Raw genomic sequence first — 72,089 nt, forward strand, 5'->3', positions numbered from 1 at the left:
TATAATAGCTGAGCCTGATCTATTATAAACAGATATGCCATTCAGGAGCATGGAAAAGCTAAGTGAGAAATATTCACCTAGCTCTTCAATGCTCCTGAGTGGTATATCTGCTTATAATAGATCAGGTATTATAAGCAGATATGCCTATAGGCAGATTTGCCACTCAGGAGCATGGAAAAGCTAGGTGACTGTTTCTCACCTAGGTTTTCCATGCTCCTGAATGGCATATCTGCTTATAATAGTTCAGCTATTACAAACAGATATGCCTAAAGGCAGATCTGCCATTCAGGAGCATGGAAAAGCTAGGTGACTGTTTCTCACCTAGCTTTTCCATGCTCCTGAATGGCAGATCTGCATATAATGGCTATTATAAACATGTATGCATATAAGCAGATATGCCATTCAGGAGCATGGAAAAGCTAGGTGACTATTTCTTGCCTACCTATCTTTTCCAAGCTCCTCAATGGCATATCTGCTTATAATAGATTAGCTTTTATAAACACATATGCCATTCAGTAGCATGGAAAAGCTAGACGTGAACAGCTTTTTCATGCTCCTGAATGACATATCCAGCAGCACTAGTTAACTCCTTGGGGGGTGGCTATACATAATACAGCCATCTATATAGATGGCTGTATATTTAAACTGTGGCCAGAGATGTACACTTAGGCTAAGTTCACACAGCAGATTTTTCACACGCAAACCCGTGCGTAAATCTGCTTCAAAATTACGCATGAACTTTAGTCCAATAGACTTGAATGGGATTACGCAGACCCGTTCACACTTTATGCATGCGTATTTTCACATGTGTAATTTTGCGTAAATTCACACTTTATTTGTGCTATAAAAAGTTGCTCTGCGTTGCGTTTTCATTTTCTATAAAAAGGCCCATTAAAATCTTCTGCACCAGGCCCATGATGCTCTTAATCCGGCCCTGCATGTTGACTATGACTATGAGCCTTAGCAAAAATTGTCTGCCAAGGAGGAAGGCAGTTACCAGTGTGGAATATTTTATGTATGGAGGAGACCTACCCATAGATGTTATTGATGATATTATTACATATATGATTATGTAATGAGCCACTAATGGCAGTTCAGGTAAAATAAGAGGTCAAATCAGCCAACAAGGCCTAGCTCCAATATGAACTTCCTAGCAGACATAGTAAACCCTATAAATTACAGTTCAGGATTTGGGTGTTACCAATTTGAGTTTCTTATCTGAGGGACATAACTGCAAATATGATTATGATGAAAGGCATGAACTGGAATAAGAGGTGCTTGGGCACACAAAGAGGGCGGAATATATAGCACTGATGGTGTACTAGTTACTCATGCCATCTTCAGAAGGTCCACTGAGAAACCTGGGGTCAATGGAGGACCAGCCTATGATTTGAACTTGCTGGTGAGAGCAGAACGATCAGCTGCAAGCCAGTTGAACATTGCAATTCATGGTATCTCGAGAAAAGACGTCATCAAGGTCACCAGGTTTTGTTAAGGAGAAATTAGCTCTGTTCTTCTTTGCAATCATGTTAAAAAGGTGTCCCCATTTGCAAGTGGCTTCTGTTGCCTTTATGTGCCTCCACAAAGTATGATGCCCTATTAAAGGGAACCTATCATCAACTTTGTGCTGACCATACTGAGGGCAGTATAAAGTACTGACAGAAATGCTGATGTCAGCGGTGTGTCACACATCAGCTAAAAGTAAGTGGTTGCCGAGAACCAGCATCATCATCATTGCAGCCCAGGCCTGGAAAAGAGTAAAATCTACCTGAGAAGAGTCCTGGTTATTCATGAATTCCTGCTCTCCTGCTGATGACTGACAGTCTTCTACCTAGTTTTCTCCCTTTCTCTCTAGGAGAGAACTGCCAATCATCAGCAAATGGGGGAGAGCAGGAGATAAGGAATAATCATGACTCTTCTAAGGTAGATCTGACTCTTTTCAAGGCCTGGGCTGCAATCATGATGATGATGCTGGTTCTCGGCAACCACTTACTTTTAGCTGATGTGTGGCACACCGCTGACATCAGCATTTATGTCACTACTTTATACTGTCCTCAGTACGGTCAGCATAAAGTTGATGACAGGTTCCCTTTAAGTGCTACCACATGTAGTGTACTGCCTCCTTATAAACTGTACAATTCTGTAACTTTTTGCATAACTTTTCATCAAACTGATTATTTTATTCTTATTTAAATAAAACTTAGCAGCCTTTTGATGATTACCGTATGTTTTCACAGTGGCCATTCAGGGGACTCCTTCTCATTCACCGCTTTTTTTTATAGCAGCACTTTCTGAAATCAATTGCAGTGTTATGTGCTGTCCAATCACAATGTTGCTAATAGCCTTGGACTGATCAGGGACCATTAACCCATTATATAATACAGTCAATAGGGACTGCAGCTTATAAGGGGTTTAACAAAGTGATGGGTCTACCTCTGTCATCAAAATGTTAGCAGGGTGCAGATGGGTTACGATGGGAGCTAGAGGCCTAACATAGCTCCCCAGTGTTGCCTACATATTTCTTACACATTTTCTTGTCTGCAGTTGGACTGTCTCTTCAGTTGTCCAAGTACAGCAAGATTCTAGATGCAGATTGGTGAGCTGCTCCACCATTCATGCTGTGTTTACTAAGTTGAACAAATTTGTATTTGGATTGTATTCAACGTTATGGGAATATGGGCTAGGTGAATATTCCCTTTGGGGGCACATAAAGGGACATATATTAGGACATCATAATTTGTGGGGGCACATGAGGCATTACACTGCATGTGGTGGCAAATCCAAACTGGTTTACAGAATAGCTTCCCTTCCTCGCCTTCCCTTCCATTTTGAAGATGTCTTTTTGCTGCCATTTACAGTCAGGCGTCCTGATCTAGTCCTCTTAGCTGATGGGTTTAATATAATGTATCACTGTAAGCAATCCTTATTGAACCAAACACAACATAAGCAGCATTCACTATTCTTGCCTGAACTCCAAAAATAGGGAATTCTATGTACTGTATTAATGGTGTGTCTGATTAATAGATGAACAATAAAACTGAAAACAACAAGGACATTTTACATGAAGGCTGCGTACAAATATATACAGTGCCTTGCAAAAGTATTCATCCCCCCCTTGACTTTTTTCGCATTTTGTTACATTACAGCATTAATTTCAATGTTTTGTTAATCTGAATTTTATGTGATGGATCAGAACACAATAATCTAATTTGGTGAAGTGAAATGAGAAAAATATTTACATAAAACTATTGTTTAGAAATAGAAAACAGAAAATTGGCCTGTGCGTATGTATTCACCCCCTTTGTTAGGAAGCCCATAAAAAGCTCTGGTGCAACCAAATACATCCAGAAGTCACATGATTAGTGAAATGATGTCCACCTGTGTGCAATGTAAGTGTCACATGATCTGTCATTACATATGCACACCTTTTGAAAGGCCCCAAAGGCTGCAACATCTAAGCAAAAGGCACCACTAATCAAACACTACCATGAAGACCAAGGAACTCTCCAAACAAGTAAGGGACAATGTTGGTGAGAAGTACAAGTCAGGGTTAGGTTATAAAAAAATATCCAAATCTTTGATGATCCATCATCAAATCTATCATAACCAAATGGAAAGAACATGGCACAACAGCAAACCTGCCAAGAGACGGCCACCCACCAAAACTCACGGACCAGGCAAGGAGGGCATTACTCCAAGAGGCAGCACAGAGACCTAAGGTAACCCTGGAGGAGCTGCAGCGTTCCACAGCAGAGACTGGAGTATCTGTACATAGGACGACAATAAGCCGTACGCTCCATAGAGTTGGGCTTTAGAAGAAAGCCATTACTTTCAGCTAAAAACAAAAAGGTACTTTTTGAGTTTGTGAAAAGGCACGTGGGAGACTCCCAAAATGTATGGAGGAAGGTGCTCTGGTCTGATGAGACTAAAATTGAACTTTTCGGCCATCAAAGAAAACGCTATGTCTGACGCAAACCCATCACATCACATCCCCCAAAGAACACCATCCCCACAGTGAAACATGGTGGTGGCAGCATCATGCTGTGGGAATGTTTTTCAGCAGCTGGGACTGGGAAACTGGTCAGAGTTGAGGGAAAGATGGATGGTGCTAAATACAAGGATATTCTTGAGCAAAACCTGCACCAATCTGTGCGTGATTTGAGGCTAGGACAGAGGGTTCACCTTCCAGGAGGACAATGACCCCAAACACACTGCTAAAGCAATACTTGGGTGGTTTAAGGGGAAACATGTCAATGTGTTGGAATGGCCTAGCCAAAGCCCAGATCTCAATCCAATAGAAAATCTGTGGTCAGACTTAAAGATTGCTGATCACAAGCGCAAACCATCCAACTTGAAGGAGCTGGAGCAGTTTCGCAAGGAGGAATGGGCAAAAATCCCAGTGGTGAGATGTGGCATCCTCATAGAGACTTATCCAAAACGAACTGGAACTGTGATTGCCGCAAAAGGTGGCTCTACAAAGTATTGACTTTAGGGGGGTGAATAGTTATGCACATGGACTTTTTCTGGTATTTTCTCCTATTTGTTGCTTGCTTCACAATAATAAAAAAAAAGCATCTTCAAAGTTGTGGGCATGTTCTGTAAATTAAATTATGCAAATCCTCAAACAATCCATGTTAATTCCAGGTTGTGAGGCACCAAAATACGAAAAAAGTCAAGGCACTGTATGTGTATAGACATAAATGGTATTTCTAATTGCTTACCTGAGCATAATAACACTGCAAAAACAGGTAATTTTACATGTGCAGACTATCTGCCAATAAACAAGCACCGACTGACAATACAGCACGTAGATCTGTGCCTGTTTAGTCTTTCATCCTCATTCAGTTTGGATTTGTCAGCAGCACACACCCGGTTTTCACAGGATGATATGCTGCTGACAAATTAGCATTTTTATTCTAGCATAAAAGCTGCAAACAGCAGTACATCAGAATGTTAACACAGGGCAATAATCAGGAATGAACAGTCAGTCATTATTGGGCTGTGTAAAAGAGCCTTAAAGGGGTACTGCAGGATTTTACTATTGATTGCCTATTGGTTGGGGTCTGACACCCATCTGTTCCAGAGTAGATCCTGCAACAGAAGTCAGTGCCAGAACTACAAGCCGTCCATTGTGTAAATGACAAAGTTGGTTGCTGCAGCACTGTTCCTATTCACTTTAATGTGGAAGTAATGCTACAATAACCAGCTCCATCCACTACACCAGACTGAGCTGTGTAGTTCTGTTGCCCAGGGGCGTATCTATAGGGGGTGCAGAGGTAGCAGTTGCTACCGGGCCCAGGAGCCTGAGGGGCCCAAAGACCCTTGTGCCACATAAGAAGACACTGGTATTATGGAAAGTGTATACAAGTTACACCTCTGGCTGGACAGAAGGGGTTAGGTTAAGAATGTGGTATGGAAGGGGGGGTGCAGTTTCAATTTTTGCCTCATGCAGCACAAAGGTTTGAGGGAAGGGGGACCCAAGCTGAACTCTTGCACCAGGGCCCATGAGCCTTTAGCTACGCCCTATTTTGCCTATTTATGGTGCCGGAGATACTCCTGAAAAGCTGATCAGCAGAGGTGCAGGGTATCAGACCCCATCGATTTGATATTGATGGCCTACCCTGAGTATAGTCTATGAATAGTAAAGTCCTGGACAAACCCTTTAAAACAAAATTCATTCTGAGTAGTGCTCAGTTGGTAATTATTAAACTACAGTCACTGTAGTGATGTGTAAAATTCATATTTGTCTGTACAGAGCAATATTATATGAAATAGTATACAGATATTTATACGCAAATAGATAAATGGGCACTAGTTATCTTGGACACCCCACCCCACCCTTTTTTGGCTGAGCAGTTTCTACTCCATCCTGTGGCATGGTGGGAGTGAAATAAAGATTTCTGTAGTTTTACATGGAGTTTCAGGGCCCAGTTTGTGGCCTAACATTTCATTGTTGAAGATGAGTTTTAAACATCTGTAGTCCTTGGTTTAGAGCTAGATAGATGTGACAAAAAAGGGGAGATTCATCTTCCCCATAAGCCAGAAAACTGGGGTTAAAAGTTGCACACCCCCGGGTTTGCGACTCTTTAGATGACAATTCTACAAAAAATGTTGTGGAAGTGCCATTTCTACACCACCATCACCACTTCTGTTTACAGGAGAGAGGCATGGGCAGAGAGTGGGTGACGCATAGCACAATGGCAGATCCATTATAATTTATGCCAATTTTCAACAAGCTGGCGTAAATTTCATTTTAGGCTGGATGCCCTTAATTTTTGATATGGCTCCTGCAGCACTAGTTTTGATAAATTTCTCCCTAGGCCTAATTGACGAGTCACAGTTTGGTCAGTGATTTCCATCAGGTACTGTTAGTGGAGTGGAGCCCGCTCTGTATTTTTCACCCACGCCCTGGTTTTGGCTTACATTCAATCACTGACCAAACACTGACTGTGTAAAAGTGGCCTATGAGTTTCCTGAAAATGTCATTTAAAAAAACAAAAAAACTACAAATATGCCGCATTTGCATCTGCATACTGGCAAATCCAGGTGCATCAGATTTATTTTTTTAATGGGGTCCATCACGTTTCCATTGTAATTCCATTATTTTTGATTGCTGGAGACCAAGTTATTCTTGTTATCAAAGCTAAGAAAAGCCCTGACTGACATAAACCCAAATGTGGACAGAGCCTAAAAATACAACATTGAACTCTGTGTTTAATACAATTTGGTTTATACAAGTATATCTTTATGAAAACTGACTTTTTACTTCTGAATAACTCATATAATATATATAACACTTTGATTGGTTAGATGTACGAAGCAGCTTTACACACAATCCGGAAAATTTTTTTGATTACTAGGATCTCTCAGAAAGTACAAAAACCTGTTCCTCTCTCAGCCACTGGACCACATTACAATAGAACATTTAACCCTGATAAGCAATTTGAGCCTCACATTAACATCTCTACAGCTCAGAACGGCAAGATTCTTTCCCTGAACCTGTACATTTCCATAAGAGAGATGACAGCTACCAGACGCAACACCACATCAAATATTTATAGTCCTGATAGGAATAGCATACAAGCCGCCACTGCATTTTCTTCCTGAACACATGTGACAGATATATAGACTTCTGTGAGATGACACAAGTGCAATGCAGAATTATTTAATGGTGGAAAAGTCATTATATAAATATGAATGTGTCAATAAATACGATTCTCGGAAGAGAACTGCGTTTGTAGGAAATAGACGCAATTTTTTTTCTTGTCATTTTGGCAGTAACTAAAGACCGAACCAATTAGGAGCCTTAAGATAAGACATGTCTGTCATTATTAGTCCCTAATGAGACATGTAAAATGCCTGCTGAATTTCCAAGGAGATTTCACTGTAGAAGGAGCTTCACGTTCCACACTGTTCTGCCGGAGTTCATGTAATTTTCATAGGTGACTTCTTGTGAGCGCAGAGTAAGCTGACATATGGCACTCCAATGAAAGCCCACTTTTCACTTGGCCAGAATTTAATGACAGGTCCTTGTTCTGGAATTTCAGATGCAGCATCAAAGTAAGCAAAGCAGACACAGCCAAGATAAGCAGCCAGACAGATGAGAATGTGCCTGCAAGACATAAGAAAGACAATAAAACTCCCACTCCAATGCAGCTCAAGATTTATATCTTATACCTATCTAAGCTAGGCCCAGTCTGGAGTTTATCACACAGTCACTTACATGCAAGATTTCTTGAGTTCATTTTAAAGGGAATCTGTCACCAATTTTTTGGTGTCCTAACTAAGGGCAGCATAAACTAGTGACCGATATGCTTACCAAAATGTTGGGTCACTTTCTTTAATATCCCCACCTGTTTTGCTAAAATCTTGTATTGAGTCCTCATATTGCTAAACTCACGGCTCTCCCCACACATCTGCTGCTGACTGCAGTAGGAAAAGAAACGCTCTATCAGCTGAAGGGGCGCGTAGAGCCAGGAGATCATGAATATCAGGACTCATCGGCATGCACTAGAGCTGCTAGGATTAAAAAATTAGGACAGCACACAAGTGGTGATTCCCTTTAGGGTCTATTCACACGTCCGTGGTGTATTGTGAATCCGCAATACACCCGGCCGGCACCCCCACAGAACTGCCTATCCTTGTACGCAATTGCGGAAGATCGGGGCCACGCTCCGGAAATGCGGATGCGGACAGCACACTGTGTGCTGTCCACATCCCTTCCGGCCCCATAGATAATGAATGGGTCCGGATTCGTTCCACAACATTGCGGAACGTATCCGCCCCATTCTACGGACGTGTGAATGGACCCATAAACTGGAAAATATACACTCTTTTGATAAGCTTTGAAGAATCAATTCTCAATCTATCACAATACGATCCTGAGAAAAGAAAATGTCATAGGGTCTATTCTATTATTTCTATTATTCCACGTCTGTTTTCATGGGATACTGACACATACTAGTAAAATGAGTAGGGAGTGAAATACTAATATATTTATTGAAAAAAAATTGTTAGAGACACAAAAGTCCTTTTAAGGACTATTGTATCTGGCAGCAAAATAATTATTAGCGCAACCTGCGCTAAATTGTGTGAAATTGTTAGAGAGACCCAAAAGTCCTTTTAGGGCTGTTTCACACGAGCGAGTCCATTGCGGGAATCACGCTCCATGTGTGTGTGATCCTTTGCTCTGGACTTGCAGGAGCGCACGGCATTATCATGATTTATAATGCTATGTGCCTCTGCTTGACCTTCTACAGCTTTATGTCACTATGATTCTGTGGAAAAAAGGCCATGCAGAGACACATAGCATTAAAAATCATGATAATGTCGTGCGCTCCTGCAAGTCCAGAGCGGAGGATCACTCACACACGGAGCGTGATTCCCGCAATGGACTCGCTCGTGTGAAACAGCCCTTAAGGTCGATTGTTGTATCTGGCAGCAATATAATTATTAGCGCAACCTGCGCTAAATTGCATTGAATTGTTAGAGACCCAAAAGTCCTTTTAAGGACTATAGTTGTATCTGGCAGCAATATATATTTTTAGCGCAACCTGCTACATCTCCTGTCTAAGGCTACTTTCACACCTGCGTTAGGTGCGGATACGTCTGGTATCTGCACATACAGATCCGCACCTATAATGCAAACGCTTGTATCCGTTCAGAACGGATCCGTTTGCATTACCATGAACAGAAAATAAATAAAATAAATAAAAATAAAAATTTATTGTTTTTTTTTGTTTATGAAAATGCAAACGGATCCGTTTTGACTTACACTGAAAGTCAATGGGAGGCGGATCCGTTTTCAATCCGTTTTCAATTGCACCATATTGTGTCAGTGAAAATGGATCCGTCCCCATTGACTTACATTGTAAGTCAGGATGGATCAGTTTGGCTCCGCATCGTCAAGCGGACATCAAAACGCTGCAAGCAGCGTTTTGGTGTCAGCCTCCAGAGCGGAATGGAGACTGATCGGAGGCAAACTGATGCATTCTGAACGGATCCTTATCTATTCAGAATGCATTGGGGCTAAACTGATCCATTTTGGGCCGCTTTGAGAGCCCGGAAACGGATCTCAGAAGCGGACCCAGAAACGCCAGTGTGAAATAAGTCTAACGTGTGCAGAGTCTAAAATTGTCTGTGACATCCAGTGTACTTTTTCCGTAGACGGCGTCCGCTGCAGACAGTTACATTACCTGCGCTACATCTATTGTATAACATTTGCATATCCGAAATATCAGTCACATTCAGTGTAAAAAATTTTCGCCGCTGGTGACAGCGACATTATGTGCACTACATCTCCTGTGTAACATATGCGCAGCCTAAAAATATCTGTGACATCCAATGTACTTTTTCTGTAGACGGTGTCCGCTGCGGACAGTTACATTACCTGCGCTACATCTCCTGTATAACGTTTGCCCATCCTATATATCAGTGACATTAATTCTGTGTAATTTTTTATTAGCCGGTGGTGACAGTGACATTACTTGTGCTATACCTCCTGTATAACGTTTGCACATCCTAAAATTATCTGTGACATTCAGTGTACTTTTTTCATAGACGCTGCAGACAGCGACATTATCTGTGCTACATATCCTGTTTAACGTGTGCGCATCCTAAAAATATCTGACATTCTGTGTACTTTATTTGCGCATATACTTACAAAACCTGCGCTAATGTACGTGTGACATACTCGCAAGCATATATACCATTTAATATGCGCAAGCCGAGCAATAAGGGACAGGGAAGTGGCCGTGCTGCTGATGGTGCACGCAGAGGCCGTGGCCCTGGGCGCGGTGAAACTGTGCCTGCTGCCAGAGCACAAGAAACACACTCATTCACGATACCTAGCTTCATGTCCCAGTTTGTAGGGCGGCTCAGGACACCACTCTCAAAGTCACACCAGTGCGACCAAGTGGTCGGTTGGATTGCAGCAGATAATGCTTCCAGTCGGTTAAGCACCACCCTGTCTTCCACAAAGTCCAGTCTCGATAGCCAAGAGTCTGGTCAACAGAATTCTCACCCTGATCCTCCTTCCTCCCACCATGTCTTGGCAAACAAGCGATACCACACTCTGATATTCCGAGGAGCTCTTGTTCAGCGCCATTCCTTTATTTGGCCCTCTCGCCTAGGCCGCTTGAAGAGGTACATGAGGAGATCTTGTGCCCTGATTCCCAAACTCTTGAGCATCCACAGACACAAGAAGATGACGGTGGGGAATGGCAATTATTGTTTCACGAGATGGATGATGATGATGATACACATTTGCCAATAAGTCAACCGCAATTAGTGTCTCAATAGGTTGATGATGAGCATGAGACACAGTTGTCAATAACTGAGGTTGTTAGGTCAACAAGTCAGGAGGATAACCTGAGTGAGAAAGTGGAAGAGGAGGAGGTGGACGATGAAGTCACTGACCCAACCTGGGAAGGTGGCAAGCCGAGCGAGGACAGCAGTACAGAGGGGGAGGGATCCACAGCACTGCAACAGGCTGGAAGAGGCAGTGGGGTGGCTAAAGGGAGAAGGCGGGCCACACCAAACAGGCCCGCAACTGTTCCCCGGAGCACCCCCTTGCGGCAATCTCCCTTACCAATGGGTAGGTGTTCTGCAGTCTGGCGCTTTTTTTGAGGAAAGTGCTGACAATAAAAGAATTGTCATTTGCAACCTGTGCTGTACCAAAATGAGCAGAGCCGTGAACACTAGCAACCTCACCACCACCAGCATGATCTGCCAAATGGCATCAAAGCACCCTAATAGGTGGGCCGAACGCCTGGGTCCACAATCAGTGTCTGCAGTGTCACACCACTGCCTCCTCTTCCCCTGTGTTACGTGCTGGCAAATCCCCTGTGCAAGGCACAGGCCCGGATACCTCCTGCCATGCACCTGGACCTTTGCAAGCACCATCAGCTAGCACATCCAATTCTGTGTCCCAGGGCAGCGTACAGATGTCTATACCCCAGGCCTTTGAACGAAAGCGCAAATACCTAGCCACCCACCCACAGGCCATAGCACTAAATGCGCACCTTTCCAAATTTATGGCCCTGGAAATGTTGCCATTTAGGCTTGTGGACCCTGAGGCTTTCCGCAGACTGATGGCGGTGGCAGTCCTGCATTACTCTGTCCCCAGCCGGCCAATATTTTTCACGGTGTGCAGTCCCAGCCTTACACCAGCATGTGTCCCGTAACATCACCCGTACCCTGACCAATGCAGTTATTGGGAAGGTCCACTTAACGACTGACACATGGACAAGTGCTTTTGGCCGGGGACACTACATTTCCCTGACGGCACAGTGGGTGAACGTTGTGGAGGCCGGGAGCGAGTCGTACCCTGGGATGGCATAGCTGCTACCGACGCCAAGGATTGCGGACCCTGCTTCCATCAGGGTTTCCGCCACCACCTATGTAAGTGGCTGCAACACCCCCCCCCCTTTTCCTACGCCTTCTCCTCCACTTTCACCTCAGAATTATCAACTTGCAGCACCAGTCAGATTCTCAGCTGTTCCATGGCCAGGTGTGTGTTAGTCCCTCATTATCCCAATTACAATGAGCAGATAAAAGGTCCAGAGTTCATTTCAAGTGTGCTATTTGCATTTGGAATCTGTTGCTGTCAACTCTCAAGATTAGATCCAAAGAACTGTCACTATCAGTGAAGCAAGCCATCATTAGGCTGAAAAAAAACAAAACAAACCTATCAGAGAGATAGCAAAAACATTAGGCGTGGCCAAAACAACTGTTTGGAACATTCTTATAAAGAATGAACGCGCCGGTGAGCTCAACAACACCAAAAGACCCAGAAGACCACGGAAAACAACTGTGGTGGATCACCGAAGAATTCTTTCCCTGGTGAAGAAAACACCCTTCACAACAGTTGGCCAGATCAAGAACACTCTCCAGGAGGTAGGTGTATGTGTGTCAAAGTCAACAATCAAGAGAAGACTTCACCAGAGTAAATACAGAGGGTTCACCACAAGATGTAAACCATTGGTGAGCCTCAAAAACAGGAAGGCCAGATTAGAGTTTGCCAAACGACATATAAAAAAGCCTTCACAGTTCTGGAACAACATCCTATGGACAGATGAGACCAAGATCAACTTGTACCAGAGTAATGGGAAGAGAAGAGTATGGAGAAGGAAAGGAACTGCTTATGATCCTAAGCATACCTCCTCATCAGTGAAGCATGGTGGTGGTAGTGTCATGGCGTGGGCATGTATGGCTGCCAATAGAACTGGTTCTCTTGTATTTATTGATGATGTGACTGCTGACAAAAGCAGCAGGATGAATTCTGAAGTATTTCGGGCAATATTATCAGCTCATATTCAGCCAAATGCTTCAGAACTCATTGGACGGCGCTTCACAGTGCAGATGGACAATGACCCAAAGCATACTGCAAAAGCAACCAAAGAGTTTAAGGGAAAGAAGTGGAATGTTATGCAATGGCCAAGTCAATCACCTGACCTGAATCTGATTGAGCATGCATTTCACTTGCTGAAGAGAAAATGCCCGAAGAACAAGCAGGAACTGAAGAAAGTTGCAGTAGAGGCCTGGCAGAGCATCACCAGGGATGAAACCCAGTGTCTGGTGAGGTCTATGCGTTCCAGACTTCAGGCTGTAATTGACTGCAAAGGATTTGCAACCAAGTATTACAAAGTAGAAGTTTGATTTATGATTATTATTCGGTCCCATTACTTTTTGTCCCCTAAGAAGTGGGAGGCACATATGCAAACTGTTGTAATTCCTACACCATTCACCTGATTTGGATGTAAATACCCTCAAATTAAAGCTGACAGTCTGCAGTTAAAGCACGTCTTGTTTGTTTCATTTCAAATCCATTGTGGTGGTGTATAGAGCCAAAAATGTTAGAATTGTGTCGCTGTCCCAATATTTATGGACCTGACTGTACCCCAATTTGCCTGAGCTACTGGTGAAGGTGCGCCGCGTGTGTGCCCATTTCCGCAAGTCATCTACAGCTTCCGAGTGTCTGGCAACGCTGCAGCAGCGCTTGCAATTGCAAGCTCACCGACTGTTGTGCAACGTAAGCACGTGCTGCAACTCCACATTCCACATATTGGCCAGGCTTTGTGAGCAGCAGAGGGCAGTAGTGGAATACCAGCTGCAACATGGTCGTCACCTTTCCAGTCAGCTTCCGCTCTTCACAAGCGACGAGTGGGCATTGATGTCTGACCTCTGTGAGGTTTTATGCAACTTTAAGGAATCAACACAGATGGTAAGCGGCGATAATGCTATCATCAGCGTAACCATCCCACTTCTGTCTCTACTCAAACGCTCGCTGCTCACAATTAAGGCAGGTGCTTTGCATGTGGAAGAGGTGGAAATGGGGGAAGACAGTACACAGGGTGATAGCCAGACTACCCTCAGTTCGTCTTCTCAGCGCGATTTGGATGATGATGAGGAGAATGAGGAGACAGTTTCCTCCACTACAGAGGGTAGTACCCATGGAAGTTTTATTCCATCTGTTTAGCGTGGATAGGTAGAAGATGAGGAAGAGGATGAGGAGATTGAGAGTCATCCTCCTGATGAGGACAGCGAAGTCTTGTCTGTTGGGACTCTGGCACACATGACTGACTTTATGTTAGGCTGCCTTTACAGTGACCCTCACGTTTTACGCATTTTGGCCAGCCAACACCGATTCACCCTTCTCGACCCCCGGTACAAAGAGAACTTCTCATCTCTCATTCCTGTGGTGGAGAGGACGAGCAAAATGGTGCAATACCAGAAGGTCCATGTGGAAAAATTGCTCCAAACATTTCCAGCTGAGTACGTAGTTCCTTGGCCAACAGAGGAGTGGAGACGAGGGGAACACACAGCAGTTCCAACAGAGGCAGGGCAACACTCTCCAAGGCCTGGGACAGTTTTATGACACCCGCTAGCACCCTCAACCTGATGCACGGCCTAGTGTCACAAGGAGGGAAAAATTTTGGAAGATGGTGAAGGAGTACGTAGCAGACCGTGTCAGCATCCTCAATGATCCCTCTGTGCCTTAAAACTATTGGGTATCCAAGCTGGACACGTGGCACAAACTGGTGCTCTACGCCTTGAAGGTGCTGGCCTGCCCCGCCACCAGCATTTTGTCAGAGTGTGTATTTAGTGCTGCCGGGGGCATAATAACTAATAAGCACATCCGCCTGTCAACTGAAAATGCTGACCGGTTGACTCTTATAAAAATTAACAAGGCCTGGATTGCCCCTGATTTCTCTACTTCACCAGAGGAAAGCGGCTGAACATAAAGGCACTCTAAATGTGGCCTTTATGGTGTATTGAATACACTGTATGCCCATGCACCCCTTCCACCACTAAAAAGGGTATATGGTTCAATCTCCCTTTTCTCGTCCTCCTCCTCCTCCATCATATCAACATGCTTATTAGGCTGCCCTCGCTTCTAATGTTTCAGAGGGTTAGCTCAGAAGCAGGCCCTCACCCATAATGTTTTTGAGGTTCACCAGCAGGCCCTCGCCCCTAATGTTTTAGATGGTCAGATCAGCAGCAGGCACTCGCCCCTAATGTTTTAGAGGGTCAGCTCAGCAGCAGGCCCTTGCCCATAATGTTTTAGATGGTCAGATCAGCAGGCCCTTGCTCCAATAGTTTGAGTGTCACCAGCAGTCCATCAATCATAATTTTTCAAGGCTGTGTATGATGCCCTCCTTTATGTGTAATAAAGGGTGCATTGTAGTGCCGGTTCCTTGTAATTTTTGGCAGCACTTGCACTTTATGTACAAGTAAATATACAGGAACAAATGTTTCCTAACAATTTTTTTTCTCTCTAAAATCAATTTTATCTTTGGTTTTGTGTGTATTATTGTCTGTAAAAGTGGCGTACTACTCGGGCAACATCGTTCCCAGCAGCGACCTGGGAGTCCAAGATGCATCCAGACATCCTCCCCATGTTGTTCCTGAACCATTTCAGTGGTGTTTCCATCAATTTCTGACCTTTTCTGACCTTCAGAGCAGGGGGTGCCTGGTTTAATGCTTGGGTTCCCCAATTGACTTCCATTGTGCTCGGTAGAGCACCCGAGCATCCCGAGGTGTTCTACTCGAGCACCCAAGCACTTTGGTGCTTGACTAACACTAGTGAACAGACCTATAATTGTTAATACACCATTGATAGCTTAATCCGTCCAGATTCAGCTATACATGCTCAGCTCAGTCAAGTGTATATGTGATTTCAATGGGGAGAAAGCCGCTGCCAGACACCTCTTCTTGGGAGACCAAAAAGATTGGGAGCTAAAATTCAGTCCAATCAATCTTTCTCTCCTACAAAATCATCTATCGGGAGAGTCAGAAGATCCCCACCTCTGGGACCCCCACCTACACTGAGAACGGAGCGGGAAAGGTGGTGGCCGGAGGACCCTGGGTTTTCCAGGGTCCAGCTACTGCCAAGATCTCTCCCCATAGGTGAAAGGGAACGCACTGCGCCCATTCATTATTATGGAGCCGACGGAAATAGCCGAGCCGGTTCTCGGCTATTTTCAGCGGCCCCATAGAAATTAATGGAGGGTGGCTGCGCATGCGCAGTGCGCCCTCCACAGTCTTTAGGGGTCCGTTCTCGATGTAGGTGTGGGTCCGAGGGGTGGGACCTGCACCTATCAGACAATGGGGGCATATCCTAGAGGAATGCCCCTATTGTCTGAGATGGGAATACCCATTTAAGTTGTAAGCCTATTAACTGTGCATGTTACTATTAGGCCATGTAGGTCTTCCATATAAAAAATGGATTATAGATATAATACTGTATCATATAGGTATAATAGTAACTGAAGCAATATAGTCTGTATAGCTAAACTACTTACCATACACAGTGAAGGTAGGGGAAGTTGAAATGTGCCCACATTTCACAAAAAGCTTTATCACTGATCCAGCAGACTAATGCTAATGTCCACCAAAAGCCAGACATAAGGCCCAACTTGTAAACTCTCATGTTGTCACATCTAAAAGATAAAAAAATAAATGGGTTAATAAGGCACCTACTGTACTACAGTGGTTAATTGAAAGGAGGATCTATCTTCAGGATAGGTCTTCAATATCAGATTTGTGAGGGTCCAACTCCCTGGATCCCAGAGTTGAGCTGTTTTGGGCAGCCACCTGCACTGGAAACTATACAGTTTAAAAATATTTAAAACACTTTAGGCCCTGAGAGGTTATTATAATCTGATCATATATAAAAAAAATTCTAGCTCTCTGAGCACTGAGAGCATATTCTCACTTAGGCTATTTTCACACTAGCGGCACGGACCTCCGGCAGGCTGTTCCGTCGGGTGAACAGACTGTCGGATCCGTCCTGCCGCTAGTGACCGTGTGCCTCTGGACTGCCGCTCCTTCCCATTGACTATAATGGGGGCAGGGGCAGAATTCCGGCGGAGGCATGGCAGCGCACGGCGAGAGGCTGCCGGAATAAAACTACGACATGTCCGACATTTATTCCGGCAGCCTCTCGCCGTGCCTCCGCCGGAACTCCACCCGGCCCCCATTATAGTCAATGGGGATGGAGCGGCAGTCCAGAGGCACACGTTCACTAGCGGCAGGACGGATCCAACAGGCTGTTCACCCGACGGAACAGCCTGCCGGAGGGCCGTGCCGCTAGTGTGAAAGTAGCCTTATTTACTCGGCCTAAATTGGGTACCTATTGGTCAAAGAGTGAGTCCTTATGCACATTTCTGTTTCAATATCACAGTATTAGCTTGTCTCCAAAATGGATTAGAGGGAAAGGGAAAAAGAAATGCTGGACCTTTGTATCCCAGGTGGGAAATAGAACGCCTGAGAGATTTGTCCTATTCCAATCCCCCCCACCATCCTAGTCCAGCACCTTGTAGCGGCAGGCATCACAACAGCTCCTTCATATCTCCTCAAACCGCATGCCACAGGCAGGTTACAAAATACTGATTACTCAACAAAAAAAGTGCATGACGCGTGTGAAGAATTCTGAGAAGAGTGTATATCTAGTGAAAGCAAAGTCTTAAATTCTACACAAGATGAACAGCATGAAGGATCAGATGTCACTTTTCCAGGAAATGTGAGGCCACATGTTTGTTTTTTTATCAGCATCCACAGGAAGACCGCAGCTTAGAGTATCATTAGGAGGGCTCCTTTGCCATGACTTGCATGTTCGTTATTGATTTTTTTACTCTATAACCTGTTTTATCAGGACAGGCAATGCATAAAGGGGACATTTATTGGAGAATATATTCAATAATCATTTGCTTGTTTTGTCATTTCCATAGATGTGATTGATAAGGAACATAGAACAGAAAGGATCAATCAGTATTTCCACACGCAACCTTTAGCATTTTCTAGTCTTCTCTGCCTCTATGGACGTGCATAATACCATTACTACATGTCATAACCACAGATCTCATTTACATTTATGTATCATCAATAGAATATGTACAAGGGGGCGCTTATAAGTGAAATCAAAACAGGGCCCCAATTATAGTTCTAGGATTTCTATTGATTCTCCCATTTACCTCACACTTTTCTATGTCCCTTTGGTCAACCACTTTGCTCAGATCAGTTTTGCATTGTAACCCATGTCCTCTTTTGTGTCATACTATCTGTTGTATTTTTATTGCAGTTTGTCCAAAGTCTTTTCACATATGGCACTTTGAAACTTCTAGAACACATAGCCACCAACCACAGCAAAATCCCATTGAATAGCAGCAGTTTTGCAGCACTTTTGTGGTTGAGTTTTGGGCCTCACTCCCAATGTTATGTCCAATGCCAGATTATGGAATGAAGGATGATGCAGCTCTACACTACGTGCAGAATTATTAGGCAAATGAGTATTTTGACCACATCATCCTCTTTATGCATGTTGTCTTACTCCAAGCTGTATAGGCTCGAAAGCCTACTACCAATTAAGCATATTAGGTGATGTGCATCTCTGTAATGAGAAGGGGTGTGGTCTAATGACATCAACACCCTATATCAGGTGTGCATAATTATTAGGCAACTTCCTTTCCTTTGGCAAAATGGGTCAAAAGAAGGACTTGACAGGCTCAGAAAAGTCAAAAATAGTGAGATATCTTGCAGAGGGATGCAGCACTCTTAAAATTGCAAAGCTTCTGAAGCGTGATCATCGAACAATCAAGCGTTTCTTTCAAAATAGTCAACAGGGTCGCAAGAAGCGTGTGGAAAAACCAAGGCGCAAAATAACTGCCCATGAACTGAGAAAAGTCAAGCGTGCAGCTGCCAAGATGCCACTTGCCACCAGTTTGGCCATATTTCAGAGCTGCAACATCACTGGAGTGCCCAAAAGCACAAGGTGTGCAATACTCAGAGACATGGCCAAGGTAAGAAAGGCTGAAAAACGACCACCACTGAACAAGACACACAAGCTGAAACGTCAAGACTGGGCCAAGAAATATCTCAAGACTGATTTTTCTAAGGTTTTATGGACTGATGAAATGAGAGTGAGTCTTGATGGGCCAGATGGATGGGCCCGTGGCTGGATTGGTAAAGGGCAGAGAGCTCCAGTCCGACTCAGACGCCAGCAAGGTGGAGGTGGAGTACTGGTTTGGGCTGGTATCATCAAAGATGAGCTTGTGGGGCCTTTTCGGGTTGAGGATGGAGTCAAGCTCAACTCCCAGTCCTACTGCCAGTTTCTGGAAGACACCTTCTTCAAGCAGTGGTACAGGAAGAAGTCTGCATCCTTCAAGAAAAACATGATTTTCATGCAGGACAATGCTCCATCACACGCGTCCAAGTACTCCACAGCGTGGCTGGCAAGAAAGGGTATAAAAGAAGAAAATCTAATGACATGGCCTCCTTGTTCACCTGATCTGAACCCCATTGAGAACCTGTGGTCCATCATCAAATGTGATATTTACAAGGAGGGAAAACAGTACACCTCTCTGAACAGTGTCTGGGAGGCTGTGGTTGCTGCTGCACGCAATGTTGATGGTGAACAGATCAAAACACTGACAGAATCCATGGATGGCAGGCTTTTGAGTGTCCTTGCAAAGAAAGGTGGCTATATTGGTCACCGATTTGTTTTTGTTTTGTTTTTGAATGTCAGAAATGTATATTTGTGAATGTTGAGATGTTATATTGGTTTCACTGGTAAAAAGAAATAATTGAAATGGGTATATATTTATTTGTTTTTTGTTAAGTTGCCTAATAATTATGCACAGTAATAGTCACCTGCACACACAGATATCCCCCTAAAATAGCTAAAACAAAAAACAAACTAAAAACTACTTCCAAAAATATTCAGCTTTTGATATTAATGAGTTTTTTGGGTTCATTGAGAACATGGTTGTTGTTCAATAATAAAATTAATCCTCAAAAATACAACTTGCCTAATAATTCTGCACTCCCTGTATTTGAGGCAAGTACACATATCCATAAGACATATCCTAGGGAAACATTCACGCACATGTTCAGAACCTGCAATAGTGAGGAACCCCATTTAACTCAATTTAGGTAATACCGTCCAGCATCATTGCCAATACCACCATGTTGCCCTAGTTCTTAAAAATTCACAATGTGCAGATTATAGGAGCTGAATCTGGATTGACATGAGTATCCTCACCTCTTGAGCTCAGTAATAAGCAGAATCGTACAAGGTATTCCCAGTGTCATCAGTGATATACTATTGATTACAGGTTTCACGAACGCCAAAACTGTGGTGATTCCAGATAGTACTCCAACAACTGCTTTAAATCTCCATCTATGACAAAAGAGATGCAACGTTAAAATCATCATTTAGAAAATGTTGTTACTATTAGTTCTTTATAAAGAATCTCATAGCCAAACGAAGTGCAGTAGCACATGAAACAGACGTTGCCTTAGCTGTCCACCCTTGATGTACCTGCCTATGGAATAAAGAAACATTTTTATCGTATGGTGAGTGCCATGCATTCTATTCTCTTGTAGTGAATGTTCATTTGTACTTCGCATTGAGCACCAGTGAAGATCAGTATAGCAGCAGAATCCCAGTACCACAGTTGTTTATGGACAATACTTTGTAATACAAAGCCACAGTAGTGACAGCCTCTACCTCTACCTTTACTGCTGTACTTGCCTAACTCAGTGGATATTTAAAGGGGTTTTCCATACTTTTATATTGATGGGCCATCCTCGAGATAGACCATCAATATCAGATCAGCGAGTTTGCTCCGACACCCTGCAAAACCCTGCCAATCAGCTTTTCTCCAGTAGGTCCAGCATCAGAAGCTCCATCTAATACTGCAGAACAGCCGATCTGCAGGTGGTAGGGTTTCAGACTACTGCCGATCAAATATTGAGGATAGGTCAAGTACCAGAAAATCCCTTTAAATTTACAAAGATGATTGGCTAATCTAAATACATTTTGCAGTATTGGGCATATGATGCCCAGTGTCTGGTTTCCTCCAGGCATAATGCTTAGAATTGAGGCCAAAAAGTTTGAAATTGGTTTCATCAGATCAGAGAGTGTTGCCACAGTCTGAGAGACCTTTAGGTGTTTTTTTGCAAACTCCAGGCGGGCTTTCATGTGTCTTTTACTGAGTACAGGCCTCTTTCTGGCCACTGTGCCATAAAGCTCAGATTGGTGGAGTAAAGCAACCTTCTGGAAGTTTCTCCCATCTGCACACAGTATCTTTGAAGCTCAGCCAAAATGACCATTGGGTTCTTGTATTATTTACAGTTGGTCACTAGGACCATAAATGTCCCTGATTTACACGTGTTATTAATTCTAAAATTTAGCATTTATTTCTTGTCCTTAAAATGTTACGAACACTTCTATTAAAATAATCAGCAATGCATGCTATATACATATGTGATTGGTGCCAGTGATACTGTTTGCTGAGTGATACCACTAGAGGGCGCTTATAACTAATAGCTGTTTGAGGCTCTCCTGCCTGTTAGAATAATGCTCCGGTACTGAGTAATTGCGCTCTGTTATTAGCACAGTGCGCTACTTTCAACAGCATAAGTCCTCATGCGGTACACTCTCTCATACTCTGTCCTCTACAGATCACTACATAGACATGCATAAACTGGCTAAAAGACACACTATCTGCCCCCCGACATGTTTCGCCAAAGCACTTGGCGTCTTCAGCCCATACCCCTGAAGACGCCAAGTGCTTTGGCGAAACATGTCGGGGGGCAGATAGTGTGTCTTTTAGCCAGTTTATGCATGTCTATGTAGTGATCTGTAGAGGACAGAGTATGAGAGAGTGTACCGCATGAGGACTTATGCTGTTGAAAGTAGCGCACTGTGCTAATAACAGAGCGCAATTACTCAGTACCGGAGCATTATTCTAACAGGCAGGAGAGCCTCAAACAGCTATTAGTTATAAGCGCCCTCTAGTGGTATCACTCAGCAAACAGTATCACTGGCACCAATCACATATGTATATAGCATGCATTGCTGATTATTTTAATAGAAGTGTTCGTAACATTTTAAGGACAAGAAATAAATGCTAAATTTTTGAATTAATAACACGTGTAAATCAGGGACATTTATGGTCCTAGTGACCAACTGTAAATAATATATTGCACAGTCCCAACACGTGTTAGGGAGAGATATGTAAAGGAGGTCATTGGGTTCTTGGTCACCTCTCTTACCATGGCCCTTTTCCCCTCGATTACTTAGCTTGGTGGGGAGGTCGGCTCTAGGAGAAGCCCTGATTATTCCAAACTTCTTCTATTTAAGAATTATGGAGGCCACTGTGCTCTTGGAAACTTTCAGTGGAGCAGAATTATTTTGCACCGTTTTTCAGATCTGTGCATCCACACAATCACGTACAGGCATTTCCTTTCCTCCCATATCTCTGATATGCATTGTCAGCTGTCAGACTTTACACAGACAGCAATGTGTCTTTCCAAATCATGTCCAATCAACTGAATTTACCATAGTTGGACTCCAATCAAGGTGTAGATGATCAAGAGAAATGGGAGGCCCCAGAACTAAATTTCAAGTGTAATAGCAAAAGGTCTGAATACTTATGTCCATGCGAAAGTTTAGTTTTACCTTTAATATAATTGCACACATTTCTTAAATTATGTTTTCATTGTTTTATTAAAGGGGGTTGAGTGCAAATTGATAGAGGAAAATTAGATTATAATTATTTTCAGCAAACGCTCATTCATCGGGCAATCCAGATTTTTAAACTGGCTTAAAACTAAAATTGTTTGTGATTAGACAGCACGATCTGTCGCTGACAATCTGCTGCCGGCAAACAACTAGTCAGTATGGGGACTAGTGATTGCGCTAGCGATCGCTCCTCCCCATACTGTGGAGGAGATAACGAACATGTGATTGCAGGAAGGAATGCTTCCCTCCTGACAATCGCCTGCTACAATCGCTGTAGATAATATGTATAATAAAAAAAATATAAAAAAAATATATATCTACAAGTGGGCTTGTTCTGGTCCAGACCTCATGGGCCATCTAGTCCCAGCCCTCAGTGACCTTACTGAATCATGCCTTGGTCCTGAGAAAGGTGTTATGTTGTATGTTTAATAAGGGTTATAAAAATATACACTTGATAATAGTTCCAATTAAGGATTATGCAATCATACAAAGATTTGGTTGGGGCGGACTAGAAACTTAATGAAGCCTTGGACCAAAAAGCCTAAAAGTGGCCCCATGTTGTAGGTTGGTCCAAATTCACAGAAAGCAGATAGCCAAGTAGGCAGGGCCAACGCAAGTAGGAAAGGACAAGAAAAGTAGGCAGGGCCAGCAATACCGTAATGCAGCACAAAATACCCTCCCAGCAGAAACAAATATCACAGTGCAGCACAAAATACTGCCGCCCCCACTGCAGTAGTCAACTGTGAGGATGGAGATACAGTTGAATTCAGAAAGACGCCTGTGCCCGCCATTGAGGTGCATAAGTACCTCATGCTCCTAAAATTAATACTGAGAGCATCTGATTGTTATGTACTGGCTGCTGTGAGGAGGGCTCAGACGGCCTCCTGGATATCGTCCCACTGGGAAATTCCCCTGTAGGGTCTATGGCCAGTCCGCCCCTGGATGTGGTAGGAGGTACATGAAATGCACTTATAAAGGTTCCCTTTCAAACTGTGTGTTGCTGGTTACCTGTCATGACGGAAGACTTTTGGAAGATGCCTTTTAGGAAACCACATTGCTAAGGCGGACATTAGTACCCACAGGATGGCCAATTCATCTAGCATCTGTCCCAGGAAACTGAGGGTTGCATGAAAGTAAACTGACCCAATGCCTATATAAAGAAAAGAAGACATATACTAGTGTTATTATAGTTCTGGAGCAGAAATTCCAAATATTCACATGTACAGAAAGTATGACTTAGCCTATAGCTTAACTGAACCATACTATAAAACTATAGCTTTGCGAATGCCAGAAAATGAACTTTGTTTAGTATGCTAATAAGCCTCAAAGTGACCAGCAGGGCGTGATTAAGTTCCAGGTGCCCAAGCCTACCTTCTGCAAGAGCCCAGCGCGCCTATTCAGTACCTCTCCTTGCGCCTTCCAGTACTCCCCATCCTCCGTGAAGTCACAAACTTCATACATCCCAGACTGCCTGTCAACCTGTCTCTCTGCGAAATCTTGCACAGTAACTTCCCTGCAGTGGGCATTAGACTCAATGTAGGTACAGCCATTGATGACTCGAGATTTCGCTGCGGCAGATGCTGACGTCACAGGTGGAGCTGAAAAAAGAAGTTGCAGATGTCTCAGAGAAGGGGGCGGCCTGGAAGGCGAAAGGGGAGGTAGTGGGAGCAAGTGAAGAGGTGGACTTGGGCACTCGAGTGAGGCAAGCTGGGCTATGAAGAAGGCAGGCTTTAGGCTCCTAGAAACGTTAATCACACCCTGCTTGGCACTTTGAGGCATGCCAAAGTTCATTTTCTGGTGTCTGGAAAGATGGATAACCCTGGCAAAAGGTATAGTGATGGTACACAGAGCTACAGTGCATTGGAAATGGTTAAATACATTGGAAGCCATATTTTGGAGACCAATGCTGTACATGTAGAAAGTAATGCTTGTACATCCTGCATTTAATATTTCCCTTAGACCGGCAGCTAACATCTTTACTGCAAAAAGCACCAGAAAAACACGTGTAAAAAAACACCACTAAAAAAACACAGGTGTGGGTGAAAGCACATAGGATCTGCACAAATTTATGTGCGTTTCGGCAGCATTTTCACACCAAAATCGGCAATGTCTAACGGCATTTTTTGTTGTGGATTTGATGCGTTTTTGCCGCAGATCTTCCCTTTCCATTGAAAAGGGCGAAATGTGCAGCTGAAACCGCAAACATAATTGACATGCTGCAGATTTTGAAATCCACAATGCAGGTCAATTTCCACACTGAAAAAAATCTGCAAAGTGCACATGTGATTTGTGCAATCTTATATACTTTTGCTGATACGTCTCCTTTTTTTGTCCTGTGCGGATAAACCACACATATTCCGTAACATGTGCCTAATGGTGTTAAATAAAAAAAATGACCAATCCACCTTGCATATGTAGCCTAGTGTATGCAACAATCTAATTTGCAACACATGAAATGTAGAGACATCGAATAGCTAATTGAAGAAAGGATATGAATTGTACACCATTTGTTAGGTGGAAACAATATAAAATAACAACAGTGATGAAACTGTGTCAGTAAAAAAGAACATAACCTACATCACTAGACTGTGATATGTCGTATGTACTTAGGTCACATAACGGAGTCTGACAATACCCGGAACTTCTAAGCAGGCTACGTGAAAGCTATTGTTTCGCTGGAGTATTACGTCCTGAAGTCCAGGATGTAAACACTGATCTGGCCTCGCGGTGTACTTATCCTAGTCCAGACATATGTGCTCTGCAGAAATGCACAGCACAGGAAGCTGATAAGATTTCTTTCCTGAGCATGTCATGTTTAAAAGACACCCAGTGTCACACTTACCAACTACTACGAGCAGGGCCCATATTAAATATATCCCGCTGTTGAAGCAAGTGGCATATTGACGGAACAGGCACATGCATATGGGTGGCAGCACAAAAAACAAAATGTTGCTGATCTATAATAGGGGGAAAAAAAGAAAAGAAAATCTAAAATAAGAAAATCAAAGAGTGAAGCAAACAAATAAATGTAATGCAAATTAAAAAAATGTATATTAAAAAGAGGACCTGTCACCTGAGATGTCCGTTTTAGTAACTACTTGCATTCCCCACATCATAACAATTCTGGAGCATCTTTTTATATAAACTCTCTGTTGTGCCATATCTATATTATTCCTATCAGAAATTTCTGAATGCAATACCAACTGGATGTTACCAGTTGGGCAATTGTCCCAACACAGTCTGACACTAGAAGCACTGATTAGATAGTGGCAGACTGTGCAGAGACACTCCCCAAATGGTAACACCCAGTTGGCAATTCATTTTTATTCTTTATAGGCAATTTATTATTATCATTATATGTGGACTGCAAGTAGTTAGTAAAACAGACATGTCAGGAGGGGTTACAAGTCCTCTTTAAAGGGAAGCTTTCACCTGTCCTCACTGAGGGCTGCATAGTATAGAGACAGACCCACTGATTTCAGTGGTCTGTCACTTTTGTGCTGGCAGTCAGTACTTTTAGGCTGGGTTCCAACGTGACCAATTAGCTGCGCATTTTCTGCAGCATATCTGCTTCTAAAAAAGGCACCAAATGGTGCTGCGGATTTTGTTGCAGAAAAACGGCAGATTAGACATAGTGTCATTCTTTGCATTGAAAAGGGTGAAATCCGCAGTATAAACTGACATGTGCAGCCAGTGCCTCTATTGCGGCCCGCAAACAGCAGGTCCACAATATACAAGCACTGGTCGTGTGCTCTCTGTATCATGGATGCGGACCTATTGACTTGAATGGATCCACAAGATATGGGGTGGTGCAGCGCGGAGGCACAGAGAGGAAGCCCACGAAGCACTAAGCAGCACTTACGTGAGATTTCAGTCTATGCCTCCACACTGCAAAAAAATAAAAATAGAACATGTTCTATTTTTTTGTGGTACGGACTGAATCTTGCAGATCACGAAGACATTCAATTGAATGGGTCCGCATCTGCAAACGACCGATGCCAGTGCATTGTGGACCTCTATTTGGGATCCACAGCATGGGCATGGGCCGCACATGTTCATGAGCTCTTATATTACTACCAGAAGGAAATTAGTCCGGTGAGAATTGCTGGCCCCACCCCCCTCCTGCCTTCTGGCCATGATGGTCCGGAGGCGGGAGAGGGCAGGGCCAGCGAGTCTCACCGGACTCATTTCCTTCTGGTAGTACTATAAAAGTACTGAGTGCCAGCTCAAAAGTCACAGACCGTTGAAATCAACAGGTCTGTCACTATTCTATGCATCCCTCAGTGACAGCAGCATAGTACAGGTGGCAGGTCCCCTTTAAAGCATTAAAATAGAAGCATTCAGAAAATGTGGAGGAATATTGTGTCAAATAGTCACAGTGCGGCCAATCCAAATAGTCACAGTGCGGCCAATCCAGCTAAAGTGTAGGACAGTTGTTAGCATTCTTAAAGGCAATCTTTCACCAGTTTTCTGCTGCCAGCGCATGCCAATGAGTCCTCATAGTCATGAGCTCACAGATCTCCCCGCCCACTTGCCTCTGATTGACAGTTTTTTTTCCATATGAATCAGCAGCAGGTGGGCGGGAAGAGCCATGAGCTCATGAATATCAGGACTCATTTGGCATGTGCTGGAGCTGTTTAGCGCAAAATTTTAGCAAAACAGCTGGGTCACCTAAAGAAAGTGCTAAGGGGATCTGTCACTAGTTTATATTGCCCTTAGCTAGGACACCACAAAACTGCTGAGAGATTCCCTTTAATAACATGATTTATAGTAAATATATTAATAATTAATAAATGATCATTTAAGTTTTTTTTTTCATTTATGCAGGTAGTTTACTATAGTGCATCTCCATTTCTGTCCAACAGGTCATCAATATCAGATTCCCGAATAACCCCTTTAGGCTACTTTCACATCTGCATTTTTGCTGGATCCGTCATAGGTTCAACAAAAATACATCCGGTATATAATACAACCATCTGCATCTGTTTAGAATGGATCCAGTTGTATTATATCCCAAAGGAACAAGACGGATCCATCACTAAATCCATTGTAAGTCAATAGCTGCTGGATCCGTTCTATTTCGTGTCCGAAAAAACTGAGCCGTCACCTTTGACTTACGTTGTGTTTTGATCAGTATCCTATGACTCATTCAAAACCGCTGCTTGCAGCTCTTTTGTTTACGTCATGGGAACACAACGAAACGGAACGGAATGCATTCTGGTGCACTCTGTTCCATTCAGTTTAGTTTTGTCCCTATAGACAATGAATGGGGACAAAATTGAAGCGTTTTCCTCCGCTTTTGAGATCCTATGATGGATATCAATAGCAGAAAGGAAAACGCAGATGTGAAAGTAGCCTAAATTGTGCATTTGCCTACTATGTTCTTAAGGTGGAGCTTCATTTTGATTGATTCAGGAAAAAAATCTTTATATGTTGTAAATGCTTTAAAATTCGATAAGTTCTTTATTTTCTTTAACATTTTGCGTTTTAGAGCTTCAGGTGCTTATAACTATGCATGTTCAACTATTTTGTGCTGCTATATAACTTAAATACTACTTGACGGTACGACCACACCGACAGCGCTCTTCATGCAGTTCTGGAAGCTAAAACCAGGAGTAAATTCAAAAAAAGTCGTTTCTGTCCTTTATACTTTCTCTCTTTTCATGATCCACTCTTGACTTTGACTTCCAAAACTGCATGAAGAAACCGGACCAGGTGGCCGTATGCTAGTGCATGTGAAAATGCATGGTAGTACATGAAAACCCATAAACTAAATAGTACATAATGGTCTCATACGAGAATTCTTATTAAAGAGGACCTTTGACCGGTTCGGACATTATCATAACTAGATGGCTGTGTAGGGCATACTGATTGCATGTTACAGCTCTTACTATGTTTCCTATGCGCTGCTCCTTTCGCCCTCTGTGTCCCACATATTGGTTTCCCGCCTGGTATATAAATTCATACCATCGGTACAGGCAGGAGGAGACGACCTTGTTTCTCAGGGGACATCTCCTTCTCCCTGGCTGTGAGCTGTCCAATTGGAGCGGAGAGCGTGGTAAACCAATATGGAGGGCACAGCAGGTAAACGGAACAGCGCATGGGAAACATAGTAAGCGCTATAACATGATTTCAGTATGCCCTACACAACCAGCCAGTTATATGATAATGTCCGGACCAGTGAAAAGTCCTCTTTAAATAAAATCGGAGGTTCTTTCCATAACAAGAATGCAGAGTAGTCACAACATTAAACCGACGCCAATTTTGAGTAAAAAAATAAAATAAAAATGACTGACTATTAAATTACTGGAGGCTAACTGGGCAGGAAGAAAAGCACAAAAGTGTTGACATTGATCAGCATTGCCTGCTATCTGATATAAAGCCAAATACTGATGAAAACAAGAAGTATCTCCTGTGGCTCTGGTGACGTAAAGTACACATATTTTCTGAGAGCAATAACATTTTAATCACATGCTAGTTGATAGTAAATGATTATCCGTCCATGAGAATTCCCTTACATGTGGCTCCACCTAATGGTTAAATAGTGGTACTGCATTATATAGTCCCTATTAGAAATGATAGCAATGTGTACCATAAGATACCTTTGCGAGTAGACAAAATATATGCAAAAATATGCAGCCCATAGGCAACAGCCAGGCTAGCCTTACATCCAAGCCTGCCAGTAAAATATGCATTAAGCTGTGCAGTTAGGTTCCTTTTCATACAGGCTTGGAATATTTTGAAAATATACTAATATTTTCTGTGGTTATTCATAGAAGTACAGAACAATACGTAGGAAGGGTTAGGCAGTGTCTAAAATCTGACAAATAGACAATCACATGGAGCCAATGATACTGTATCTCCTTTTTTTATTGCCAGTTCTGCAGCTTTTGCAAAATTGTTATACCTACTTTGACTCCTAGGTACGGTTAGTGCTAAGTGCACTGGATATGGTCTTGCAGTCGATATTGTTTAGGGTAAAACGATATTCTATTTATGGGCAAAATAACTAATAAACATTCCACAAACTATCCATTCATTAACACAGAAATAATTTCAATCTATAATCAGCTCAGACCATGGTCCACACTGATCTAGAAGTTCCTGCCACAGATAATGGCTGTGCCATTGACCAGTCAGTCATTTCCATGCACTTACTATTATTTCTGGGCGCCGCTACGTTCGCCCGCTGTGGCCCCCCATTACCGTCCCCTGCACTGTATGCTAATTACTACTATCGGAACAGCAGGGAGGAGACATCAGCTTCTCTCCCTGGGAATTCCTTCTCCCTGGCTGTAGCGCTGTCCAATCGCAGCGCAGAGTGTCACAGCCAGGGAGAAGATGAGTTTTTTTTTTCTGGCTGTGACGCTCTGCGCAGTGATTGGACAGCGCTACTGCCAGGGAGAAGGAACACCCAGGGAGAAAAGCTGATGTCTCCTCCCTGGTGTTCCAATAGTAGTAATTAGCATACAGCGCTGGAGACTGTAACGGGGGCCACAGCGGGCGAACGGAGCGGCGCCCAGGAATAATAGTAAGTGCAGGGAGATCCCTGGGCGCCGCTCTACATGTCCTGCTACTTAGTTAACAAAGTCCGGACCCATGATTTAACATATCAGATACGTTATCATACAGCCCAACTTTTTGGACAGTCAAAAAGGAATGCTTATGGTTTATTGCATGAAAGTCTATTTTCCTGCATATTTATACACTTTAATAGTTTTATTAGTGCACAACAGTGCAAAAATTATCTGAATATAGAAATTTTTTAAATCCAAATTGCACAAAATAATGAAATAATATTAATTCTAATATACAGTACAGATAGGAACCAGACAAACACTTTCTGGATCAATATTGTAAATGTAACAAAGCAAATGTATAACTCAGATCAAAAAGAGGGACATTTAAAAGGGGATGACCAATGAAAAATATTCTACAATTTTCAAATCAGCACCTGGATCTGAATACTTTTGTAATTGCATGCAATTAAACATTTTGTATAGTCACTGAGTCAATCAATAAAAATGTATCTGTATAGCACCACCTGCTGTTTGTTCTTTTTCTCATTTTTTTGTCCTGCTCACTGAGATGCGTGCACATGCTCAGTTTCATCCTTTAAAGGGCTTCTGTCACCCCCAAAACACATTTTTTATTTTTGGGCTTGTTAAAATCCTTATTGAACGAATATTCCCTATATAGGGCTCTTACCTTTGTCTGTGGCTTTGTTTCCTTAAAAAATCGATCTTTTAAAATATGCAAATTTAACTGCCTCCTTGGTTGTGATTAGGAGAGAGCAGCAGCAGAAAAGACACGCCTCCTGAGCTACAGCAGAAAAGACACTCCCCTCGATCTGTCAGCTTCATCTAGCAGAGCAATAAATGGGGAGATCTCTGGACCCATGTGAGGTACAGGGCTGGTTCTAACTTTGGAAACTAACTTTGTACTAGATGTTGTCTGATATTCATTTTTTGCATTAATGATGAGATAACCCCTTTAAAGAGAAAAGAGGGACAGAGTGACTTGGTTAAAAAATAGGGACTATCTCTCCAAAAGAGGGACACTTGGGAGGTCTACATTATTGCCACCATGATGCATTTAAAGAGGACCTGTAAGCTCTCCTGACATGTTTGTTGTAGCAACTACTTGCATTTGTCATGTAATTACAATTCTAGAGCAGGTATTCAAAAGGACTCTGTATTGTATTATATCTTTATTATTACTGTTGGAATTTATGAATGCATTTCTAGTAGTCTACAATGAAGGTCTAGATTAGGCATGCTCAACCTGCTGCCCTCTAGCTGTTGTAAAACTACAACTCCCAGCATGCCCGAACAGCCTACAGAAGGGCATTGTCTGAGTTGTAGTTTTGCAACAGCTGGAGGGCCGTAGGTTGAGCATGCCTGGTCTAGATGGATGTTACCAGTTGGTGGTGTGTCCTGCAAAGTCTGACACTGGCAGCACTGATTGCATAATGTCAGACTGTACAGGCACAACCCCCTGCTGGTACCACTCATCTGAACCTTCATTACAAACTGCTAGAAAATTCATTCATAACTTTTAGCTGGAGTAATAAAGAAAGGTCACATTATAGAGCCATAAGAATCCATGCTTTAGAATAGAGTGATTATTACAATGGAAATGCAAGTAGGTACTAAAATCGACATGTTTACATACCTGTGTTTTCATTCATGCATGTACACTCACCTAAAGAATTATTAGGAACACCATACTAATACGGTGTTGGACCCCCTTTTGCCTTCAGAACTGCCTTAATTCTACGTGGCATTGATTCAACAAGGTGCTGATAGCATTCTTTACAAATGTTGGCCCATATTGATAGGATAGCATCTTGCAGTTGATGGAGATTTGAGGGATGCACATCCAGGGCACGAAGCTCCCATTCCACCACATCCCAAAGATGCTCTATTGGGTTGAGATCTGGTGACTGTGGGGGCCATTTTAGTACAGTGAACTCATTGTCATGTTCAAGAAACCAATTTGAAATGATTCGAGCTTTGTGACATGGTGCATTATCCTGCTGGAAGTAGCCATCACAGGATGGATACATGTTCTCATTCTGTTTACGCCAAATTCGGACTCTACCATTTGAATGTCTCAACAGAAATCGAGACTCATCAGATCAGGCAACATTTTTCCAGTCTTCAACAGTCCGATTTTGGTGAGCTCGTGCAAATTGTAGCCTCTTTTTCCTATTTGTAGTGGAGATGAGTGGTACCCGGTGGGGTCTTCTGCTGTTGTAGCCCATCCTCCTCAAGGTTGTGCGTGTTGTGGCTTCACAAATGCTTTGCTGCATACCTCGGTTGTAACGAGTGGTTATTTCAGTCAACGTTGCTCTTCTATCAGCTTGAATCAGTCGGCCCATTCTCCTCTGACCTCTAGCATCCACAAGGCATTTTTGCCCACAGGACTGCCGCATACTGGATGTTTTTCCCTTTTCACACCATTCTTTGTAAACCCTAGAAATGGTTGTGCGTGAAAATCCCAGTAACTGAGCAGATTGTGAAATACTCAGACCGGCCCGTCTGGCACCAACAACCATGCCACGCTCAAAATTGCTTAAATCACCTTTCTTTCCCATTCTGACATTCAGTTTGGAGTTCAGGAGATTGTCTTGACCAGGACCACACCCCTAAATGCATTGAAGCAACTGCCATGTGATTGGTTGACTAGATAATTGCATTAATGAGAAATAGAACAGGTGTTCCTAATAATTCTTTAGGTGAGTGTATGTTTAAGAATTATTTAATAATGGTAAAATGCATGGCAGATTTTCACTGTACTTAGTCTGTAGGCAGTGACCCTTGGGAGGAGGGAATTCTCAGTGGGGAGCTCCTGAGATAGCAAAAGAACTACCTGCAGACATCCATCCAGAGGTTGGTCTGTAGAGGCCAATCACTCCTGCAGCTAATAGGAATTATTCTATTTATAAGGGAGCTGCAATTTAAGCAATTAACTAAACAGTCCCCTCAAAGGTTAGTAGAGCCAGAATGAGAGGTCCATGAACCTACGACACAACAAAACAGTTTCAAGTTAAAGGGGTCTGCAAAGGAGAACTCTGCCTTAGGCACTGTGCATAAATAAAACAGGACATGCCATAGATGACTCAGAACTGTTGGCCAAAGGACAAGTATAAACATAGTATCCCAGGACAAACTGTTGTAAAGGTTCTTTCCCTAGGACAATTACAGTTAAAATTAAGGTCATTTGAGAGACTCCTATACATAGACTATCAAATAATGTTTTATTAAACTTGGGCCTCTCAACCAGTTAAGCCAGTACTCTCTGCTCTGCACTGACAGGGGGCAATCACCCTGAAACAGCTGTCTGCAGATGAGGTGCTGGCTTATTTAATATCAGAGTCATGTCTCAAGGCCTATTTAAAGGGTGGAACATTGACTTATAGGATCGCTGCCTTACATCTGGTGACATTAGAGGCAAAGCTCGTTAAACGCTCATTTGCATCCCTTTCTTCTCAGAATTCCAGAGGAGCACGTATGGCCTATAAGTCTCCTCACGCTGACTAAGGTGCTCTCTCCTCAAGGTGAGATAGTACCCTGCAAATTCTTAAGTACATTAATCGAGGCTAGTGACTTCCCCTCAACCCTGAAATAATAAGAATAAGCGTTAGTACTAAATAAGCACATTCTGTGCCGTATCTGTAGTAACATGCTATCACTGCACTGATAGTTTCTGCAATTAGCCACTAGCAGTGACAATAGAATGGGAAGAGCAGCTTATCTTTTTATTATCTATGCAGTGCTCTGCTAATCTGCTGACTATAGACAAAATAAGACTTTTATTTCAATAATCATTTGGCTGTCAGTAATCTCAGCCAAACATACATGTTATTTCAACAGGGAATGGATAAGAGGGGTTAAAATTCTACTGGACACCATTTCTGATTAGGAAGGTATAATCTATCCTGTCGGATCTTTGTTTCACCCCCATGGCAGTTCTCAGCAAAGGGTCTATCAGACAACATACTGTAAGGCCGCATTCACAGAACCGTATTTTTAGTTTGCAACCAATCCACATTTTTTGTGGATTTGATGTGGACCCATTGATTTCAATAGGGCTGCAAAAAAACGCGGACAGAACACATTGTGCTGTCCACATCTGTATGTCTGTTCCACAGTCCCGCAAAAAATATAGAACACGTCCTATTCTTCTCCATTTTGAGGACAAGAATATGAACTGTTTCAATGGGTCCGCAAAAATAAAAATGGATTCAACGCGGACGCCATCCGTAGTTTTGGCAGATTTGTGTTTTGCATACTGCAAAATACATACTGTCATGTGAATGCACCCTAATAAGACAGTCACTTCAAAAGCATGTCATCCAGCCAGTATTCTGCTCGGTACCAATGAGGAACAAGAATTCCAAAACTATCTACACATCTGGTTTGGCTAATAAGAGTTGCGCTCTTCTGCCAAAGAAGAGCTACTTTGCATATCACGTCTCCAAAATTACCAGCATGTACTAACATAAATCAACTTTAGTCTAAATCCAAGTATGTTAAAAGTTAGGGCCTATTCACACCACCACTATTTATTCTAGTTCCTCTGCTCTGTTAGAGGAGCAAAACAATGAAAATAATGTTCCGGATTTGGCCCATAACTCACCCGAATGGAGCCAAACAGATCCCAGTACTATATTTTTTGGGATCCTGTTTTTTTTTTTACCAGAAAAAAAAAAAAAGTTCTGCATGGTGTTCCTCTCTGCTGTTTTTGATTGAATCAGCCCCAAATGGAGCCTCCAATGCAGATTTGAACAAGCACTTAGAAAGCTCTTCTTTACATCATTTGTATGCTGCCCACAAGGTCCAGAACGTGTCAGGTTGCAAATAGTCGCTGATCCCAGAGGCACAGGGTTCATTCTCATGTCTGAGTTTGTCTGGTAAGTAACCTCCACGTAAGTGAATGTGAAGGAGTTTATGAAGCAGTAAAAATGGCAAGAATGTAGCATTTTATCTGTATATGTGCAGCATGCCAGTCCGCAGGGGTAGAACACGTGAGGTTCACGGTGGGCCGGAGTGTAAAAACAGTTCATCGGTTACTCACGGTTTAGCAGACGCCTCCCTGGGCCAGCAGTGCAGTGAAGGGGAGAACAGCACTGGATTCTCCGGGGCACACTCGGTTACAGGGGACACCGGCCAGGTGGTGATTGAGGTGCCCTTGATGGTGATTGGGTTTCTGAGTGCTTGCGCGGCTGGGCCCCTGACTTAGGTAGTGTCGTGATGCCAACACCTTGATGGTTCAAAATGTTGAGTGGTAGTAGTATGGAGTTAGAATAATGAGGCAGGTTAAAATCCAACTAGGAACTTGACTGTAACCAGGTTCTTGATAATAGTTTACCAGTTATTAAACAGTCTCTGATACACATGCAAGTTGGATGTGATGAATCCCAGTAACAGGCTGTGCTGGTAGTAATGTGTCAGGCTAGGGTAGTTAGTTATGTACTCACTGATATTCAGCTCTTTCCCTTGCTTCAGTCTCAGTTGAGGTAGCTCAAGTCCTCGTCCTCTACACACAAGTGATGCAACAGAAATCTTATCTGTCCTTAGAATAACGGTGAGGCTGCCAGAAGCTAATAAGTCCTTCACCTAGATACAAGGGCGCCTAGAGCCTAGAACAATGGCTTTGTCCTTCCTTTGTCTAACAATAGACTTGACCAAGATTCACTTGCTACTCCAGAAGAGTGAATGGTAGAATAGAGACTTTTCTTCTGACCCTGCCTTCTTGGCTTAGTACTGAGATACAATTATGGCTCCTCTGGGCCGTGGAGCCCAAGAGATAGAGCTGGAGAGGAGAGGAGAACTCTCCTACCACCTCCACACTCCTGCACTCAACCACTACATCTTCCCAACTTCCCTAGCTAGGCTTGACCTGTCCTATATATACTGTGGTGCTATCCCCATCTAGTGGTGGATGCATGTAGTGCACCTGACAGCCTGGTAAAAAGGGATTTCACACAGTAGTACAATGCAGCATGAAATTACAGAAGATGACAAAAAGCTTTTGCAGTTCCCACATAAGCTAGAGGGACGCTGCATATGTATGTGGCAGATATATAAGTTAATCAGTCACTATCATATTCTTTTGATTTATCAAAACCGGTGGAAGGCAAAACTGGCTTAGTTACCTGTAGCAACCAATCAGATTCTAACTTTAATTTACCAAAAGAGCTCTGAAAAATGAAAGGTGCTCATTGGTTGCTATAGGCAACTAAGCCAGTGTTTCTTCAAACCAGTTTTGATAAATCTCCCCTGTGATAAAGGGTGTTTAAAGGGAATGTGTCATTAGGAAATGACCTATCATTTCAATCTTATTCATGTTAAATATACATATTTTAGAATTTTCTATGTCACTATAGTTTTTTAATATTTTACTCCTAGGAAACCCCTCTAATATAAAAACATGTTGAGGTGGTCTTCAGTTTATACACCTGCTATGGCTTGTAGTCCATGTGGCTTATTTGTGTTTACACTGTCTGCAAACAGCTCCTGAAAGCTCCAGTCAGCTTAAGGACGGCTAAAATGAACCAAAAAAGCCCAATGACCCAAGTAAATAAAGTACTGAGAACTGCCTTGAACGTATAAGAGGCCTTAGGCCGGCAATACACATTCAATAGCTGTTGGACGATCATTCAGCTGACAGCTATCTCTTCTGACTCGCTCCCGACTTCCCCATACACATAGATGTTCATCTCAGTGGAACCTGTATGTGTATTCTATGGGGACAGTGGAGAAAGCCACTGCCAGATACTTCTGGTGGTAGCTTAACTCCCAGGAGAACAAAAGGATGGGTCAAAAATATTCACTTCATCCAATCCTTCTTTCCCCCCAAATCAGCTGTTGGGGGAGCTTCTTTCAAACATTAGACTTGAAGGTTTGGCCAACAATACACTAATGTGTATAGGGGCCTTTAAAAGTAGAGATATGACCGTAAATACTGAGAACTGGTAGGACATTGTAGCAATCTGTTGCCTTCACATGAGCAGAAACAGCTGCTGGTTAAAATTAGACATCATGTTACTTAAAAGTCATTTAATTAACACGAAATGGAAAATTGTGAAGAGGAACAAGTTAAGATCTCACAAGACCTGCGGCTATCAGACATTCTACTTTATGATGTTCGTTTATAGGATACCTGCAATACATGTGATCGCAGTAACAATTACCTGCAACAATGCAAGGCCAGTAACTGCAGTATTACTAGCAAAATCATGCGTCCAATCAGCTGGAAAACCGTGCCCACCGCATGGTTTCCAGAGTTTCCTTAAAGGAAACCTGTCGTCACCTTTATGCTGCCTATACTAATGGTAGAATAAGGATACTTTCACACTAGCAGCAGCCTTCTCCGGCAGGCTCTTCCAGCGGGTGAACAGCCTGCCGCATCCGTGCTGCCGCTAGTGCATGCGTACCGCCGGAGGTCCCCATTGACTAAAATGGGGGCGGGCCGGAGCAAACATGCAGAGAGGCGGCTGGAATAAAACGAAGACATGTCATAGTTTTATTCCGGCCGCCTCTCTGCATGTTTGCCGTGCTGCCGCCAGAACTCCGGCCCGCCCCTATTATAGTCAATGAGGCCGGAGCAGACCTCTGGTGGCACGCGTGAACTAGCGGCAGCATGGATCCGGCAGGCTGTTCACCCGCTGGAACAGCCTGCCGGAGAAGGCTGCCGCTAGTGTGAAGATAGCCTTAAGTAGAGACAAGTGAGTTGATTTCAGCAGTCTGTCATTTATAAGTTAAAAGTAAGTGGTTGCCGAGAACCAACATCACAATCATTGCAGACTGGGCCTGGAAAAGAGTCCTGGCCACCTGAGAAGAGTCCTGGTTATTCATGAATTCCTGCTCTCCTGCCCACCTGCTGATGACTGACAGGCTTCTACCTAGTTTTCACCCTTTCTCTCTAGGAGAGAACTGCCAATCATCAGGTGGGCAGGAGAGCAGGAGATTAGGAATAACCAGGACTCTTCTCAGGTAGATTTGACCTACTTTTAGCTGATGTGTGACACACCGCTGAAATCAGCATTTCTGTCACTAATTTATGCTGCCCTCAGTACGGTCAGCATAAAGTTGATGACAGGTTCCCTTTAAGGGTAAAGATACACAGAGCAGCAGTCATATGTGGCTAAAAACAGTGGCCTCGATCTGGTGTTCTGCCAGATTCCTATACCTGGCAGAATGCTATACCCGAAGTGACACGGCCGTACCAGAATCCGCTGGAGGAGGGTGTGTGTGGATCTGCGCAAACGCAGATCCACTGGATTCGTAAAAATAATTGCACCACCGCGGGAGAAGCACCTACTTCATTTGCATGCGCGAAACCGTACACCGCGCGTGCGCACTCAGGGGTAAATAGATTTTTCAGTGCAAAATGTTCCATCAGATCTCCCTACCCCTGAGCGCGCACGCGCGAACACATAATCTGGAGCAGATCAGCCTCACCACATAGCATAACTAAGTGCAGAATATTGGGGTGATGGGGTCACCACATAGCAGAGCTGAGTGCGGTCCCTGAGTGCGCACGCGTGTTGTATGGTTTCGCGCATGCAAATGAAGTAGGTGCTTCTCCTGCGGCGGTGCAATTATTTTTATGAATCCAATGGATCTGCACTTGCGCAGATCCACAAACACCCTCCTCCAGCTGATTCTGGTGCGGCGGTATCACTTCCGGGTATAGCATTCGCCATTCTGCCAAGGTATAGGAATCTGGCAGAACACCGGTATTCATAGTGATTATTAATGTCTGTATGATTTTGCAGGTACCCAGAAAACTGTGCGTCCATTTACACTGATTGCTAATGACCGCGCAATTGTGTGCATAAAACTGTTGCCTACCTGCAAAAATGTGCCTGCTGCTGCGCGGTTTCAGACAGCACTCCATGTGTCTTTATCCTTAGGGCTCATGCACACGACCATATGTTTGGTCCGCAAAATGTATGCTGTTCACATCCACACGTCCGTTCTACAGTCCAGCACAAAAGATGGAGCCTGTCCTATTCTTGTCCATTTTGTGGACAAGGATAGGACATTTCTACAAAAGTTAAAAAATAAATAGTGGCATGCCTTCGGCTGGGATCCATTTTGCTGATCCGTGATTTGCGAGCAGCAAAACACTTACGGTCGTGTGCATGAGCCCTTAAGGAGGCCATAGACAGAAACATCTGACCCAGGCCAGGATCAGGATTGAAACCATTACTACTAGATTGAATGTATTGAGTTTTAGCACTATGACCACACATTTCTTATTGTATCTAGGAAAGTTATATACTTGTCTATGGAAACTATAACAGTGTCACACATCATGTACTAATATTGTGATAGTTGAAATTGTATGTGATAAATCAATACAAAAAAAACACTTACATAAGATTAAAGAAAATTAAATGACGCATAGTCTAATACTAACCGTATTGTAAAACTCTGCAATAGTGGAGACAATTTTGTAATTGTCTTCACACCAGTCCACTTCTGAGCTCCCAGCCTGTAGATGGTCCCATATCTTCAGTGATGCCATAGCTGGATCACTTTCTGAACAGGTATGTGACTTTCAGCTCTGCAGTTTAGACTAGAAAGATGTCAGTTTTTGTCTTCATAGAAGACTTTGCAGTTGACCACTGTGGACCTCCACCGGTTTTTCTAGCACTTCCCTTCATCAATGTCTCTTCTTTCAATAGAGAAGCCTGTGTATTGTCCAAGCTGCTTCTATGGATCCTGCGTAGATCCTAAAGCTCAGCAGTCACCATCACAAAGCAGAGAAGGAGGATCAATCGGGTTGTTGTGAGGACAAGGCAGCTTCAGTTTACAGCTCGTCCTCTTTCAGTCTGTTCCTTACCATCTGCTTGATTCTGCAACTGAAGCTAATACTTAAAGGCGTCCATAAGCAGAAGGTCCCTCCCTGTGGGTGGCACCAGTGATGCACATGAACTACATCCACGCCTCTGCCAACCTTCAGATTGTTTACATGCAGCAGAAGTAGCAGGGTATGAGACTGAATCTAAACTATCATGTCTGCCAGTGATATCCGCCTCCGGAGATGTCCCTCATGTGTGGGGGATGTCTTTTCTTAGCCACTGCTGCCAGTCTTTATATAAAAACTTGCACGTGTCTATGCCAGCTAGTAATTTACCTCATTATGCACAAGGAGGGAATGCATTGTAGGAAGGAATGTGGAAGGACAACATTTCACTACTACTTAGATGACGCACTTTGCAGTGAGTAAGGTAGATAAGACAGGAGGTGTGAACAAGAGTAACTAGTTACACCTATTCTAGGCTGGCAATACTCCAACTCAAGCGGCAATGCTACAGTCACATCAGCTCTTCTATTTCTGTTGTTCTCTGTTATAGGAGCTATGCCCATTACATATCCTGCTACGCAGTGCTTGAAGTGGGCCGGAACGCGGCGGTACTCAGTACCGCCACTTCCAAAAATTGCCCTGGAGAGTACCAGCACCTCTCCGTGCGCCCAGTACGTGGGTTTCCGGTACCGGAGCGCAGCGGAGAGCTGGCAGTATCTCCTCCCTAATGTCGTTGGCTGGGCAGCTAGTGGAGGGGGGCGGGTCGTTGCAGAGTACGGCTCAGGCTGGCGCAGGCAGGGAGTTGACCTCACGTTAGGTGACGTCAACTCCTTCCCGCGCGCCTGTGACTGAGGAGCGATCAGTGCGGCGACCAGTGACTGGTCCTCCTTGGAGTCAGGAGTCGGACGGTGCAGCAAAGAACATCGACTTTGCTTTGGAATCCAACTTCTGAAGAGTGAAGAGTACTGGTGAGTGACAGGCACCCCCCCTCCCCCCACACACATTAGTTCCTCTCTGTACCAGTACCCCCCCCCCCCCTGGCAGGGGGGTACTGGTACAGAGAGGAATTAATGTGTGTGTGTGTGATGAGTGGGGGGGGGGGTCTGATGTGCAGGGGGGTACTGGTACAGAGAGGAACGAATGTGTGGTGGTGGGGGGGGTACTGTACTGGTACATAGAGGAACTAATATATATGTGTGTGATGGGGGGGTCTGATGTGCAGGGGGGGGGGGAGCACCGGCGCCTAATAGAGTACCGGCACCTCTTTTGGCCCACTTAAAGCACTGCTGCTACGTATAGTCGTGAATGGGAAACCCGATCTGATATGGACTGAAACTGTACTGTCTTTAGCAACAAATCCAGGTTCTGTTTGGGATCCATCCCATGATGGTCAAGTTCAAGTATGGAGGCTTCTTGGTTAGCGTTTCAATCCTGCCTTTGCTGTGGAGTGACACACTGTCCCAACTGCTGGTGTGATCTGGGAACCCATCACATATGACAGTCGGTCACCCCTATAGTATAGTATGCTAGGGACATTAACAGCTCAGCAATGTGTGCAGGACAGTCATCCTACAGCCAAATGTGATGCCTCTCATGGCCTGCCCAGTTGCCAGATTTAATGACAATCACTTATGTTACAAGCTGGGGAACCAGCTTCTGCAACCTGCTGTGTGCTGGATCTACCGGCTCAACTGCAACATCTGTGGGCAAATGTATGTAATGTACACTGCTCAAAAAAATAAAGGGAACACAAAAATAACACATCCTAGATCTGAGTTAATTAAATATTCTTCTGAAATACTTTGTTCTTTACATAGTTGAATGTGCTGACAACAAAATCACACAAAAGTAAAAAAATGGAAATCAAATTTTTCAACCCATGGAGATCTGGATTTGGAGTCACACTCAAAATTAAAGTGGAAAAACACACTACAGGCTGATCCAACTTTGATGTAATGTCCTTAAAACAAGTCAAAATGAGGCTTAGTAGTGTGTGTGGCCTCCACGTGCCTGTATGACTTCCCTACAACGCCTGTGCATGCTCCTGATGAGGTGGTGGACAGTCTCCTGAGGGATCTCCTCCCAGACCTGGACTAAAGCATCTGCGAACTCCTGGACAGTCTGTGGTGCAACGTGACGTTGGTGGATAGAGCAAGACATGATGTCCCAGATGTGCTCAATTGGATTCAGGTCTGGGGAACGGGCGGGCCAGTCCATAGCATCAATGCCTTCGTCTTGCAGGAACTGCTGACACACTCCAGCCACATGAGGTCTAGCATTGTCTTGCATTAGGAGGAACCCAGGTCCAACCGCACCAGCATATGGTCTCACAAGGGGTCTGAGGATCTCATCTCGGTACCTAATGGCAGTCAGGCTACCTCTGGCGAGCACATGGAGGGCTGTGCGGCCCTCCAAAGAAATGCCACCCCACACCATTACTGACCCAATGCCAAACCGGTCATGCTGGAGGATGTTGCAGGCAGCAGAACGCTCTCCACGGTGTCTCAAAACTCTGTCACGTCTGTCACATGTGCTCAGTGTGAACCTGCTTTCATCTGTGAAGAGCACAGGGCGCCAGTGGCGAATTTGCCAATCTTGGTGTTCTCTGGCAAATGCCAAACGTCCTGCATGGTGTTGGGCTGTAAGCACAACCCCCACCTGTGGACGTCGGGCCCTTATATCACCCTCATGGAGTCTGTTTCTGACCGTTTGAGCAGACACATGCACATTTGTGGCCTGCTGGAGGTCATTTTGCAGGGCTCTGGCAGTGCTCCTCCTGTTCCTCCTTGCACAAAGGCGGAGGTAGCGGTCCTGCTGCTGGGTTGTTGCCCTCCTACAGCCTCCTCCACGTCTCCTGATGTACTGGCCTGTCTCCTGGTAGCGCCTTCATGCTCTGGACACTACGCTGACAGACACAGCAAATCTTCTTGCCACAGCTCGCATTGATGTGCCATCCTGGATAAGCTGCACTACCTGAGCCACTTGTGTGGGTTGTAGACTCCGTCTCATGCTACCACTAGAGTGAAAGCACCGCCAGCATTCAAAAGTGACCAAAACATCAGCCAGGAAGCATAGGAACTGAGAAGTGGTCTGTGGTCACCACCTGCAGAACCACTCCTTTATTGGGGGTGTCTTGCTAATTGCCTATAATTTCCACCTGTTGTCTATCCCATTTGCACAACAGCATGTGAAATTGATTGTCACTCAGTGTTGCTTCCTAAGTGGACAGTTTGATTTCACAGAAGTGTGATTGACTTGGAGTTACATTGTGTTGTTTAAGTGTTCCCTTTATTTTTTTGAGCAGTGTATTTTGGTTCCCTTTTTTGCTCCATAGCTTCAGTTCTGGGCTGTAGTCACATGACCAGGTCCATGCAGCTCTTTCCTATTTCCTGTGATGTTATGTCTATACAAGAGCAATGATAGAGGAGTGTGTATGTAAACTAGCTGGTGGGAGGAGCTATAAACTATCTGGGTGTTGTTAGGGGCGGCACTAGAGCTGTGCTAGAGAAAGGAGAAGTGCATCATGGGTTTGGTTGGATACAACAACAGGAAGTGCTATGTACAGGATGCAAAGAAACCAGAGTGATTAATTTAGATGGTGAAAACTGGTTAGGAGAGTCTAAATTGAAAACAAAACAGCATGATATGATGTAGATGAGGTAAGCAACTACAGGAATATATTTTTTTAAAACCATAGTAAAAACCCTTTAACGCCTTGTGCACATGCCAAGGCAATGGAGCTATGGAGAACTGCTTTGTAATAGAAGATCTGATGGAACATGCTGCAATAGCGTACAGAGGAACAGTTGGTTACCACAGAAGTCTAAGGATTAGAAGTTGTACTAAGACATAATACACCGATGTGAATGAGACATAAGGCCTATTTACACTAGCAAAAATGAATGTAGAGAACCTTGCATGTGCACCAGGTGCAACTGGGATACACTTCTTTCATTGCATGGTGGATTAGCACACTATAGCAGGGAGGGATTTTCTGGAGTGCCATGAATGAGGTTATCTATGGCTAGTACACTGCTGGCATCAGCTAATTCTCATGGTATTCCATATAAAGTTCATGAAGAAGGGCCCTCTGTTGTTGGTGTCTGACCCTAGGTAAGCAACTCTGATCTCATAAGTTGCAGTCTGGTAGTTAGCTGTGAAATCACAAATATCTCTCAAGTACACTGCTGGGTTTTAACCAGGTAAGCCACTGTAACATAGGAGAGATTTTTCTTCTTCAGGTACACTGCTAGGACAATAAATGTGGGTTTTAATCAGGTAAACTACTGTGACATCACATCTGTGTCAGGTAAGTGTCTGTGAGATTACAGGAATTGGGACATGGTTGTGATTAGGGTTGAGCTAATTGGGTTCGATTGTTCTATCCAAACCTGATTCATTTGAAACCTTTTTGAAGACTATGGCTCCATCCTACTGTAAAATGTATGGCCTCCGTGGAGGCCTTTCCGAAGTTTCAGCAAATATCGCAAGACTTACTTCGTCTTGCCTCTATCACATCGTTTCGTTTATTCACATAAACTAACGTGCCTCATAAACGAAACAGAGGTCAGCTTCGTATTTTGATACTGTAATATATGCGAATAAACAAAGTGACACCTGATAGAGGTGAGACGAAGTCAATCTTGCGATATGACCTGTAAGAAGGTACAAGGAATCATCGTGGATGATAGGTACGTGTCACCGAGGTTCCTGGCCTCGGTGGAGTAAGAGCCGGTTTTTATGTGTTAGCAGCAGTTACTGTTTGACACCTTGATACTTAGTATGGCTATAATAGCTGATCCGGGACGGCTCTTACTGGGTGTAGTCAAAGTGCGGGGTGGGTGACTACTTCCCATGTTCCAGGCCGGGTTTTGCCAGGCTTAAAAAACAGTCAGCACTGCCAGGTGGAGAGGATTACCTTCGTCTGACAGTGAAGCTCAGGAGGTCTGTGTGCTGTGATCTGAGGGCTGTGTTGGGATCTGCGGCTTGAGCCGGGCTGGAGGGCTCAGACCCCTGTGAGGGCGAACAGGCCGCCTAACGCCTGCCTGTGGACTTGACAAGGCAGAACTTCCAACAGGGTGTGAAGTAACACCCAGGAGAAAAGGTGACTGTTTTGTATATGAACTTTTCATCTGTGTGAACTATCACCAAGCAACTTGCGTTTTTGTTTTGTTTTCACGTGTGAATAAACATTGATGTTTTGAACTTGTACTTTGCCTCTGTGCTGCACCCGCTAATCCTAACTACCAGAGTGAATCCCCACATTTGGTGGAGGATGTGGGCAAGCGCAGTGAGTCTGGCGTGAAAGCCAATATATTTTTTGTTTTTCATTTTTGGGCACGGTTGTATGTCGAACATCAAACCAGCGGTATTGCAACTCGTACCCCACGACAGCAGCGAGAGACCAACCTGCACAAACGGGAGGCTAATAAGCAGCAGCAATTGACCAACCAGTTGCTGCTACAACACGTGATAGCTTTGCAGACAGCAAAAGCAACCCTAAGCGTCCACGATGCCCAGAAAGCAGTCCATGCAGCGATCCCTAACATGACACCCGCAGACGACATCAAAACCTATCTGGCGATGTACAAGAAAGTGGCCACCAGGGAAAAGCTGCCTCAAGACCAGTGGGCTGAGGACATCGCTCCTTTCCTGGCATCAGAGTCCCAGCACGTATATTTCAACTTACCGGACTATTAAGCGGCCAACTACCCAAGGTAAAGAGTGAGATTTTGGCAAGACTGGGGGTAAATGTGTTGGACCGGGCCCAGTGGGTACATCAGTGGGGGTTTAAGGCAGATGAGTCCACGAGACCCCAGTATTATGACTTAATCCACCTTTTGCAAAAGTGGCTACTGCCTGATGTGCTGAGTCCCACAGATATTATGGATAGACTATTGGCTGACATATTCTGGAGGTCGCTGCAACCCCCTCTCCAGCTCTGGATTGGCCAGGTGTCTCCTGGAAATGGTGGAATGCTATGAGGCCACTAAGAATCTTAAGGGGCGTTCTTTCGGAAGGGGGGCAGGTAAACCCCAGAACTCCCTACCCCAGGCCCATCGGTATGTGCCGGTGAAACCCACCTGGGAGGTTCCCACTATGGGCCGGACCCAAGTAATCTGCTGGCGGTGTCAGGAACCTGGCCATATAAGGGCTGAGTGTCCCTATCGGGTTGAGACCATGGTCACTAATTGTGGTTACCATCAGTCACTGTATGCTATAAAACTGTGTGCCACAGGTACCCCGGAGACTCTAGACCACTTGTGCCAGGTGGAAGTGGGAGACACTCAAGCTGAGGCGCTGCTGGACTCAGGTAGCTTGGTGACCCTAGTAAGGGCTACCCTAGTGCGGTCCGCTGAGTATACTGGCTGGAAAGTTGGGGTGATGTGCATTTCTCAGAGACTTAAAAGACTACCCCACAGCGCTGGTGACTCTAACCACGGTAGCCAGCAGGTGGACCCACGAAACTTGCACTACGAACTCATAATAGGGAGAGACTTTCTGGGTTTCCCAGCCCTATGGCCGGTTGTGAGAGTGACTGTACCCCTGACTCAGGGGTGAGCCCAGGAGATTGGCCTTGTTCAGGAGGACGGCCAGAACCCTGGGAACCTGAGGCCGAAGGGCCAGCAGTAGGGGTGACCGCCACCTTGGTGGAAGAGGGGGAGACAACCCTGCGTAGGGTAATGGTGGGAGACATGGGGGAATTGCCACTGGGACCTGAGTTGGCAGACCTCAACGTCTCCAGGGAAAATTTTGATACAGCCCAAAGCCGATACCCAACCCTATCCCGGGCTCGGGAGAATGTGGTAATAGTTGATTGGGTACCCCAACAACCTGGGTCTGAGTCAATGTTTCCCCGTTTTGTGGTCAACCAGAATATGCTATATTGGGTAAACCAGCTGTGGGGTGAACCTGGGCTTATCGAAAACTTGTGTTAGAGTTAGACCACCAACATGTTCTCGGGGGTCATCTGGGACTGCAGAAGACACAGGACCGGATACTACAATGGTTTTACTGGCCCAGTGTGTTTAGAGAGGTGGATGATTTTTGTAAGTCTTGCTGAACCTGCCAAACAACTAGCCCCCAGCACCTGTTCCGCAGTCCCTTAGTGCCTCTCCCAATTATCTCCCGAGACTCCATTTGAAAGAATCGCTATGTATCTCATAGGCCCAGTACCAAAGTCCTCTAGAGGGCACCAACATATCTTGGTAGTCCTAGACTACGCAACTCGGTACCCGGAGGCGGTACCACTGAGACATATATCTGCCAAATTCATAGCAAAGGAGTTAATGGAGATGTTCTCCAGAGTGTGGCTACCTAAAGAGGCTCTGACTGACCAGGGGAACCCTTTTATGTCCAAGGTCATGCAGGAACTCTGTAAGTTGCTGAACATTAAGCAGATACGCACGTCCGTCTATCACCCGTAAACTGACGGCCTAGTAGAAAGGTTTAATAAAACATTAAAAACCATGTTAAAATGAGTAGTGTCTAAGGATGGGAAGGACTGGGACCTCCTTCTGCCCTATCTTATGTTTGCAGTGCGAGAAGTGCCCCAGGCCTCTACTGGTTTCTCGCCCTTCGAACTTCTATATGGCAGACATCCACGTGGTCTGTTGAATATAGCCAAAGAGGCGTGGGAGCAACAACCCACACCATATAAAAGCATTATTGAATATGTTACCCAGATGCAGGAACGTATGGAAACCGTGTTGCCGCTGGTAAAGGAACATATGGAGGCAGCTCAGCGAGCTCAAAGTCGGGTGTATTATCGGCAGGCTCGGGTCCAGATCTTTAACCCGGGAGATCGGGTTTTGGTTTTGGTACCGACAGTGGATAGTAAGTTACTAGCTAGGTGGCAGGGACCCTACAAGGTACTCAAAAAAGTTGGAGAAGTAAACTACAAGGTACACCAGCCAGTAGAAGTATATACCAGCGTATAGTATTTTACAGCAGTACTATGTTTGAATGTGTATATTGTGGGGTTTTGCTCTGGTAGACAGACTAACGGATGCAGTATAGAGGCAATCACAAATTCTTTAACTTAAACAGTTCTTTTTTTATTCACACATAAGGAAAAACAAAATGACCGTTCACAGTCTTGGTGTTTGTTCACACCATGCAATGTCCATAGAACAAAATCTTCACCTGGTTAGCAGTTTTCCATCCGCAGTCCACAGCAGGCTTTAGGGGCCTGTTTCCTGGCATGTGGCACTCAGCCCTTTAGCACGGCACAAATTCACAGGTCCCAAAACACAGAGACTCCCCAGCTTCTCTGTCAGATGAAGGAAAAAACCACACCCAGCTGAGAGTGCTGGAGCGTGGGGAGCAGCCACCCACCCAGCACTTTGGCTACTCCCCGTAAGAGCTGGCCCGAATCGGCTTTACAGCCATACTAACAACAAAAGAGTGTCAGTCAGCACTAGCTGCCGTTGACACTTAAAACTACTGGTTCTTACCTCACCGAGGCCAGGAATCTCGGTGACACATACCTTCCATCAATGACTGTTCCTTGCGCCTTCCTACATACCTCCCTCCTTTGTTTAACCCTGAGGGGGTGAACACCCGCCAGACAGTGTACCCGGGACAGGGCATCTGCGTTTCCCTGTAACCTGCCTGCCCTATGTTCCACGGAAAACTTGAAGTTTTGTAAAGATAAGAACCATCTGGTGACCCGAGCATTCCTCTCTTTGGTTTGGTTCATCCACTTGAGAGGGAAGTGGTCGGTCACCAGATGGAATTTTCTCCCCAACAGATAATAGCGGAGAGACTCGAGTGCCCACTTGATGGCCAGGCACTCTCTCTCCACTATACTGTACCTAGTCTTGGCTGGGGTAAGTTTGCGGCTCAGGAAAACAACAGGATGCTCCTGAGGCCTACTTCAGAGGCATCAGTCTGTACCACAAACTCCCTCTTGAAGTCAGGTGTCACCAATACCAGGGACCCACACAGGGCAGACTTCAAAGTGGAGAGAGCCTTTTCCGCCTGCTCATTCCACTGAACCGTCACTGACTTGCGTCCCTTCAAAAGGCCTGTCAATAGTGCAGCGACTGTAGCAAAATTAGGGACAAACCTCATATAGTACCCCACCATACCCAGGACTGACTTTACTTGCCGAGTAGTGACAGGTCGGGGCCAATTCCTAATTGCCTCAATTTTGTTTACCTGAGGTTTAATAATTCCGTGCCCAATCACATACTCCAGGTACTTGGTCTCTTCTAACCCTATCGCACACTTTTTTGGGTTAGCGGTTAAGCCAGCCTTCCTAAGGGAGTCCACTACAGCCTATACTTTAGGTAGGTGACTTTTCCAGTCGGTGCTGTGGATAATGATATCGTCCAGGTACGCCGAAGCGTATTGATGATGTGGACGGAGTACAATGTCCATTAGCCTTTGAAACGTGGCGGGAGCGCCATGTAGACCAAAGGGTAATACCTTGTACTGATACAGCCCCTCTGGCATGATGAAATCCGTTTTTTCCTTGGCAGCCTCCGTCAAGGGTACCTGCCAGTACCCTTTGGTGAGGTCCAACACAGAAAAATACGGGGCTTGGCCCAACTTCTAAATAAGCTTATCCACTCGGGGCATGGGATATGTATCAAACTTGGACACCTCATTCAGTTTGCGGAAGTCGTTACAGAACCGCAATGTCCAGTCCAGCTTGGGTATTAAGACTATAGGACTGGCCCATTCACTTTTTGACTCCTCGATGACACCTAGCTGAAGCATTAGCTGCACTTCCCCTGCGATGGCTTGTCGTCGAGCCTCGGGTATCCGGTATGGTTTTTAACTTTTGCCTGAGGCTCAGTGATAATGTCATGTCGGACTATGGAACACATCCGTGTTCCGACGAATGAACTCCCTGGCTTCCTGAGCCTGTTTAGAGAAGAGGCTGTCAGCAATTTTCACTGTGGCAGCCGCTTCCCTTGCTTCAGACAGAGGGGCCGAAACTGCTTCCCCTAGGAACCCTGGTCATGGGCTGTCTTCCGTACAGGTTTCCGTATCTTTCCAGGGTTTGAGCAGATTCACATGGTACACCTGCTCCGGCTTTTGCCTCCCTGGCTAGTGTACCTTGTAATCTACCTCTCCAATTTTTTCAAGCACCTCGTAGGGCCCCTGCCACCTAGCTAGGAACTTACTGTCTACGGTTGGTACCAGAACCAAATACCCGATCACCCCGGTTAAAAGTCCGGACCCGAGCCTGCGGATTATAGATCCTACTCTGGGCTCGCTGCGCTGCCTCCATATGCTCCCTAACCAGAGGTAAAACTGTTTCTATCCATCCTTGCATCTGGGTGATGTACTCAACAACACTTCTGTGCGGTGTTTCTGCCGTATAGCAGTTCGAAGGGCGAGAACCCAGTAGAGGCCTGGGGAACCTCTCGCACTGCGAACATGAGATAGGGCAGAAGAATGTGCCAGTCCCTCCCATCCTTAGAGACCACTCTTTTTAGCATACTTTTTTATGTTTGATTAAAGTGGTTGTCTGGGTTCAGAGCTGAACTCGGACATACCCCTATTTTCACCCACGCAGCCCCCCTTAGGCTAGCATCGGAGCAGCTCATGCTCCGATGCGCTCCCTTGCCCTGCGCTAGATCGTGCAGGGAATGGGCTCTTTTGTTTATCATAACACACTGCCGGGAGGACACTTCCGCCTGGCAGTGTGTTCGGTGATGTCAGCGGCTCTGATGGGTGGGCTTTAGCGCTGCCCTAGCAGTTTTACTGGCTAGGGCAGTGCTAAAGCCCGCCCATCAGTGTCAGTGACATCACCGGGCTTCCTGGTAGCCCCATGGATAGCCCCGGTACGTCACCGGAACTCCTAAAAATGCCTCTGCTCTGCACAATTTAGCGAAGGGCAAATGAGAGCATCGGAACATGAACTGCTCCGATGCTCAAGTCAGGGAGGCTGCCTGGGTGAAAATGGGGATATGTCTGGGTTCAGCTCTGAACCCGGACAACCCCTTTAAACCTTTCTACCAGTCCATCCGTTTGCGGATGATACACGGACATCCGTAGCTGTTTTATGTGGAGCCACTTACAGAGTTCCCTCATGACTTTGGACATTAACGGGGTCCCTTGGTCAGTCAGGACCTCCTTAGGCAGACCCACGCGAGAAAACATCTCCATTAATTCCTTAGCTATGAGTTTGGCTGATGTATGCTGCAGTGGCACTGCCTCCAGGTACTGAGTGGCATAGTCGAGGACAACCAAGATGTGTTGGTGTACTCTAGCAGACTTTGGTACCGGGCCTACAAGATCCATAGCGATTCGCTTGAACAGGACCTCGATAATCGGGAGGGGTACCAGGGGACTACGGAAATGTGGCTGGGGGCTAGTTATCTGGCAGGTTGGGCAAGACTTACAATATTCTTCTACCTCTCTGAACACACTGGGCCAGTAAAACCGCTGTAGAATCCGATCCTGCATTTTTTGCATTCCCAGATGACCCCCCGAGAACATGCTGGTGAGCTAACTCTAACACGAGTTTGCGATAAGCCTGGGGCACCACCAACTGTTCAATGGATTCACTTCGCAGCTGGTTTACTCGATACAACATCTCTTGATGAACCACAAAACGGGGAAACACCGCCTCTGCCCATGGTTGTTATGGTTCCCCATCTATTATTAATACATTTTCCCAGGCTCGGGATAGGTTTGGGTCCCGATGTTGTGCAGTACCAAAATTATCCCCAGAGACATTAAGGTCGGCTAGCTTCGGACCTGACGGCAAATCCTCCATGTCTCCCAGCATCACACTTAGCAGGGTTGTCTCCCCCTCTTCCACCGAAGTGGCAGTCACCCCTACCGCTGGCCCTTTGGACTCAGGTTCCCAGGGTTTTGATCTCCCCCCTGAGCCAGGCCATTCTGCTAGGGTCACATCTGTTTCACAGGTATCGGTAACTTTCTTGTCCGGCCATCGTGCCGGAAAACTGGGGTAGTCTTTCCCAATTATTATTTCATACGGTAATTTTGTGGCGACGGCTACCTCATGAGTCCATCTGCCGGCCACCGTTGATATAGAGACCAGGGGAGTGGGATAGTCCTTTAAGTCCCCATGAATGCACACAACGCCGACCCTTCGGCCAGTATACTCGACGGGCCGCACTAGGGAAGCTCTTACCAGGGACACCAAGCTCCCTGAATCCAGCAGTGCCACCGCCAGAGTGTCCCCCACTTCCACCTGGCACAGGTGGCTATTGTCTACAGTCTCAGAGGTACCTGTGGCACACAGCTTCCTGGCATACAATGAGTGGTGGTAGCCATAGTTGGTATCCATGGGCTCACCCCGATGGGGACAGTCGGCCCTTATGTGTCCAGGCTTGTGACACCGCCAGCAAACCACCGGGGCTGGGTCTGCAGGGGATACGTCCCGGGTGGGTTTGGCTGGCATTGGCCGCCGGGTCTCGGGTGGAGATTTCCGAGGTTTGACAGGCCCCCTCCCAAAAGAACCCCCTGAAGATTTCTGGTGGCCTCGTAGCACTCCACCAGGTTGACCATCTCTAAGGCATTACCAGAAGACACCTAACCGATCCAGTGCTGGAGAGGATACGGCAAAGCCCTCCAAAACACATCTGCCAACAGACGGTCCAGCATAGCAGTGAGAGTCAATATGGCAGGCTGCAGCCATTTCTGCAACCGGTGTAGCAGGTCATAATATTGTGGTCTGGCGGGTTCAGCCGAGTTAAATTCCCACTGGTGCACCCGCTGAGCCCGGATCAATACATTCACCCCCAGTCTCACCAGGATCTCACCTTTTACGGTCGGGCAGTCGGCCGCTTGATCATCGGGAAGATAAAAAAACACTTGCTGGGGCCCAGACACCAGGTACGGAGTGACGACCTCAGCCCACTGGTCTCGGGGTAACTTCTCCCTCACGGCCACCTTTTCGAACATCGCCATATAGGTCTCAACGTCATTTGTGGGGGACATCTTAGGGATCGCCACACGGACAGCTTTCCGGGCATCGTGGATGTTCTGGGACGCCCTGGCCACTTGCAACGCCATGACATGTTGTAATAGCAGCTGGTTAGTTTCCTGCTGCTGCTTGTTAGCCTCCCGCTGCTGCAAGTTAGCCTCCACAAGGTCTTTCACAACCGCCTCCATTTTGTCAGGGGACACGGGTTGTAACCTTGCTGGCTTAATGTAGGACATGCACTTGTGCCCGGGAAAAACAAAGAGACTTTTCGGCCTTCAGGCCTGCCTCACTGCATTTGCCTGCATCCGACACCAATTGTGGGGTTTTGCTCTGGTAGACAGGCTAGCGGACGCAGTATAGAGGCAATCACAAAGTCTTTAACTTAAACAAAATGACAGTTCACAGTCTTGGTGTTTGTTCACACCATGCAATGTCCATAGAACAAAATCTTCACCTGGTTAGCAGTTTTCCATCCGCAGTCCACAGCAGTCTTTAGGGGCCTGTTTCCCAGCATGTGGCTCTCAGCCCTTTAGCACGGCACAAATTCACAGCTCCCAAAACACAGAGACTCCCCAGCTTCTTTGTCAGACGGAGGAAAAAAAATAAAAATCACACCCATCTGAGAGTGCTGGCTGGGTTTTATATAGACCAAAAAAGACCCAGCCTGGAGCGTGGGGAGAAGCCACCCACCCAGCACTTTGGTTACTCCCCGTAAGAGCTGGCCCGGATCGGCTTTACAGCCATACTAACAACAAAAGAGTGTCAGTCAGCACTAGCTGCCGCTGACACTTAAAACTACCGGCTCTTACCTCACCGAGGCCAGGAATCTCGGTGACACATACCTTCCATCAATGACGGCCCCTTGCGCCTTCCTATAATATATATATATATATATATATATATACACACACACACACACACATACATACATACAAATATACACACACACAGGACCGGATCCAGGTTCTTGGGTGATAAATCTCAGTGGGCCCCCTTGTGGCATTTTTTTACATTTATATGTCCCCCTTGGCTCCCACACCGTATAATGACCCCCAGTGCCCCCCCAGAAAGTATAGTGGCCCCCATACAGTATAATGACCACTAGTGGCCCTTCACACAGTATAACGACCGCCCCAATGCCCTTCCACACAGTATAATTACCTCCTGTGGCCCCCCATATAGTATAATGAGCCCCAGTGGCCCCTTCACTGGGGGGGGTGATTATACTGTATGGGGGTCAGGAAGCTGATAGAGGAAGGAGACGTTCGGATGGCTGCCTGGCCTTCAGCATGCAACTGCCAGGTACCCATCGCAGCCTCTGCCCACTCCTTCCTCTGACTGCTTCCTTTTCTATAGCATGGATCCAGCTAAACTGACTGAGGGGTCTCTGGGGGGTTGGGCCCACTGAGGGGTTCTCAAGGGGTTGGGCCCACTAAACTGACCAAGGGGTCAGAGGGCCACGCATTGAAAGTAATTAGCCAAGATCTATATGTTGCTAGAAAAAGCCTGTTGGAATCCCCCTTTTTCTACCACTGTATGAGCATGCCACTGGATATGTCCTCCTGTAGTCCATCTTTATCCAGGACGAGTATGCTAGTTTCTCTCTTTCTATGGCGGCCTCAGATCAGTGTCACAAAACCACTCTTGTGCAGGTCCAGCAGCCGCAACACACAAATACAGTATATACATCTTGTTGCACAGAATGCTAGCTGTCAGGAAGAATCCATATTCTGTAGATTAGTCATTAGTGCATCATCTGGTTTTTTTTTTCTTTACCCTCCCTGACTGTTGGGTTATGACATGGTGTCATAAACTCTAATTAGAATACCTAAAGTGTAATAAACTCGAAATAAACAACCACTCAAAATTAATAATTACGTTTTATTAATGGATTATAATTGGCCACAGTGTCTAATGTTACCCAATAATCATTTAAAGTAAACCACAATAATCTACCAAAAACGTTAGGTATTACCAACAATTGATAAATCCTTAGTCCACTCAGAGAGTGACTATTACCCCAACCGCCATATAGCTAGCTATCTGGCTAACCAACACAGCAGCCCTTTTTTATTACATTTTGTAATCCAACATTGAAGATGTCCAATCCAATATCAGATAAAGTTTGTTTTGAATTATCGTATAAACCTTCCACAAACCTTCCAATTCAACATGTCTGTAAGACAATTAATAATGGACATGAATTTTTCCATGTTCTTGTCTATACGGATTCAAATTTTTTCTATATCCAATCCCATATGGGTACTACTTAGGAAAAAGCTAATTTGGATTGTGGGAAAAGAGTTTGAATTTTAAATAGTGTGTTTTTTAATTCATTTATGAATACATGTGTACTCATTTTGCCCATATCGTTGGCACCAACATGTAAAATTAACAAATTAGGTACAGGCCAAACTTTTGATGCTGAAAAACAAACAGAATAAATGTTCCTTAAACGAAGGTCAATGATACCTATCCAAAATACAATAATATTGCTTCCTAAACCTAAATTATCTGATTAGAATTTTATTGAAGAACGTTTATTGGCCGAAGAAATGAGTTTGTTTCCTATTATCCAGATAATCTTTAGTTCTGAAAGAGAATTCAAACAACAATTCAGGTCTACAGTAATGTACAACTTGTATCTGCTAGAATTCCATCTACCTATCTTTTTTATGGTGTTCTAGTTTGTAAGCATGAGTTGCAGCTCCAATTCGAAACTAATGGGTGACATTTTTTCTTTGTGTAAATTGAAATGTTTTTTATATTTAGACAGTATGAAATTGAATTGGAACTTAGTTAAAGGGGAACTGTGTGCATGGAAAGTGGGCCTGGTAATTTAGATCTGGTAATTAACCAATCTTTTAATGCCTGAACAGGACATATTGTGGAAGAATGAATTTTATTCAGACTAAACCAAGTTCCATTACCTCGTTGGTCGGTTTTGGATCTTTTTAAGAAAATTTTGATTCTTTTTGGATAAATTAATACGTTGTTAATTAGTAATGGTGCTTTTGTTGTTCTATTCGCAGCTGTAAATTCACTGATGCGAAGTGCACAAAAAAAAAGAAAGTAGAAAGGCCGCTTTAAATAGGCACGTCTCATAAGGAGATGAGCAAATGGCTGGTAGGTATTCAACGAAATATTATTATCCTGCTCCTTGAAATTATTGACTGAGCAGAATGTACTCCACTTATTCCATGCGGCTGAATAAGCAGCCCATGTAGACGGGGCTAGTGCGTTACAAACTAAACCATTGATCAATTCCAAATTGGCTTCCAAAGTTTTGAAGGGCAAGGGATTCCTTTCTCCTCTGCTTCCGGTACCAGCTGTCTGAATTGGGAGAAATTCTGCCAAGACAAAGAATCTGCAATTATATTAGACCTACCTTCTAAATATTTGGCTTTTATCCAAATATAATTTTTTAAACATTTTAAGACAATTTGTCTTAGGACGTTAACTACTACCTCAGATTTTGCAGATAAGCAGTTTATTGAAAAAACCACACCCTTATTGTCAGAGTACAATAAGATGCGTTTGTTTTTTAAATTACTTTGCCAAATTGTTAAAGCTACCAGTACCGGAAAGAGTTCCAAAAAATTTATGTTTTTTATAAATTGTTCTCCTAACCAATCTTTTGGGCATTTTTCAGATGACCACTGATTCTTAAAAATTGCTCCATAACCAACTGATGCCGCAGTATCTGTAAACAACTGAAGTGAGTCAGAATCAATAAATTCCCGCTGCCACATGGATCTACCTTTTATAATCCTCCAGGAAGCATAGCCAGATTTGGATGTCATCTTTTATTTGTTGAGTCTCGATCAAAAGGAAGTTTCTTTCCCACTGTGGCAGAATACATACGTTTAGAAAATATTCTCCCCATAGGGATTACCCTGGCTATAAAATTTAAAAATCCCAAAGTGGATTGTAAGCGTCTTAAAGTGGTTTTCTTGGACCTTTATAGATTATGTAATAAAATCCTAGAGGAATTTATTTTTTCCTCTGGAATCTTGAATTCCATTTTTTCCGTATCTATGGATATACCCAGAAATTTTATATTTTTTGTGGGGTGTACAGTTTTTTCTTCCGCTAGTGGAATTTGAAAGTAATCAGAAATATTTTTTAATGTATTAAGCAAGTTGATACAATTGTTTGATTTATCCTTACTGATGAACAGAAAATCATCTAGGTAATGGATTACGTAACCTCCACTTGTATGCCTTTCTACCATCCAGTGTAAAAATGTTGAAAATGCCTCAAAATAAAAGCGAGATAGGGAAAAACCCATAGGAAGTGCTTTGTTGTAGGAAAATTTTCCTTCAAATTGGAAGCCTAGTGAGTTATAACCAGATGGGTAATAGGTAACAATCTGTAGGCAGATTTAATGTCCGTTTTTGCCATGAGCGCATTTCTACCTGCTTTGTTAAATAAGGATAGCGCTTGATCAAAAGATGTATATACTGTTGAAACATTTTTTTCAATTAAATTGTTTAGAGAACTATCTTTTGGGTATGATAAAATATGTATTAGGCTACTTTCACACTAGCGTTCGGAGCGGATCCGTCTGATGTTTCATCAGACGGATCCGCTCCGATAATGCAGACGTTTGCATCCGTTCAGAACGGATCCGTCTGCATTATTACTTAGAAAATTTTCTAAGTCTGAAAGTAGCCTGAGCGGATCCGTTCAGACTTTACATTGAAAGTCAATGGGGAACGGATCCGCTTGAAGATTGAGCCATATAGTGTCATCTTCAAGCGGATCCGTCCCCATTGACTTACATTGCAAGCAGCGTTCAGGTGTCCGCTCACTGAGCGGAGCGGAGGCTGAGCGCTGGCAGGCGGATGCATTCTCAGTGGATCCGCCTCCACTGAGAATGCATTAGGGCCAGACGGATGCGTTCGGGCCCGCTCGTGAGCCCCTTCAAACGGTGCGCACGAGCGGACACCCGAACGCTAGTGTGAAAGTAGCCTTAGGCAGTAGCTATTAACCTCCTTTTTTGGTACTAAACCAAGAGGTGAAATTCTAAAGTAATTTTTGTCGGTAAGATATATCATAGTTAATCCATGCAGTACCTCCGAAGTTTTTATATGCTTCAAGTATGCTGTCTAGATGATGAAATAATCCGCTACAGTGTATCGGATGTTTCTCACCCATTACTGCTGCATATATGCAAAATGCTTCAAACCAGTTTTAAAAAGTTTTTTGTTGGTTTCTTTTTCTCTCTTGTCTAATTTTACTGTTTCTTTTAAAGAGGGGAGGAGAGAAAAAATGTCAATGTATTCTCTTTTCCAAATTTTTTCTTTTGTTTGAAGCGATAAATGGAATCTTAGTGGGGAAATCTGGAAGGGCATAGTTTATTTTAAAGATGTTTCTTTTATCCCACAGCCAGCCTCCAAAGATGGGATTAAACATTTGTCATTCTGAAATCCTAATTTTCCCGTAGTACAAATGTTTTCAGATGTGTTTGTGTTTACATTAGGACACTCCAAAACTGAACCACTGCCTGGTGAGGACAAGACAGAATTAGTATTTTGAGTGTTTTCATTTTAAGAAATAAAAGAAATGTAATCTTTGAATAACTGAACCTTATCATTACAAAAGGTGTCAGCATTCAAAGAATTATGTCTAATTGATTGATTAATGTCCTGCAAGATACCGTCACTAATTGGTGTTGCTGTAATGTAATTCTCACCATCCTGTGTGTTGCTAGGTGCTCTGACTTGATTGACGGTTAAAGATGTCCTGGCTAGCTGTTGGAGAAGGAGACAGTTGGTGAGTATTTTGTTTCTTCTCTCTGCTCCGCGAGCTGTGTGACGCAGTAACATTAGTATTTCTGCGTTTTACAGCTAATTGGGGAGGAGTATAACTTATTTTTTCCTTTCTGGTCCTTTATGTAGGCGGAGAAGCCGGAGCAACGCTGCGAGTGTGCACCGCGATGATGTCACTTCTATGTGCCGGCTCTGCGCTCCTAGATAAAGAGGCAGCGCAGACCGGATGAATGGATCGTGGATCCCGATCTTCGCCTGAGAAAATCTTCTTTGAGGCATCGTCTGAGCCAAGCTTCTCCACCATAAGATTCAGCTTTTGTAATCAACTGTTTAAGCATTTCTTCCATTCTCTCTTTAAGATGTAGGTCCGGCTTCTTTGCTGCCACTTACGTGAGTGCGCAGCAACTAACATGTGTTCTTTTTTATAGGTATCCACGAGACTGACCGTTGATCCATCCTCCAATCAAGCTGTTCCTTCACCTTCATGAAGACTTCAGACTGCTCCATTCAAATCTGTTACCAGGTAAGTAACACTTATAAATATAATACTTGCACATGCAAATAGTGGGGGGATCATGACATCATGTCCCCCCTTATTTGCATCCGCAAACAAGGTCTCATTAGGCTGTAGTAGCCCCATCATGTCCAGAGACAGTGCTGATAACAGAAGTGTGCTGTTGTGTGCCTCACAGTCAGTAACTGGGACATCCACGCTGCAGAGACAGTGCTAATAACAAGCCTATTCAGGTCGGAGAGGTCAGTGACAGCATCACTGGGGCTGTCTGTGAAGCGTGCTGTGTGGGGGCGCTCAGCTACTTCATTACACACAGAAGCAACTTACCCCGTCAGATGTCAAGCTTTACTTCTGCTCCGCCCCTCACTCTCTCTCTGCTATTTCAGAAGCAAAGAGACAGAATACACATAGACAGCACGGCTGAGGGGCAAGGCAGTGCATAAACACAAAAACAAAGTAGCTTTGCAGTAGGCAAGTCCGATTCTGCCTTCCTTTAGTGAATTAAGGTGGCCTGACAAAATCATAGAAGTACTGCTCCTGGGCTCCTTGTCAGCTCAGGCCTGAAGCAGTTGCTTCCCCTACTTCCCTGGTAGCTAGGCCACTGAGAACTTCCATCTGTATTGATGGAAGCGCTCATAGCAGCGCAGTGGGCCCCCCCCAGAAGCAGCGGGCCTCGGCACTTGTCCGGGTATGCCGGGTGCTGACGCCGTCCCTGCACACAGATATATATAGTTAAGTACAGCCAGGAGATTGAGGTGGAGCTGCTGCAACAGGCATCACATGCCAGCAGGATTGGTCTGCCAGTGACTCAGCTCATATTTCAAATTCACCTTGCCCACAGCAGGACAGAAACAGTGGGTACTGCATGGGGCTAAACTGTCAGGAGGCAGAGCGATCACAGCTGCAGCTCAGGCTACTAGAGTATGTCAGGATGTGCCGCCTGGTGCACTGCTCTGAGGAGCAGGGAGGCATGTCCTGAACTACTTTAGTAGTCTTTTTAGTACTGAGTAACAGGCTGGAAGCACATATCACGCCGTTGTGTTTGTGGACACGATCTATGTCCATTAGGCACCGCCCCCCACTTAAAGGGATTGTGTCACTTCAGCAAATAGCATTCATTATGTAGAGAAAGTTAATACAAGCCACTTACTAGTAAACTGTTATTATTCATATTGCTTCCTTTACTGGCTGGATTCATTTTTTCATTGCATTATACACTGCTTGTTTCCATGGTTACAGACCACCCTGGAATTCAGCAGCAGTGGCCATGCTTGCACACTATAGAAAAAAGCACTAACCTATGTGCACTCCCACAGTCATGGCCACCAGAGAGGCTGGAATTTTTTCCTATAGTGTGCAAGCACGGCTACTGCTGATGGATTGTAGGGTGGTTGTAACCATGGAAAGGAGCAGTGTATAATATGATGGGAAAATGAATGAAACTAGCAAAGGAAGGAATATGGACAATCACAATACATTAGTAAGTGGCTTGTATTAACTTCCTCTACATGATAAATGCCACTTGCTGAAGGGAGACAACACCTTTAACCCTAGATGACACTGTCCAAGGCAGCCATCTCAATTTACCTCATTAAAGTTGTGCCCCTGGGCACAGCTATGTCCATATTAAGACTCTGCCTGTGGCAGGGCTCCTAGGAACATAGCAAATTTCTTATAAACTTCAATGTTAATTCATTGGAGTCTATAAGAGACACAATCTCATGATCGCATGTTCAAGATCCCAAGAACTAAACTAAAGTATACAAATTCGAATCACCTCTTTTCCACATAATAAATAATAAAAAATAAACATCATAGGCAATGCTTTATCCCATATGGCAAACGATGTAATGAAAACAAATGGCAAATTCACAATTTTTTTAATCACTTCACTTCCCCAAAAATTTAATAAAAAGTTATTAAAATTCATACACACCCCAAAATGGTATCAATGAAAAGTACAGCTTGCCCTACAGAAAATAAGCCCTCACACAGCTTACGGGCCGCAGAAACGGACACAGACAAAAAATATGTTTGTGTGCATGAACCCTAAGCCTGACATACACTAAGGCCTCTTTCACATGGGTGGGAAAAGATGCGGGTGCGTTGCGTGAAAATGCACAATTTTTCCCCGCGAGTGCAAAGCATCTTAATGCGTTTTGCACGCTCGTGAGAAAAATCTGTATGTTTGGTACCCAGACCCGAACCCGGACTTCTTCACAGAAGTTCGGGTTTGGGTTAGGTATTCTGTAGATTTTAATATTTTCCCTTATAACATGGTTATAAGGGAAAATAATAGCATTCTTAATACAAAATGCTAAGTAAATGAGGGATGGAATGGTTAATATTATTTTTAATAATAATTAACCACCTCCGGACCGCCTAACGCAGGATCGCGTTCCGGAGGTGGCAGCGCTGCGCACAGTCACGCATATACGCGTCATCTCGCGAGACGCGAGACTTCCTGTGAACGCGCGCACACAGGCGCGCGCGCTCACAGGAACGGAAGGTAAGAGAGTTGATCTCCAGCCTGCCAGCGGCGATCGTTCGCTGGCAGGCTGGAGATGTGTTTTTTTTTAACCCCTAACAGGTATATTAGACGCTGTTTTGATAACAGCGTCTAATATACCTGCTACCTGGTCCTCTGGTGGTCCCCTTTGTTTGGATCGACCACCAGAGGACACAGGTAGCTCAGTAAAGTAGCACCAAGCACCACTACACTACACTCCCCCCCCCCCCCCCCGTCACTTATTAAACCCTTATTAGCCCCTGATCACCCCTAATCACCCCTGATCACCCCTGATCACCCCATATAGACTCCCTGATCACCCCCCTGTCATTGATTACCCCCCTGTCATTGATCAACCCCCTGTAAAGCTCCATTCAGACGTCCGCATGATTTTTACGGATCCACTGATAGATGGATCGGATCCGCAAAACGCATCCGGACGTCTGAATGAAGCCTTACAGGGGCGTGATCAATGACTGTGGTGACCACCCCATATAGACTCCCTGATCACCCCCCTGTCATTGATTACCCCCCTGTCATTGATTACCCCCCTGTAAAGCTCCATTCAGATGTCCGCATGATTTTTACGGATGCACTGATACATGGATCGGATCCGCAAAACGCATCCGGTCGTCTGAATGAAGCCTTACAGGGGCATGATCAATGACTGTGGTGATCACCCCCCTGTCATTGATTACCCCCCTGTAAAGCTCCATTCAGATGTCCGCATGATTTTTACGGATGCACTGATAGATGGATCGGATCCGCAAAACGCATCCGGACGTCTGAATGAAGCCTTACAGGGGCATGATCAATGACTGTGGTGATCACCCCATATAGACTCCCTGATCACCCCCCTGTCATTGATTACCCCCCTGTCATTGATTACCCCCCTGTAAAGCTCCATTCAGATGTCCGCATGATTTTTACGGATGCACTGATAGATGGATCGGATCCGCAAAACGCATCCGGACGTCTGAATGAAGCCTTACAGGGGCATGATCAATGACTGTGGTGATCACCCCATATAGACTCCCTGATCACCCCCCTGTAAAGCTCCATTCAGATGTCCGCATGATTTTTACGGATGCACTGATACATGGATCGGATCCGCAAAACGCATCCGGTCGTCTGAATGAAGCCTTACAGGGGCATGATCAATGACTGTGGTGATCACCCCCCTGTCATTGATTACCCCCCTGTAAAGCTCCATTCAGATGTCCGCATGATTTTTACGGATGCACTGATAGATGGATCGGATCCGCAAAACGCATCCGGACGTCTGAATGAAGCCTTACAGGGGCATGATCAATGACTGTGGTGATCACCCCATATAGACTCCCTGATCACCCCCCTGTCATTGATTACCCCCCTGTCATTGATTACCCCTCTGTAAAGCTCCATTCAGATGTCCGCATGATTTTTACGGATGCACTGATAGATGGATCGGATCCGCAAAACGCATCCGGACGTCTGAATGAAGCCTTACAGGGGCATAATCAATGACTGTGGTGATCACCCCATATAGACTCCCTGATTACCCCCCCTGTCATTGATTACCCCCCTGTAAAGCTCCATTCAGATGTCCGCATGATTTTTACGGATGCACTGATAGATGGATCGGATCCGCAAAACGCATCCGGACGTCTGAATGAAGCCTTACACGGGCGTGATCAATGACTGTGGTTATCACCCCATATAGACTCCCTGATCACCCCCCTGTCATTGATCACCCCCCTGTCATTGATCACCCCCCTGTCATTGATCACCCCCCTGTCATTGATCACCCCCCTGTCATTGATCACCCCTCTGTAAGGCTCCATTCAGATATTTTTTTGGCCCAAGTTAGCGGAATTTATTTATTTTTTTCTTACAAAGTCTCATATTCCACTAACTTGTGTCAAAAAATAAAATCTCACATGAACTCACCATACCCCTCACGGAATCCAAATGCGTAAAAATTTTTAGACATTTATATTCCAGACTTCTTCTCACGCTTTAGGGCCCCTAGAATGCCAGGGCAGTATAAATACCCCACATGTGACCCCATTTCGGAAAGAAGACACCCCCAGGTATTCCGTGAGGGGCATATTGAGTCCATGAAAGATTGAAATTTTTGTCCCAAGTTAGCGGAACGGGAGACTTTGTGAGAAAAAAATTAAAAATATCAATTTCCGCTAACTTGTGCCAAAAAAAAAAAATTTCTATGAACTCGCCATGCCCCTCATTGAATACCTTGGGGTGTCTTCTTTCCAAAATGGGGTCACATGTGGGGTATTTATACTGCCCTGGCATTCTAGGGGCCCCAAAGCGTGAGAAGAAGTCTGGTATCCAAATGTCTAAAAATGCCCTCCTAAAAGGAATTTGGGCACCTTTGCGCATCTAGGCTGCAAAAAAGTGTCACACATCTGGTATCGCCGTACTCAGGAGAAGTTGGGGAATGTGTTTTGGGGTGTCATTTTACATATACCCATGCTGGGTGAGAGAAATATCTTGGTCAAATGCCAACTTTGTATAAAAAAATGGGAAAAGTTGTCTTTTGCCAAGATATTTCTCTCACCCAGCATGGGTATATGTAAAATGACACCCCAAAACACATTCCCCAACTTCTCCTGAATACGGCGATACCACATGTGTGACAATTTTTTGCAGCCTAGGTGGGCAAAGGGGCCCATATTCCAAAGAGCACCTTTAGGATTTCACAGGTCATTTACCTACTTACCACACATTAGGGCCCCTGGAAAATGCCAGGGCAGTATAACTACCCCACAAGTGACCCCATTTTGGAAAGAAGACACCCCAAGGTATTCCGTGAGGGGCATGGCGAGTTCCTAGAATTTTTTATTTTTTGTCACAAGTTAGTGGAAAATGCTTATTTTTTTTTTTATTTTTTTTTTTCATACAAAGTCTCATATTCCACTAACTTGTGACAAAAAATAAAAACTTCCATGAACTCACTATGCCCATCAGCGAATACCTTGGGGTCTCTTCTTTCCAAAATGGGGTCACTTGTGGGGTAGTTATACTGCCCTGGCATTCTAGGGGCCCAAATGTGTGGTAAGGAGTTTGAAATCAAATTCTGTAAAAAATGACCTGTGAAATCCGAAAGGTGCTCTTTTGAATATGGGCCCCTTTGCCCACCTCGGCTGCAAAAAAGTGTCACACATCTGGTATCTCCGTAATCGGGAGAAGTTGGGGAATGTGTTTTGGGGTGTCATTTTACATATACCCATGCTGGGTGAGAGAAATATCTTGGCAAAAGACAACTTTTCCCATTTTTTTATACAAAGTTGGCATTTGACCAAGATATTTATCTCACCCAGCATGGGTATATGTAAAAAGACACCCCAAAACACATTCCTCAACTTCTCCTGAATACAGAGATACCAGATGTGTGACACTTTTTTGCAGCCTAGGTGGGCAAAGGGGCCCACATTCCAAAGAGCACCTTTCGGATTTCACAGGTCATTTACCTACTTACCACACATTTGGGCCCCTAGAATGCCAGGGCAGTATAACTACCCCACAAGAGACCCCATTTTGGAAAGAAGAGACCCCAAGGTATTCGCTGATGGGCATAGTGAGTTCATGGAAGTTTTTATTTTTTGTCACAAGTTTGTGGAATATGAGACTTTGTATGAAAAAAAAAAAAAAAAAAAATCATCATTTTCCACTAACTTGTGACAAAAAATAAAAAATTCTAGGAACTCACCATGCCCCTCACGGAATACCTTGGGGTGTCTTCTTTCCAAAATGGGGTCACTTGTGGGGTAGTTATACTGCCCTGGTATTCTAGGGGCCCAAATGTGTGGTAAGGAGTTTGAAATCAAATTCAGGAAAAAATGAGGAGTGAAATCCGAAAGGTGCTCTTTGGAATATGGGCCCCTTTGCCCACCTAGGCTGCAAAAAAGTGTCACACATCTGGTATCCCCGTACTCAGGAGAAGTTGAGGAATGTGTTTTGGGGTGTCTTTTTACATATACCCATGCTGGGTGAGATAAATATCTTGGTCAAATGACAACTTTGTATAAAAAAATGGGAAAAGTTGTCTTTTGCCAAGATATTTCTCTCACCCAGCATGGGTATATATAAAATGACACCCCAAAACACATTCCCCACCTTCTCCTGAGTACGGAGATACCAGATGTGTGACACTTTTTTGCAGCCTAGGTGGTCAAAGGGGCCCATATTCCAAAGAGCACCTTTCGGATTTCACAGGTCATTTTTTACAGAATTTGATTTCAAACTCCTTACCACACATTTGGGCCCTAGAATGCCAGGGCAGTATAACTACCCCACAAGTGACCCCATTTTGGAAAGAAGAGACCCCAAGGTATTCGCTGATGGGCATAGTGAGTTCATAGAACTTTTTATTTTTTGTCACAAGTTAGTGGAATATGAGACTTTGTAAGAAAAAAAAAAAAAAAAAAATCATCATTTTCCGCTAACTTGTGACAAAAAATAAAAAGTTCTATGAACTCACTATGCCCATCAGCGAATACCTTAGGGTGTGTACTTTCAGAAATGGGGTCATTTGTGGGGTGTTTGTACTGTCTGGGCATTGTAGAACCTCAGGAAACATGACAGGTGCTCAGAAAGTCAGAGCTGCTTCAAAAAGCGGAAATTCACATTTTTGTACCATAGTTTGTAAACGCTATAACTTTTACCCAAACCATTTTTTTTTTACCCAAACATTTTTTTTTTATCAAAGACATGTAGAACTATAAATTTAGAGCAAAATTTCTATATGGATGTCGTTTTTTTTGCAAAATTTTACAACTGAAAGTGAAAAATGTCATTTTTTTGCAAAAAAATCGTTAAATTTCGATTAATAACAAAAAAAGTAAAAATGTCAGCAGCAATGAAATACCACCAAATGAAAGCTCTATTAGTGAGAAGAAAAGGAGGTAAAATTCATTTGGGTGGTAAGTTGCATGACCGAGCAATAAACGGTGAAAGTAGTGTAGGTCAGAAGTGTAAAAAGTGGCCTGGTCTTTCAGGGTGTTTAACCACCTCAGGACCGCCGTACGCAGGATTGCGTCTTTGCGGCGGTCCTGTTGTTCTGGGTGGACGCGCCGGTGCGTCCTCTCGCGAGACGCGAGATTTCCTGTGAACGCGCGCACACAGGCGCGCGCGTTCACAGGATCGGAAGGTAAGCGAGTGGATCTCCAGCCTGCCAGCGGCGATCGTTCGCTGGCAGGCTGGAGATGTGATTTTTTTAACCCCTAACAGGTATATTAGACGCTGTTTTGATAACAGCGTCTAATATACCTGCTACCTGGTCCTCTGGTGGTCCCCTTTGTTTGGATCGACCACCAGAGGACACAGGCAGCTCAGTAATATGTTGCACCAAGCACCACTACACTACACCCCCCCCCCCCCGTCACTTATTAACCCCTTATTAGCCCTTGATCACCCCTGATCACCCCATATAGACTCCCTGATCACCCCCCTGTCATTGATTACCCCCCTGTCATTGATCACCCCCCTGTAAAGCTCCATTCAGATGTCCGCATGATTTTTACGGATCCACTGATAGACTGATCGGATCCGTAAAAATCATACGGACGTCTGAATGCAGCCTTACAGGGGAGTGATAAATGACGGAGGTGATCACCCCATATAGACTCCCTGATCACCCCCCTGTCATTGATCACCCCCCTGTAAAGCTCCATTCAGATGTCCGCATGATTTTTACGGATCCACTGATAGACTGATCGGATCCGTAAAAATCATACGGACGTCTGAATGCAGCCTTACAGGGGAGTGATCAATGACTGTGGTGATCACCCCATATAGACTCCCTGATCACCCCCCTGTCATTGATTACCCCTCTGTCATTGATCACCCCCCTGTAAAGCTCCATTCAGATGTCCGCATGATTTTTACGGATCCACTGATAGACTGATCGGATCCGTAAAAATCATACGGACGTCTGAATGCAGCCTTACAGGGGAGTGATCAATGACGGAGGTGATCACCCCATATAGACTCCCTGATCACCCCCCTGTCATTGATCACCCCCCTGTAAAGCTCCATTCAGATGTCCGCATGATTTTTACGGATCCACTGATAGACTGATCGGATCCGTAAAAATCATACGGACGTCTGAATGCAGCCTTACAGGGGAGTGATCAATGACTGTGGTGATCACCCCATATAGACTCCCTGATCACCCCCCTGTCATTGATTACCCCTCTGTCATTGATCACCCCCCTGTAAGGCTCCATTCAGATGTCCGCATGATTTTTACGGATCCACTGATAGACTGATCGGATCCGTAAAAATCATACGGACGTCTGAATGCAGCCTTACAGGGGAGTGATCAATGACTGTGGTGATCACCCCATATAGACTCCCTGATCACTCCCCTGTCATTGATTACCCCTCTGTCATTGATCACCCCCCTGTAAAGCTCCATTCAGATGTCCGCATGATTTTTACGGATCCACTGATAGACTGATCGGATCCGTAAAAATCATACGGACGTCTGAATGCAGCCTTACAGGGGGGTGATCAATGACAGTTGGGTGATCACCCCATATAGACTCCCTGATCACCCCCCTGTCATTGATCACCCCCCCTGTCATTGATCACCCCCCTGTCATTGATCACCCCCCTGTCATTTATCACCCCCCTGTCATTGATCACCCCCCCTGTCATTGATCACCCCCCTGTCATTGATCCCCCCCCCCCCCCCCCCCTCTGTAAGGCTGCATTCAGTCTTTTTTTTGGCCCAAGTTAGCGGAATTTTATTTTTTTTCTTACAAAGTCACATATTCCACTAACTTGTGACAAAAAATAAAATCTCACATGAACTCACCATACCCCTCACGGAATCCAAATGCGTAAAATTTTTTAGACATTTATATTCCAGACTTCTTCTCACGCTTTAGGGCCCCTAGAATGCCAGGGCAGTATAAATACCCCACATGTGACCCCATTTCGGAAAGAAGACACCCCCAGGTATTCCGTGAGGGGCATATTGAGTCCATGAAAGATTGAAATTTTTGTCCCAAGTTAGCGGAACGGGAGACTTTGTGAGAAAAAAATAAAAAATATCAATTTCCGCTAACTTGTGCCAAAAAAAAAAAATTTCTATGAACTCGCCATGCCCCTCATTGAATACCTTGGGGTGTCTTCTTTCCAAAATGGGGTCACATGTGGGGTATTTATACTGCCCTGGCATTCTAGGGGCCCCAAAGCGTGAGAAGAAGTCTGGTATCCAAATGTCTAAAAATGCCCTCCTAAAAGGAATTTGGGCCCCTTTGCGCATCTAGGCTGCAAAAAAGTGTCACACATCTGGTATCGCCGTACTCAGGAGAAGTTGGGGAATGTGTTTTGGGGTGTCATTTTACATATACCCATGCTGGGTGAGATAAATATCTTGGTCAAATGCCAACTTTGTATAAAAAAATGGAAAAAGTTGTCTTTTGCCAAGATATTTCTCTCACCCAGCATGGGTATATGTAAAAAGACACCCCAAAACACATTCCCCAACGTCTCCTGAATACGGCGATACCAGATGTGTGACACTTTTTTGCAGCCTAGGTGGGCAAAGGGTCCCACATTCCAAAGAGCACCTTTCGGATTTCACTGGTCATTTACCTACTTACCACACATTAGGGCCCCTGGAAAATGCCAGGGCAGTATAACTACCCCACAAGTGACCCCATTTTGGAAAGAAGACACCCCAAGGTATTCCGTGAGGGGCATGGCGAGTTCCTAGAATTTTTTATTTTTTGTCACAAGTTAGTGGAAAATGATGATTTTTTTTTTTTCATACAAAGTCTCATATTCCACTAACTTGTGACAAAAAATAAAAACTTCCATGAACTCACTATGCCCATCAGCGAATACCCTGGGGTCTCTTCTTTCCAAAATGGGGTCACTTGTGGGGTAGTTATACTGCCCTGGCATTCTAGGGGCCCAAATGTGTGGTAAGGAGTTTGAAATCAAATTCTGTAAAAAATGACGAGTGAAATCCGAAAGGTGCTCTTTGGAATATGGGCCCCTTTGCCCACCTAGGCTGCAAAAAAGTGTCACACATCTGGTATCTCCGTACTCAGGAGAAGGTGGAGAATGTGTTTTGGGGTGTCATTCTACATATACCCATGCTGGGTGAGAGAAATATCTTGGCAAAAGACAACTTTTCCCATTTTTTTATACAAAGTTGGCATTTGACCAAGATATTTATCTCACCCAGCATGGGTATATGTAAAAAGACACCCCAAAACACATTCCCCAACGTCTCCTGAATACGGCGATACCAGATGTGTGACACTTTTTTGCAGCCTAGGTGGGCAAAGGGGCCCACATTCCAAAGAGCACCTTTCGGATTCCACTGGTCATTTACCTACTTACCACACATTAGGGCCCCTGGAAAATGCCAGGGCAGTATAACTACCCCACAAGTGACCCCATTTTGGAAAGAAGACACCCCAAGGTATTCCGTGAGGGGCATGGCGAGTTCCTAGAATTTTTTATTTTTTGTCACAAGTTAGTGGAAAATGATGATTTTTTTTTTTTTTTTTTTTTTCATACAAAGTCTCATATTCCACTAACTTGTGACAAAAAATAAAAACTTCCATGAACTCACTATGCCCATCAGCGAATACCCTGGGGTCTCTTCTTTCCAAAATGGGGTCACTTGTGGGGTAGTTATACTGCCCTGGCATTCTAGGGGCCCAAATGTGTGGTAAGGAGTTTGAAATCAAATTCTGTAAAAAATGACGAGTGAAATTCGAAAGGTGCTCTTTGGAATGTGGGCCCCTTTGCCCATCTAGGCTGCAAAAAAGTGTCACACATCTGGTATCTCCGTACTCAGGAGAAGGTGGGGAATGTGTTTTGGGGTGTCTTTTTACATATACCCATGCTGGGTGAGAGAAATATCTTGGCAAAAGACAACTTTTCCCATTTTTTTATACAAAGTTGGCATTTGACCAAGATATTTATCTCACCCAGCATGGGTATATGTAAAAAGACACCCCAAAACACATTCCCCAACTTCTACTGAATACGGAGATACCAGATGTGTGACACTTTTTTGCAGCCTAGGTGGGCAAAGGGGCCCACATTCCAAAGAGCACCTTTCGGATTTCACTCGTCATTTTTTACAGAATTTGATTTCAAACTCCTTACCACACATTTGGGCCTCTAGAATGCCAGGGCAGTATAACTACCCCACAAGTGACCCCATTTTGGAAAGAAGAGACCCCAAGGTATTTCGTGATGGGCATAGTGAGTTCATGGAAGTTTTTAATTTTTGTCACAAGTTAGTGGAATATGAGACTTTGTAAGAAAAAAAAAAAAAAAGAAAAAAATCATCATTTTCCGCTAACTTGTGACAAAAAATAAAAAGTTCTATGAACTCACTATGCCCATCAGCGAATACCTTAGGGTGTGTATTTTCCGAAATGGGGTCATTTGTGGGGTGTTTGTACTGTCTGGCCATTGTAGAACCTCAGGAAACATGACAGGTGCTCAGAAAGTCAGAGCTGCTTCAAAAAGCGGAAATTCACATTTTTGTACCATAGTTTGTAAACGCTATAACTTTTACCCAAACCATTTTTTTTTTACCCAAACATTTTTTTTTAATCAAAGACATGTAGAACAATAAATTTAGAGCAAAATTTATATATGGATGTCGTTTTTTTTGCAAAATTTTACAACTGAAAGTGAAAAATGTCATTTTTTTGCAAAAAAATCGTTAAATTTCGATTAATAACAAAAAAAGTAAAAATGTCAGCAGCAATGAAATACCACCAAATGAAAGCTCTATTAGTGAGAAGAAAAGGAGGTAAAATTCATTTGGGTGGTAAGTTGCATGACCGAGCAATAAACGGTGAAAGTAGTGTAGGTCAGAAGTGTAAAAAGTGGCCTGGTCTTTCAGGGTGTTTAAGCACTGGGGGCTGAGGTGGTTAAGCACTGGGGGCTGAGGTGGTTAAACTCACCTCATCCACTTGTTCGCGAAGCCCGGCTCGTCTTCATTCTTCTTCTTTGAGGACCTGGGAGAAAAGGACCTTTGGTGACGTCACTGCGCTCATCAGATGGTCCATCACCATGGTGATGGGCCATGTGAAGGCTCCGCGCTCATCACATGGTCCATCACCATTGTGATGGACCATGTGATGAGTGCAGTGACGTCACCAAAGGTCCTTTTCCTCCCAGGTCCGCAAAATAGAAGAATGAATACCAGCCGGGCTTCGCGAACAAGTGGATGAGGGGAGTTTAATTTTTTTTTTTTTTTTTTAACCCCTCCATCCCTCATGTACTTAGCATTCTGTATTAAGAATACTATTATTTTCCAAAATAATAAAGATCGAGCCCCATCACGATCGTCACCTAGCAACCATGCATTCACTTCTATGGGGCCTGCGTTTCGTGAAAAACGCAGAATATAGAGCATGCTGCGATTTTCATGCAACGCACAAGTGATGCGTTAAAATTGTGCACATGAGAAATGAAATGAATGGGCCCGGATTCAGTGCGGGTGCAATGCGTTCACCTCACGCATTGCACCCGCG

The 72,089-nt window shown here is 44.4% G+C and overlaps 1 protein-coding gene across 1 annotated transcript; it reads right to left on the bottom strand.

Moving 5' to 3' along the window:
- Positions 1–6,761: 6,761 nt before the first annotated feature.
- On the bottom strand, positions 6,762–40,089 carry ACER2 (alkaline ceramidase 2). The gene is made up of 6 exons (XM_040417226.1): positions 39,464–40,089; positions 25,371–25,485; positions 23,537–23,678; positions 20,042–20,179; positions 16,305–16,442; positions 6,762–7,612 (listed from the first exon to the last, which is right to left on the bottom strand). The coding sequence occupies exons 1-6, from the start codon at positions 39,569–39,571 to the stop codon at positions 7,426–7,428; spliced, it is 828 nt and encodes a 275-aa protein (XP_040273160.1). The 5' UTR covers positions 39,572–40,089; the 3' UTR covers positions 6,762–7,425.
- Positions 40,090–72,089: the final 32,000 nt, after the last annotated feature.

Source organism: Bufo bufo, chromosome 2, assembly GCF_905171765.1.
Source record: "Bufo bufo chromosome 2, aBufBuf1.1, whole genome shotgun sequence".
Classification (NCBI taxonomy): Eukaryota; Metazoa; Chordata; class Amphibia; order Anura; family Bufonidae; genus Bufo; species Bufo bufo.

What these genes read in the sequence shown, in the direction of transcription:
- ACER2 (XM_040417226.1), bottom strand. Translation starts at nt 39,571, where the DNA reads ATGGCATCACTGAAGATATGGGACCATCTACAGGCTGGGAGCTCAGAA. An exon ending in TTGCAGAGTTTTACAATACG is followed by an intron (nt 25,486 to 39,463) that starts GTTAGTATTAGA and finishes CCCCTATTATAG; the next exon opens with ATCAGCAACATTTTGTTTTT. An exon ending in CTTATTACTGAGCTCAAGAG is followed by an intron (nt 16,443 to 20,041) that starts GTGAGGATACTC and finishes TTTATCTTTTAG; the next exon opens with ATGTGACAACATGAGAGTTT.